Genomic DNA, 72,089 nt, shown 5'->3' on the forward strand with positions numbered 1-72,089 from the left:
ATATTTTTTTTGACAGGAAGCCAGTGCAGATGCACAACTACCAAGGACACACATTGGCACTTCGGAATGCCCAGAAGAAGTAGTGCTGCCACATTTTGTAGGATCTGAATTTGTTTATATATTTTTCTGTACATTGACGAAGAGGGCATTACTGTAATCTATTCTTGAAAGGACAACAGCGGAGGTCACTGATTTCTGCAGATCTTCGGGAATTAAAGGAATTGGAAATGGCCCTTTTTGCAGTGTTATCCCCAAACTTTTTGCTTCTTCCTCCTATTTCTTCCTGAATTGTTTGTGTTGGTTTTAGGATTCTGGGCACTTTACCACTGCTAATCAGTGCTAAAGGGCATATGCTCTCTGTGTAAATTGTGTTATGGATTGGTGTTTCCATTTTTGGGTTAATTTACTTGTTAGTCCCTAGTAAAGTGCACTGAGTGTGCCAGGGCCTGTAAACCAAATGCTACTAGTGGGCCTGCAGCACTGATTGTGCAACCCACGTGAGTAGCCCTAAAAAGGTAAACTTAGACCTGCCATTGCAGAGTCTGCGCGCAGTTTGGAACTGCCATGTCGACTTGGCCAGTGCATACACTTGCCAGTCCCTAACCTTCCCTTTTGGTATATGTCAGTTCAATAGAGTTACATATTCATGTACCCAGAACGTTGCGACCCTCGGTTGCAGATATACGTATAAATCTTGCCGTGGGGTCTTCCTCAGGACTGGGGAGTTGGGGACACGTGACCACGAAAGTGGTGTGCACCGGACCCGTTTGGTAGAGGGATGATATCTAGAATAGATCGAGATCTTGCTCGGAGTCGCCGTATAAATTAATGGTGTGGGGTCCGACAGGGCATCGATAGGGCAATAGCTCCGGCAGCCGTTTTGCTTCAACATGCGGCGTGGGGTGAAAAGCACTCGCGCTGTAGCATCGAGTTTGCAGGACGGTGTGTGGAATGAATCCGGGTCCGTTCACTGCTTGCCAGGGGCTGAGGAAGACCCCACGGCAAGATTTATACGTATATCTGCAACCGAGGGTCGAAACGTCGACAACACATTGTTCTTTGATGTCAACTCCACACCCCATTGTTCTCATTTGCTGTGTATTTGGAGTATGATTTTTGTAAAATAGTTTCCATGAACCTATTGGTCTGGTTCTGGGTACATGAATATGTAACTCTATTGAACTTGTCCTATTCACTGATTTTACCGTCACTGCAAACCCTTTTCCTTCACCTATTACCCGCACGTATCACATCCCCTCCCCTTTTTCCCAAACTTTGGGGCACTGCAAAACTGTCATTTGACCAATGAATGCTTAACAGCGAAGTATATGTGAAATACTAGCACATTGTGAATTAAACAATGTGCCTTCATTGATTTGTCTTTTTGATTGTTTACACATTCCTTGTTATTATTTCATGTTTACTGGGACCCCTTCCTATACTTCAAGGTACTCCTATGGGCAGGGTGCAGTGTATATGAAACGTAGGACATGCCCTGGTGTGTGCGGCAAGTCCTGATAGTGAATTACAGCCAATTTAGTTTTTCACTATTGTAAGACTACCTGTTCCCCGTAGGACAGAATGGGAAGTTTGTTTATAACATCTTATAAACATAACTGGCCCGAGGAATAGGGTAGGAAAATAAAGTTTTGTATGCCTGAACTCAGAATCTAACGATGCATCTTTTAGTAAAGGTGATTTTTACATTCTGTGTTTGAAAATACCACTTTTAAAAAGTAGGTATTTTCTTGCTCAGTTATCCTGTGTGCCTCTGCTGGCATGTGGATTGCCTGCCTGGGTTTTGGATGACAGAAGGCTGGGGAGCAGGAGTGGTTCCAGATAGTCTAGGTAGGGTCAGACCTTGGCTGCAATGGGGGAAGGGGGAGGAGATTTCCTTGCACCTCAAAGGGCCTGGTCTGCCTCTGACAATGCCGTCTCCACCTCCTGCCAGGAAATCACATCAGAGAAGGCAGAACTGGTTCTGGTTGGGCACAGACACTCTCTTCCTACGAGATCAAAGGATTTTGGGATATAAATATTGGGGCCCAGACCCCTGAACTTTAGAACTCTTTTGGATCAACAAGACTGCCAAGAAGAAGAGCTGGAGAAGCTGTGAGGAGGGACTACCACTTTGCTGTGTGCTTTGCTGTGTTGGCCTGCCGTGGCTGTTTCTGTATTGGGCAGTGAAAGGACTGGACTGCACTTTCTGCAATCTACTTTTGTGAGTTTCTCCAAAGGCTTGAGGTAGAGCTTGCACCCTGTTCAAGTAGTCTCAGGAACAGCAAAGACTTCAAGCTCTTCTGCCCTCAGCACTGGGGACTATGTGTTTTTTGCTGCAACAGAAGAAAAGCAGCTCGACAACGTCTACGATGCCGCTGCCAACTTTGTGTTCTGAAGGCATCACCGCAACACCGCACCGCGACCCGGGTATCACCGACAACGCCTGCTGATGCTGCCACTGAGCCTCTGCTTGTACCGCGACCTGTGGGCACCGCACTCCGCACCGCCTTGCTTCACGACGATGCCTTGGCACCGCAGAGGGCACAGCCGCAATGCCGCACCAAGACCCTGGTCTCACTGACAATGCCTGTTGACGCCGCCACCGAGCTGCTGCTCACACTGTGACCTGTGGGCACTGCACTCTGCACCACCTCGCTTCACGACGATGCCTTGGTATCCCCGACGATGCCGCTCCATGCTGAAATCGACATCGCTGCTTGCACCGTGGTTCGAGGGCACCACTCGTACAGTTACACGATGCACCGCCCTCATCCCGCACCGCAGCCTTGGCCTATCGATGCCGGCACCATCGACTCCTGTTCGTCAGCCGACGACAGTGCTTCAGCGCCGCCGCCGCTGCTTGCACCGGGACCTGCCAGCACCGTGAAGAGCACCACCTTCATCTCGCACCGCGACCCTGGTCTCACCGACTATGCCATCTGAGGCTGCCACCGAGCCGCTGCTCGCACCACGACCTGAGGGCACCGCATGCCGCACTGCAGCACCCAACCTCTGCCGACGTCAACACTCCTGACTCCAACAGAGAGGAGATCGACCTGCAATTCGTGTAACTTCGAGGGCCCCGACGACTCCTGCACCGACCTCCGGAACTGACGCCTGTGGACGCCGTGTTTGAGGAAGCTCAACGAGAGGTCGCTGACGCCCTGCATTTCTAAAAGGTACTGTTTGCAGGTCTTCCCAACACCATAGCTGGCCCGCGACGCCGCGGTCAGCCAGAACTGTTTGGATTTGTTTGCTCGATACACCATGATAGCCCCGGATGGATCTATCGAAATCAAGGAACTATTTTTAAAGCATATTTCGATAAGTGAAGATTTTGAAGTACTGTAATGTGGATTTTTATCATTTTTGGTTTTAAGTATATCAAAATATTGGATATTTTTCTAAACTGGTGTGGTGTCCTTTTGTAGTGTTTACACTGTATTACTGTTGGTTATGTGCAAATGCTTTACACACTGCCTCTAAGATAAGCCTGACTGCTCGTGCCAAGCTACCAAGGGGATGAGCAGGGGTTATTTTAGGAGTATAACTCCCTTATCCTGACTAGAGTGGTGGTTTCTGCCTGGCTCTGGCACATGCACTAGCCTGCCAAAAATCCGATTTCTAACAGACATCTATTCCCTGACCTGGTGCATGCAATCATGAAAACGGAGGGTCTTTTGTATCGGATCGCTGGCCATGGAGACCACAATTTGAGTATCATCATCGTAAGAAATCAATGGCTGAATAACCAAAAGATCTAATAAGTTTGGCCAGGGGAGAAACATAAATATTAAAAAGGGTGGGGCTCAGGCCAGAGCCCAGAGGAACACTGCAGGACAGAGAAATGAGCCGAGATTTAAAGTTCTAAAGTGCCACAAACTTCTTTCTACCCTAAAGAAAGGATTTCAAAAGGGTAAGAGCTTGATCCTTGATGCCGATGGATGCAAGTGCAGAAGCAGGATTTCATGGTTGACAGTATCAAACGCTGCTGAAAGATCTAATAAGATGAAGGCAGTGTTTCCTCCTGTATCAATGGTTTGTCGAATTTGCTCAGTAGCTGTTATCAGGGCAAATCCAGTACTGTGGAGGCTTATGAGACTAAACTGAGAGGCATCACGAGGATGATGATCCTCAATGAAAGGAGTGAGTTGGAAGTTAATCTCCTTTTCAATAATTTTTGTTTGGAATGGGAGACCAGAGATGGGGTGGTAAGTTATTTAAATTAGAGTCATCTAACTTTGGCTTTTTGAGGAGGGATAGATTGATGCCAGTTTCCAGTCAAGGGGAAAATAGCCAGAGCTAAGTGTCTGATTAAAAATATTCGTGAGATGCTTTAAGATGATGTCAGGGGCAATACTTATTATTTTGGGAGGACATGGATCCAGTAGAGAGACAGATATTATTTGGGAAACAAGGGATAAAACTTGAGTTCGAGAGAGAGGGATAAAGAGGACAGGAACAAAACATTATTGCCTTTAATCGACTGTGAACCATTAGGAATAGTTACAGGGTGATCAAAGGGTTCGATTCGATCATTCAAGGCTACCATGCCTATATTCTTAGGCTAGGCACCCACCCCAAAGTCAGAGAAGAGAGCGTGATTAGGGAGGAAAGGTTAAATACTGCATTCACTTTTCAGAGAAGAAGGTCGCTAGGGATTTGCAGAAGTCCTGACTGATGTTATTGTTCTTATTATCAGGAGGTTTGGTTAATTTTTTAACTCTAGCAAAGAGCTCTTCAGGTGAGTTCTTTTGCAGATTCAATCATATTCATCTAGCATTTTTCCCCCTTACAGATCAGATCTTTATAGAGAGCTGGGGATGACTTATAACTTATCTAAGGGGTCGTACTTGACCCTCCATTTCCTTTCAAGACTGCGACATGTCTGTTTCTGAAGTCCCAGGCTTTGAGAGAACCAAAGTTTAGATGGGGAAGATCTGCAGCTATTTTGGGGTTTAAGTGGGGCTATAATGTCTAGAGCCAAATTGATCCAAATATGATAAGGTCTGGCAGCACTGTGTAGATTAGGCGAGGCAAGCCATGGTATATTTAGTATAACTCACCACTCTACCAAGGACAGTGTTTTATAAACAATTTTATTAGACAGGTCATGAGTCTTGATAGGAATGCTGTGATTCAGCATGCTATAACTGATGTAATATGAAAGGGTATAAGCAGTGCATGGAGAAGGCACGTTATAATTAATCTACTCTGGCTAGGGAGTTGACAACAGTGTGCACGGAGGTGCACGAGTTATAGTAATTTGAAAGTGGTGAGTACATTATAAATTTATGGTACAGCTGAAACTTTTGCATTTCTAATGTTGGGGTAGTTTATGTTTGGGTTGTATTTAAGAATAAAGAAAGATTCCCTAAAAATAACTAATCTTTAACCTTTATGTTTTGTCATTGAATTTCATTGTTTCCATTTTTTAATCACAAAGTGTTTAAAATTGTGGAGTGGAGTGTTGTTGGGTGGAGTATTATTAAGTGGACTGTGATAGAGAAAAGTGGAGTAGAGTGCTGTAGAGTGTAGTGTCATAAGGTGGAGTGTTGTAGAATGGAGTACAGTGGAGTGGTGTAGAGTGGAGTGGCATAGAGTGGAGTGGTGTACAGTGGAATGCGTACAGTGAAGTAGCAGTGAGTGAAGTGGCATAGAGTGAAATACTGTAGACTGGAGTGGCATACAGTCCTGTCTAGTGGAGTGGAATAGTGTAGAGTGGAGTGGTGTAGATTAGAGTGACATACAGTGGAGTGGTGTACAGTACAGTTGAGTAGAGTGGAGTGGCATAGAGTCAAATAGCATAGAGTATAGTGGTGTAGGGTGGAGTGGCATAGAGGGGAGCGGTGTAGAATTTAATATGGTAGAGTGGCATTTCGTGGAGCAGAATACAGTGGAATAATGTAGAGTGGAGTGGCCTACAATAGAATGGCGATGAGTGGAGTGGCTTAGAGCTGAACACCTTAGAGTGGAATGGAACAGAGTGGAGAAGAGTAGAGTGGATTAGTGTAGAGTAGAATGGCATAGAGTGGAGTGGCATAGAGTAGAATGACAGAGAGTGGTATGGCGAAGAGTGGAGTGGTGTAAAGTGGGTGCTCGTAAAGTAGAGTGGTATATAGTTGATAGTGCAGAGTGGAGTAGCGTATAGTGGAGTTGCATAGAGTGGAATAGTGTAGATTAGAAAAAGCATACAGCGGAGTAGCGCAGATTGGATTGGTGTACACAGTAGTGGTGTAGAGTGGACAGGTGTACAGTGCAGTGGCGTAGAATGGAGTGGCATAGAGTGGAATGACATCAAGTGGAATTGCTTAGAGTGGAGTGGCATCGAGAGGCATAGAGTAGAGTGGCGTAGAATGGAATAGTGTAGAGGGCAGAGTGGACTGGCATAGAGTGGTGTGCTGTACAGTACAGTGGTGTGGCATGGACTGGAGTGATGTACAGTCAAATAGCATAGAGCGGAGTGGCATGAGTGGAATACTGTAGAGTGGTGAGGAATAGAGTGCAGTGTCATGCAGTGTGGTGACACAGAGTGAAGTGGTGCAAAGTAGAATTGCTTTGAGTGGAGTTATGTAGAGGGGAACATCGTAGAGTGGAGTGGCGAAGAGTGAAATAGCGTAGAGTGGAGTGGCATAGAGTGAGATGGCGTACAGTGGAATAGTATAGAGTGAAGTAGCGTTAAGGGGAACAACATAGAGTGGAATAGCATACAGAGGAGTGGCGTAGAGTGCAGTGGCATAGAGTGGAATACTGTAGAGTGGAGTGGTATAGAGTGCAGTAGTGGATAGTGGAGTGGCATACTGTAGAGGGGTGTAGAGTGGGGCTATATATGGTCAAATAGTGTAGAGTGGAGTGGTGTAGAGTGGAATAGCATACAGTGGAGTGGTGCAGACTGGCATAGAGTTGAATAACGTAGAGTGGATTGGCGCAGAGTGGAGTTGCGTAGAGTAGAGTGGCATACATTAGAGTGGTATCAAGTGGAATAGCATAGAATGAAATGGCATAGAGTAAAGGGACGTACAGTAGAGTGGTATAGCGTGGATTGGCACAAAGCAGAATAATGTAGAGTGGAGTGGCATATAGTTGAGTGACGTAGAGTGATGTGGCAAAGAGTGGAGTGGAATATAGTAGAGTGGCATAAAGTGAAATAGTGTAAAGTGTAGTGGCAAACAGGCCCATGCATCAACGTTTTTTGCGAGCGCAAACGGTGCGATTCATAAAAATAGGCCATTTGCGCCTGCAAAAAGGGCTTTTGCGATGCATCAAGGTGTAAGGCACTCGCAATTTAAGAAATCGCAATTTATTGCGTTTTCCTAAATTGTAATTGCATTTAAGGATTCGCAGTTTGCGATTCCTCAAATGCACTACATGTCCCCTTAGAAACAGCGAATTCGCTATTTGGGGACTCAAAATACAGTGAATTTACTCTGGTCTGTATTTTGCAAAAACGTTGACATTTTTTTTTGTAATGTATTTTTCAAGGTTTCAGCTGACACACACATGCCCTTTGGGGCATGTGTGTGCGCAACATGGGTGCACATCACAATTTCAGTGGTGCAACAGGGTGTAATTTTGAAACCTTTGCACCCTTTAAATTACAGGCGCAATTTGCAAGTACCTATTGGTACTCGCAAATTGCGCCTGCCTCTAGGCCCATAGGAATGAATGGGAAGCCATTCCTTAATTGCAACTCGCAATTTGCGAGTTGCAATTAAGGAATGCTTAGAAATCGCTATTTTAATAGTGATTTCTACATGCAAAGGCTTTTGAGAGTCCCTAATTGTGATTCCTTAATAATCTCAATTAAGGACGGGCAAAAGCCTACTTTGATGTATGTGCCCCTAAGGCACTCGCGAATTAAGTAATCGCAATTTATTGCGATTTCTTAAATTGCAATTGTATTTAAGGAATCGCAATTTGCGATTCCTTAAATGCAATGCATGTACCCCTTAGAAACAGCAAATTCGCTATTTGGGGCCGCAAAATACAGAGAAATTACTCTGGTCGTTATTTTTCAAAAATCTTGAGAAATGCACTAAAGTGCATTTTTCAAGGTTTCAGGTTAAACACACACATGCCCTTGGGGCATGTGTGTGCGCAACATGGGTGCACATCACAATTTCAGGGGTGCAACAGGGTGTCATTTTGACACTTTTGCACCCTTGAAATTGCAGGCGCAATTTGCAAGTACCTATTGGTACTCGCATATTGCGCCTGCAATTTCCCATTCATTCCTATGGGCCTGTAGGCCCATAGGAATGATTGGGAAGCCATTCCTTAATTGCGACTCGCAATTTGCGAGTCGCAATTAAGGAATGTTTAGAAATCACTAGTTTAATGGAGATTTCTACATGCATAGGCTTTTGAGAGTCCCTACTTGCGATTCCTTAATAATCGCAATTAAGGACTCGCACAAGCCTACTTTGATGCATGTGCCCCTTAGAGTGGAACAGATTACAGTAGAATGGCATAGAGTGGAGTGCCTTAGAGTGTAGTAGCAGAGTGAAATAGCGTAAAGTGGAGTGGCATACAGTGGAATAGCATGGAGTGGAGTGGCGTAGAGTCGAGTGGCGTATAGTGGAGTAGCGTAGCTTAGAGTGGAGTGGCATAGAGTGCAGTGGCATACAGTGCAGCAGCATGGAGCGGAGTGGTTTAGAGTGGAATTGCGTAGAGTTTAGTGGCATAGAGTGGAATAGTGTGCAGAGGAGTTACGTAGAGTGTGGTGGCATGGAGTGGAATACTGTAGAGTGGCGTGGCATAGAGTGCAGTAGTTTAGAGTGGCATGACATACTGTAGAGTAGTGTAGAGTAGAGTGGCATAGAGTGGACTACCGTAGACTGTAGTGGCGTGGAGTGGAGTGGCACAGAGTGGAAATGCGTAGAATAGTATGGCGCAGAGTGGCATAGAGTTGAGTGGCATTGTGTGGACTGACCTAGAGTGGAGTGGTGTAGACTAGTGTGCTTTACAGTAGTGTGGAGTGAAATGGCATAGAATAGAATAGCACAGAGTGTAGTGCTGTACAGTGGATTGGCGTGGAGTGAACTGTGAAAATTGGTGTGGTGTGACAGAGTTGTGTGGCGTAAAGTAACTTTATGTAGATTGGAGTTACGTAGTGGCATACATTGGAAAAGCATAGAGTGGAGTGGCATAGAGTGGAGTAACAGAGTGGAATACTGTGGAGGGCTTAGAGTGAGGTATAGTGGAGTGACATAGAATGAAGAGGCATAGAGTGGATTGGCGTAGAGTGGAGTGGTGCATAGTAGAGAGGTGTAGAGTGGAGTGGCGTAGAGTCGAATAGCTTAAAGTGGAATAGCATACAGTGGAATGGCATAGAGTGGAGTGGTGTGGACTATCATGGCGTAATGTCTTATTTTGTAGAGTAGAGTGGTATTCAGTATAGTGGCATAGAGTGGAATGGCATACACTGGAGTGGTGTACAGTGTAGAGGTGTACAATTGGGTGGCATGTTTTAGAGTGGAGTGGCGTGTTGTAGCGTGCAGCAGTGTGAACTGTTGTAGAGTGGGTCATTTTAGAGTACAGTTGCGTGTTGTAGAGTGAAGTGGCATGCTGTACTATGGAGTGGCATGTCGTACAGTATTGTACAGTGGAGTAGAAAAGCATACAAAGGAGGACATAGAATGGGGTAGAGTGTTGTAGATGGAGTGGCGTATAGTGAACTAGTGTGTTAGAGTGGAGTGGCATAGAGTGTTGTACAGTGGAGTGGCATACAGTGGTGTACAGTGTCGTGGTATAGAGTGGATTAGTGTACTACAGTGAAGTATTGTGCAGTACTGTGGTAGTCCCATATTGTTTAGACTGCATTTAGTATGTGTTCTGTGTTTTAATGGTAAATATTATTTAGTAGATTTTTATTTTTAATTTAAAAATAATTTTTAATCAAGTACTATGTACTACACTATATTTCCACTAAAACCCAGAACGCAGACTCAGAGTGGGCTAAACAATATTCCGCCCTTCCAAAATTGAAAATGAGAAATATAGTTTAGACCACCCTAAGGTCCGGATTAGAGTTTGGCGGACCAGGTTACTCTGACTCAAACGTGATGGATATCCAATATTACAAATTCATTATATCCTATGTCACTTGTAATACGACAGTCGCCAGTTGGTAGTTATAGTTAGGATGTAGTTCAAATGAAAGAGTATTTTTTCATTTTCCAATAACTTTGGCTTCAATTGACAAATCCTATAAAAAATGTCAAAATTAGTTTGACGATCACTTCAGCTGCTCTCTGGAAAGTTTCAGGGAGATGCGTTAAGATAAATATGTACAAAAAAACAGAAAAGGGGGCAGTGTAGAAACACCCTGACCTGCTAGGTCTCTTGCAGGCAACAAAGGATTTTTCTAAAGAAATTTTCAGCGGGAGTCACGCTGGATCCGCGAATCCCGGCGAAAATGTCCAAAAAATGGGTGGGCAAGGTACCGAGGTCATTTCAAATAGGGGTGGGCGGACATTTCCGTTCCGCCCACGGAATGGGCGGAAATTTGCAATTTCCGCCTTCCGCAAAGAAGGCGGAAAAACGAGGCAAATGTCCGCCCATTCGTAGGCGGAACAGAAGTTGGCCGCCGGCCCACCTCCCTCTTCCCGCCCGTCTGCCTCTTGCTTCCCGCCCGCCTTGTAAATTAAATTTAAAGGCTTAATATAAGTTTAAATCAAACTTACCTTATTGCACCCGCAATCTTCTCCTTCCCGGCTTCATCTTTGGAAACTGCGCATGCGCGGGAGCTCCGCATGCGCAGTCACTGCGCATGCGGATTTAAACGTATATTTAGCCTTTAAATTTAATTCACAAGGTGGGCGGGAGGAGGGCGGCGGGCGGGCTCGCAAAATGGAAATATCGCGGAGAGGCCACACTGCCCCCTGCATCCCTGGGGACCGCCACTTCTCTGGGGCTAAATGTGATATTGATGCTGGGGGCTCCGGACTGCCCCCGCCACCCCAGGGACCAGCACCTCCCTGGGGCAATTAAGACAGAAATGCGGGGGCCCGTGCGGCCCACCCCTGCAGTCCCGGGGACCGCCATCTCCTCAGAGCTCAAATAATATAATGAAGGAGGTTTGTTGTGGACCACCGGCCCTGGGGACCACCACCTCTCTGGGGCTAAAGTAAAGATTGAAGGGGGCCACTTGGCCCCACTCCTGGAACCAAATATGGCCCTGAGGACCGCCATCCTCCAGAGCTGGCTCCTTCTATGTTCCAAGGAGCCAACTGCCGGGACATAGCTGTTGCTATGGCTTGGCCGGAGCTTCCGGCTCTCGCCAAGCCATAGCCAACTGTGCTCCGCTTTGAGCAAGCGAGAGCAGAAAAAAATGCTCTTGCTTGCTCAAAGTGGAGCACAATTGCTTTGACAGAGAGGAAGCTGCATGTTAGCAGCTCCGTCTCTGTCAAAGCAATGCCGGTTCCCGTCGGAGGCGGGGAGCCAGCAGGGACTGTAGGTGCCTTGAGGCTCCCACTGCGGCCCCATCAGTGACAAGTGGGAGCCCTGGGTGGGACCAGGGCAACCACACTAGAGGCTGGGGCCCAAAGAATAGGGTCCCCAGGGCAGAAATAGGCTCAGAAGGAAGGTTGCTCAGCCCCTGCCTTTACATGTATTAAAAACATTTACTTTTAAAAAGGCCAAGCCCTGGGGGATGAGGTTCCCGGGAATACAATTGGCCCAGGGAGGAGGGCCACTCGTCTTCTCCCTTAAAGTTAATTAAAACAGTTTTTTTTTAAAAGCCTGGGTCCCGGGGGATGTTGTCCCCGGGGGGAAATCGGCTCAGGGAGAAGGGCAGCTTGGCACCCCTCCCCCATTTAAAAAAGACCTGACATCCGGGGATTGGGTCCTTGGGGCTGACATTGCCCCCCTCCCCATTAAAAAAAACAACTGGCAAGTTGCCAGAGGCCACAACCCCCTCCTGGCACACTGCTGGTTGGGGGATGAAGTCTCCCTGGATGCTGAGGATCCTTGGGGACCAGCAAGTCCTCCTGTTACCAGCAGTAAGTCTCACAGTGCACGATTGCTGAGAGGACTAAAGAGGCCACGCCCCCTTCCTCCACTACTCTGCAAATGTGCCTCCTCGCACAGTGCTGTTTGGGGGATAAAGTCCCCTTGGCTCCAGAGGATCCTTGGGGATCAACAAGCCCTACTGTTACCTCCAGTAAGTCCCACACAGCGGGATTGCTGAGAGGTCTTCGTAGGCCACGCCTCCTTTCTCCACCACTCTGCAAATGTGCCTCATGGCATATACTGGTTGGGGGAAGAAGTCCCCTTGGAGGTTCCCTCGGGCCCAACAAGCCCTCCTGTTACCTTCAACAAGTCCCACAGAGCGCGATTGCTGAAAGGACTTTGGAGGCCACGCCCCCTTGATGGACAACCCTGCAAACCATGATTCCTGACACACTGCTGGTTGGGAGATGAAGTCCAGTTGGCTCTAAAGTGTTCTTGGAGGCCAACAAGCCCTCCTGTTACTTTCAGTAAGTCCCACACAGCGGGATTGCTGAGGGATCTACAGACGCCAAGCCCCTTTTCTCATCCACTCTCCAAACGCACCTCCAGGCACACTGCTGGTTGGAGGATGAAGTCCTCTTGGATGCTGAGGGTTCTTGAGAGCCTAGTAGCCCTCCTGTTACCTCCAGTAAGTCCGACACAGAAGGATTCCTAGAAGCTGGTCGGAGGCGCATTCCCTTTCCCCACCACTCTGCAAATGCTAATACTAGTTAAAAAAACATAGACATTAACTCAAAAAAACAAAGGCTACAGGGAAGTTATTGTTCAGCTCAGATTTCACTTGTACAAAAACAGAGTAACTCACTTAACCAAACAACCATTTAAACAGTCTTTCATTCAACCATACAGGTGCTTATATGCACGCTTACTCACTTATATAGCTATTTAGACACCCACACAGTCAGTTACACCAATTTGCCCAACCATAGAGCTTCTCACGCAGCCACTAATTCACTGATACCTCCACTGACACACCCACTCACTCACAAATACAGCATCTCACTCACCCACACACCTACTTACACAGCCACTTATACACCCATACAGACACACAATCACCTACACTGACAAGCCCCAAATAGCTATTTTAACTGTGCCAGGCCTAACTGTTCTATGTAGAAAACCAGAGTACAGATTAAAATACCAATACTGTATCTCAGTAATGGGAATAGCTAGAAAAATAGTTAAACAATTGTTTTTAATAGCTATTAAAAATCAAACTTGCTGGTGAGGTCAAATTTGTAACAACTAGGAAAACAAAAGGAAAGTAAGTTTTAGGAAGTTACCCATTTATGCCTGAACTCTAAGAAGGCTAATTAGCATAAATAAGCCTCTGTCTGCTCTCGAACTGTGCTAAGCGTTGAACACTGTGAAATAGGTGTAAAAGCCTCCTAGGTGCAAATAATAGGCTGCAGTGAATTGGCAGATGATTCCTCTGACTTCCACTGAACATTTCCAATGAGAGCTGAGGGCATTCTGTGACACCAAACTGTCAAATCCTGCTTGACAGGTCTGGTGAGCCTCGAGTAACACCTGGGGCACACCTGAAGCGGAGAGAACAAGATGCCAAGACAATTCTTGTGGATCCCTGTCAGGTTTGTTGAGGAAACCGCATCTGTCCTACCAGACGTCTGTTTCTTAATTTGTTGTGGGTACAGTGCTTGGTTCAAATTGGATTTTAGTGTTAGATGTCAGGGTCACTAGGATGAACATAGTACACTCCCCACACAGACCCCCAACCCTCAGTGTTCAAGTTAAGTCAGGCTGAACACCTTTGCTATGTTGCAAATTCTCAGACTAACCACATTTTGAGCCTGTTTGCAGAGGGTAAACAGGAACATCTGCAAAAGTGTGTAGGGTTAGCCCTGGGAACTTTTATCCCCTTGGTTGGGGAGGTCTCAAGGGTAGCCCCACCCACCTGCTAGTGCTGGCATAAATGTGGCACCTTCAGGCACTACTGCAGAGCACTTTCTCATCCTGCTCAAGATCATAAGAAGACTGGACCTGCTGCCTGTGACCTGAGAGGAGTCCTGAAGGACTGGACCTGCCCCCTCTTCTACCCAGGGCAAAGAAGTGGACTCCAAATGTCAGTTGGCTGACCTCATGTGTGACTAAAGGGAGGCAACACGCTGCAAGAGGCCTTTTTACTGGAAGTACCTAGTTGACCAGTGGCAACTAGACATTTATTTATTTATTTTGGAATTTTGTAAAGCGCTTGGTTACGCGCTCCGGCGTGTCCCCGCGCTGAGAGAGAGCCTGTGAGAGAGATAGGAAGTTACAGCAGGTGGGTTTTGAGGGCTTTAGGAAATTTAGTCTCAGAGGGTTCGAGGCACAATTCAGCTGGGAGCAGGTTCCAATGCTTGGCTGCAAGGAGCCGGAAAGATCTGCCCCCCATCCGAGCTTTACGGATTCTGGGGACAGCAGCCAGACCCATGCCAGAGGATCTAAGCATCCGCTCTGGTCTATAGGGGGTGATGAGGCTGTTCAAAGGGCCGGGTGCTCTACCTCCAAAGATGCAATGGCACATGCATAAAGCTTTGAAGGTAATCCTTTCACGGATCGGAAGCCAGTGAAGGGACCTCAAGGCGGCTTTAGAGGGTGCTCTCCTAGGAAGCCTCAGCACCAACCGGGCTGTGGCGTTTTGCAGTACTTGGAGACGGTTGAGACTTTTAGCCGTAATACCCAGATATAATAGGTTGGCATAATCAAGTCTCGATGTAACCAAGGCATGCACAAGAGTTTGTCTAGCACCGACCGGCAGTAGGTTAAGGACCTTTCGTAGGCTCTTAAGTATCCCGAAACACATTCCAACCACCCGATTTACATGGGGAGCGAAAGACAGATCAGAGTCGAATAGAACCCCAAGATTTTTCGCCTGTTGACCCGGCACGGGGGTTGAGCCCAGACAAATCAGGCCACCATGCTGAGGACCACACAGACGGCCCCCCCCCATCACGAGCACTTCCGTTTTGGACCCATTCAACTTCAGGCAGTTGTTAGACATCCTGGAGGCAAGCTCCTGCATGCACGCACTGAAGTTGAGTGCCGCGGTTTCGGGTGCCCGTGACAGAGAGATGACCAGCTGTGTGTCGTCAGCGTACGATACCAGTTGGATACCATACCTTTCTACAATGGTGGCAACAGGGGAGGCGTAAAGGTTAAACAGGGTGGAGCTGAGGGCAGAGCCCTGGGGAACCCCTTGATCGAGATTGAACACACGGGAGTAGTGTTCTCCCTGTCTGACCTGAAAGCCCCTCTCAGTCAGGAAGGACTGCATCCAACTGAGTGCCACCCCATTTACTCCGCCATTGTTAAGACACTGTAGCAAGGTGGAGTGTGCTACAGTGTCGAATGCGGCACTTAGGTCGAGTAAGATGAGAGCCATGGTATGCCCCTCATCTACTCCTAGCCTAATGGTCTCGGTTGCCAGAAGCATCGCAGACTCCGTTGAGTGACGTGCGCGAAATCCAAACTGAGTCGGATGGAGAAGGTTGGCTTCTTCCACAAAAGTCATAAGTTGGAGATTGGCTACCTTCTCTGCCACTTTGGCCATGTAGGGAAGAAGGGAAATAGGCCGAAGATTGTCTAGCCTATCCCAACTGAGATTAGGTTTTTTTTGGAGCGGGAGCACAATCGCTTGCTTCCACTTTTTGGGTACGGTGTCGGTTTTAAAAGAAAGATCCAGAACATCTCTGATATAAGGGGTCCGAGGCTTCCATACTCCGTCCAAGGAGTTTCGGTGAGGCCGGATCACGGGGGGAACCTGACTTAATCGAGCGGCATATTTGCTGAAGCTCATTAGATGGTGGAGTAACAAATTTGCCTAGCCTATTTACGCCCTCATCTAATGATGAGTTTTCACTGAACTCTATTGCCTTCTCCTTTCCCCCTGTGAAGGCGGAATAGATAGTGACCACTTTATCAAAGAAGTAGGTGGCAATGCGGTTACAGGATTCCACTGAAACCAAGGAGGGATCAACAGATGAGCTGCATAAAGAAATTTCTTTATAGATTTTAAAAAGCTCCTTAGTGGAGTTATGAGCTTCTCCAATCCTACCTGAGAAATGAGACATAGACTTGGCTCTGCTGTTGGCCTCTGTCTGGCACCCAATGAGTCCCTTAGTGCCTCACCCCAGGTCATGGGGGGGCTTTAGAAGTGTACTCCGATGGCTGGGACTTACAAAACTAAATACGAAGATAGAATCTTTGTGCAGGACCAACCTGGTTGGTAGATTCGACATGCTGTCCATAGCCTTAAATTGCACCCAGGTCTCCCTAAAACTTCAAAAAATCCTACCCCCTGGTTCCCTTATTGGGTTCGGTCATTTTGGTGTAATTTTGTTTATTAAATGTTACTTTATTTTTCTAATTTGGTTCGAAATTGTTATAGTATGGTGTTTTGGTGTTATTACTTGTTTGGTACTACATAAATACTTTACACATTGCATCTCGTAAAGCTTATCTGCTCTGTGCCATAGCTGCTTTCTGACTGACGAGGAAAGTTGGGGTGAAATCTACGAGTTTGCATGCACAGGGTAAGACAAGGATATTCCCTGGGCAGAGTGAATGATAGGAGGCTCCACACACAGGGTGGTTCATGAGAGGATGCACGCAAAGGGTGAATTGTTGAAAGTTATACACATGGAGCCTGATTCACAAAGGAGGCCCTGCAGTCATGAGGGAGTCTCCGCCCTTGGGCGGAATCTCCGCTACGAGAATTCTCACTGTGGAGACTCCACCACGACTGCGGGTCCTCTACCATGACTGCGGAGCCTTCGCCATTACTGCGGGTCCTCCACCAGGAATGTGGGGGCCCTGCGTAAACCAGGCCCATAGAGGGGTTAAATGCATAGAGCGAAACGAGGTAGGTTGCATATTCAATTGACTCATGGGAGCATGAAGGCAATTTAAATCATGGAAGTACAACGAGGCCTTCATAGTAAATACATTTTTTTCAATCCCATATTTCATTGCATCTGACTACTGAAACACTGTTCGCTAAAGATAGCTGAGATACGCGCCGAGCTGTAAACTTGCATACTATAATTCACAATCACGCCACTAGGGCATAAACTGCGCTATGTTGCCATTCGGTTGTCATGTCAGTGCCGGTGGCGCATGCGCACAGATACACGCGTGAGTACAACACACACAAACACACTCCCACACACACAAACTCGCCGTTTCTTGTCGAGCCTAGAGCCAGCTCGCATGTGCTACTCTGCTAGAATTTTTTAGAGGAGTAGGTGAATAGAAGCTCCGCCCATTCTCTGCCCATATTTGAGATTGGCTTGTGTAATTGTCTGTCCTAAATGCTGGCTTCTGATTCGTCGATAGGCTTTAGTCCCTCCTAAGTAACGCCTCCTCTTCATTTGTCACCTCCCATGGCGACTGGCCCCTTTACTTTGAGTGTTACACAGTACGTGTTATTTAGACTTTGAGCACTATTTTCGTTAATGAGGTTCTCCTACTGCAGGCACGATGTGCTTTGGTGCCTTCTCCCCCCGTCTGCCCGCCCTCCCATTGTAAGTGCCTTCTCCCCCACCCAACCCCCACACTCCTGTTATCCGTGCCTTTAAAATCTCCCCCGCCCGCCATCCCTCCCTCCCCGTTGTCCGTGCCTTCTCCCTCCCCCCACCCGCCGTCCCGTTGTCAGTGCCTTCGCTCCTCCCGTTGTCGTGATGCCTACCATTTGCAATGCATTAAGGCTCGCGTTAATGAAAGACCTATTGCATTGCAAATGCTTGTTGTTTTTATCATTAATAACATTACCTTAAAATCAAATAATCGCTTTCAATGGTGTTCACAGTATGTGAGGTGGGCCTCTCAGATGGGTCTGTCCAGCTGCTGCGCACGAGGGAGGCTTGCACATCTGACCCTGCTGTACTTTTGTGTTAAAGAGGCTTGCACAGATGCTTGCTTCTGAACAATAATAACTGCACACTAACAGGCCCTGGTTCTCGAGTGGCACAAGATATTTCTGTTTTATGCACCTCTGCGCAGACTTTTTGGCAAGGCTTGGCGCATGCTGAGCCGTCTGGTGGTTTTGGCAGACACCGAAGTATTGAAATATAATTAATTAGTTCCCAGTTAGAATCGTCAACAAAGCCTGTGGATCATTTCATAATTTCGTTGCCACTGTTTGTATCATTTATTTTCTTCAAAGAGTCTGACACTTGATGGCTCATTGCAGAATAGGATGATATAAACACCGTTTTCCTCCACCTGAACCACCTTTGTACTCCCCAGTTGTAGCACAGAAGGAAACTAAGTCACATGAAAATGAATTGACCTGCAGAGGATTAAACAATGGGTGGGGGCTGGGATTTGTGGTCACGCTTCTATTGCTGTACAGTAAAAAAATTAAAAATTAAAATAAAAATACACTGATAGTGGAAAATGTACATGAGAAAGAAGTAAACACACGAACAAAATGGCAACAAATGTGTAAGAATGTCCCTTTTTAGGTCTCGCCTGTCGATGCGCATGCTTATCGAGCAAGCGAGACTATGGGGGCTTATCCACTCTTTGTCCAACTTGCAAGGAATCGTGGCGATTCCTTGCAGTGCCCGTGACTTTTAAGCTCAATGCGCATGCGCATTGAGCTTAAAAGCGCGTGCACATCAGTTCCCTCATCCGCACGTCGCATTTCTCCTCCCCCCTCGCCCCCTCCCCTGCCCGCCGTGTCGCATTTCTCCTCCCCCTCCCCTTATCGGTCTTCCCTTCGTCTGTTCCCTCTCCCTGCTCCGCCCCCTCCCCTGCCCGCCGTGTCGCATTTCTCCTCCCCCCTCCCCTTATCTGGCCTTCCCTCCGTCTGTTCCCTCTCCCCGCTCCGCCCCCTCTTATCGCATTCCAAGCGCAAGCGTGAACTCATTTGTACTTTTAAAGCAGACAAGGACGCACCGGCCGTGCCATTCCGCATGCCTTGTGCTGGGCTCGGTTTTGTTTTCAAAACAGAAGCCAGCCCGATCCCTTCTCATTAGCCACGCTGCGCACTCATGTGACGAGGCGTAATCCCCGCTGCACGCTACGCTGAACCACAACAATTTCTTCACAAAAGACGTTAACTGGCTCTTCCGAGATCACACAGTTCCGCACGTTTTGCCTTGTGCAACAAACAGTGTCATCATTCCTAAGACGTCAGCTCCAGTTCCTGGCCACAAGACAAATCAACACAACTTATCAGACTCCGGGGATCCAATTGAAACCCCATTTCCCTCAGAAAACAAGTGGGCCACGCCCCTTGAATTCCGTCTCTTTCCCCCACAACCTGTGAGCCATGTTTGTGAATCCACAACCTTCCCTTTGAAGGCACGCCCTCTATTTCTCTGAAAACGGTCATCTTTTCGGTCTCACAACTTGTTTCCTGGACTCGCCCCCGGCCTGTCTCCGTCTCCGGCAATTATTTTTACTGTCGAGGTATGTGGAAGTTTATATGGTTTTCTGTGACGCGAGGTTCTTTTGGAGCGCTTCCGAGCGAGCCATGCATGCCCTCACCCTCACTCACCCTCAACCCCTCACCCACCCTCAACCCCTCACCCTCACCCTCACTCACCCTCAACCCCTCACCCTCAAACCCTCACTCACCCTCACTCTCACTCATCCTCACTCACCCTCAACCCCTCACCCTCACTCACCCTCAACCCCTCACTCACCCTCAACCCCTCACCCTCACTCACCCTCACTCACCCTCAACCCCTCACCCTCAACCCCTCACGCTCAACCCCTCACCATCACTCACCCTCACCCTCACTCACCCTCAACCCCTCACCCTCACTCACCCTCACTCACCCTCAACCCCTCCCCCTCACCCTCACTCACCCTCACCCTCACTCACCCTCACTCACCCTAAACCCCTCACTCACCCTCACCCTCACTCACCCTCACCCTCACTCACCCTCACTCACCCTCAACCCCTCACCCTCACTCACCCTCACCCTCACTCACCCTCACCCTCACTCACCCTCAACCCCTCACCCTCACTCACCCTCAACCCCTCACCCTCAACCCCTCACCCTCACTCACCCTCAACCCCTCACCCTCACTCACCCTCAACCCCTCACTCACCCTCACTCTCACTCATCCTCACTCACCCTCAACCCCTCACCCTCACTCACCCTCAACCCCTCACCCTCACTCACCCTCAACCCCTCACCCTCACTCACCCTCACTCACCCTCACTCACCCTCACTCACCCTCAACCCCCCCTCACCCTCACTCACCCTCACCCTCACTCACCCTCACTCACCCTCACCCTCACTCACCCTCACCCTCACTCACCCTCACTCACCCTCGACCCCTCACCCTCACTCACCCTCACTCACCCTCACCCTCACTCACCCTCACCCTCACTCACCCTCACCCTCACTCACCCCCTCACCCTCACTCACCCTCAACCCCTCACCCTTACCCTCAACCCCTCACCCTCACCCTCACCATCACTCACCCTCACCCTCACTCACCCTCACTCACCCTCAACCCCTCACCCTCACCCTCACTCTCACTCACCCTCACTCACCCTCAACCCCTCACCCTCACTCACCCTCGACCCCTCACCCTAACTCACCCTCACCCTCACTCACCCTCAACCCCTTACTCACCCTCACTCACCCTCAACCCCTCAACCTCAACCCCTCACCCTCACTCACCCTCACCCTCACTCACCCTCACCCTCAACCCCTCACCCTCACTCACCCTCACTCACCCTCAACCCCTCACCCTCACTCACCCTCACCCACCCTCACTCTCACCCTCACTCACCCTCAACCCCTCACCCTCACACAGTGCAATAGGTCTCAGACCATTTCAGTTAAAGCTTTTAGAAATGTTTATGGCTTTTTTTATTTGTAATTCTTTTGCATTGGCTACAGGAAACAAAAATGCTAAAGATTTACAAAAAAAACCCATAAACAATTCTAAAAGCACTAACTCTAATGATGCGAGACCTATTGCATTTCCAATGCTTGTTAGTTTACCCCTGCATTTAGAGAACCTGGGGCCAGATGTACAACCATTAAGTTTAGCGAGTCGCAAATTGCGCAAAATTGCGACTCACAATTTGCGACTCGTTAAACTTAATTTACAACAGTGTCTCAGACACTGTTTGCGATTCCCAATTGGGTTGCAAGTTGAATGCCTCATGAATATTAATGAGGCTGTCGCAATTTGCGACCCCATTGGGAATGGCTAGCACTCCCAGGGATGGTGGCCTGCTGGGGTCAGCATACCACCATGTCTATGACTGCTTTTTTAATAAAGCAGTTTTTTTTAAATGCAGCCCGTTTTTCTTCGAGGAAAATGGGATGCATTTAAAAAAGAAAAAATGAAACTTTTCCGTTTCATTTTTTAAGGGCAGGCAGTGGTCCCTGGGACCACTGCCTGCTCTTAAAAAATATTTACGCATCCATTCACAAAGGTGAAGGGGTCCCCTGGGGACCCCTTCCCGTTTGCGATTGGCTTACCACCCAGGGTGGTAAACTGCAAGTGTTTTGAGACCGCAAATGCGGTCGCAAAACAATAGTACATGCCATTTGCACTCGCTATTAGGAAGGGACACCCTTGGCACGCCCCTTCCTAATAGGGATTCTCAAACTATATTTTTCGAGTCGCTAATAGGTCGGCAACTCGCAAAATATGGTTTGTACATGGGGCTGACCTTTTTTGAGGTCGCAAGCGGGCCGAATTCCTGTGTGCGTCCGCAATTTAGGGCCGAACATCTGGCTCCTTTATATTTATTCTAAATTGCAACAGTTGAAGTTTTAAAGTGTAAATCTAGATTTATTTGTTTAATTTCCCGTTAACTCTAATATGGGAGCAGGTTTGCATATGCAAATATACATTGTGGACCATTTGGAACAGTTTCCACAGTGGTGTGGCCATCCTTAATCCTCTGTCCATTGTCCTCAACTTTTAATGAGGTGAGAATCTACCTCAAACAAACTCATCATTGATCGTAAGACTGGGCAGACAGAGACTTTTTGGGGGAGATTTACCTTATTTTCACATAGCGCACTGCAGCAGCCGCAAATATTACGCTTCGCTACTTGGTAAGGATAGAGGAGGAGAGCGCCCTATTTACTAAAATGCCCGCCGTGTCGCATTTCTCCTCCCCCCTCCCCTTATCTGGCCTTCCCTCCGTCTGTTCCCTCTCCCCGCTCCGCCCCCTCTTATCGCATTCCAAGCGCAAGCGTGAACTCATTTGTACTTTTAAAGCAGACAAGGACGCACCGGCCGTGCCATTCCGCATGCCTTGTGCTGGGCTCGGTTTTGTTTTCAAAACAGAAGCCAGCCCGATCCCTTCTCATTAGCCACGCTGCGCACTCATGTGACGAGGCGTAATCCCCGCTGCACGCTACGCTGAACCACAACAATTTCTTCACAAAAGACATTAACTGGCTCTTCCGAGATCACACAGTTCCGCACGTTTTGCCTTGTGCAACAAACAGTGTCATCATTCCTAAGACGTCAGCTCCAGTTCCTGGCCACAAGACAAATCAACACAACTTATCAGACTCCGGGGATCCAATTGAAACCCCATTTCCCTCAGAAAACAAGTGGGCCACGCCCCTTGAATTCCGTCTCTTTCCCCCACAACCTGTGAGCCGTGTTTGTGAATCCACAACCTTACCTTTGAAGGCACGCCCTCTATTTCTCTGAAAACGGTCATCTTTTCGGTCTCACAACTTGTTTCCTGGACTCGCCCCCGGCCTGTCTCCGTCTCCGGCAATTATTTTTACTGTCGAGGTATGTGGAAGTTTATATGGTTTTCTGTGACGCGAGGTTCTTTTGGAGCGCTTCCGAGCGAGCCATGCATGCCCTCACCCTCACTCACCCTCAACCCCTCACCCACCCTCAACCCCTCACCCTCACCCTCACTCACCCTCAACCCCTCACCCTCAAACCCTCACTCACCCTCACTCTCACTCATCCTCACTCACCCTCAACCCCTCACCCTCACTCACCCTCAACCCCTCACCCTCACTCACCCTCAACCCCTCACCCTCACTCACCCTCAACCCCTCACCCTCAACCCCTCACGCTCAACCCCTCACCATCACTCACCCTCACCCTCACTCACCCTCAACCCCTCACCCTCACGCACCCTCACTCACCCTCAACCCCTCACCCTCACCCTCACTCACCCTCATCCTCACTCACCCTCACTCACCCTCAACCCCTCACCCTCACTCACCCTCACCCTCACTCACCCTCACCCTCACTCACCCTCACTCACCCTCACTCACCCTCAACCCCTCACCCTCACTCACCCTCACCCTCACTCACCCTCACCCTCACTCACCCTCAGCCCCTCACCCTCACTCACCCTCAACCCCTCACCCTCACTCACCCTCAACCCCTCACCCTCACTCACCCTCAACCCCTCACCCTCACTCACCCTCAACCCCTCACTCACCCTCACTCTCACTCATCCTCACTCACCCTCAACCCCTCACCCTCACTCACCCACCCTCAACCCCTCACCCTCACTCACCCTCAACCCCTCACCCTCACTCACCCTCACTCACCCTCACTCACCCTCAACCCCCCCTCACCCTCACTCACCCTCACCCACCCTCACCCTCACTCACCCTCACTCACCCTCACCCTCACTCACCCTCACTCACCCTCAACCCCTCACCCTCACTCACCCTCACTCACCCTCACCCTCACTCACCCTCACCCTCACTCACCCTCACCCTCACTCACCCCCTCACCCTCACTCACCCTCAACCCCTCACCCTCACCCTCAACCCCTCACCCTCACCCTCACCATCACTCACCCTCACCCTCACTCACCCTCACTCACCCTCAACCCCTCACCCTCACTCAACCTCACTCTCACTCACCCTCACTCACCCTCAACCCCTCACCCTCACTCACCCTCGACCCCTCACCCTAACTCACCCTCACCCTCACTCACCCTCAACCCCTTACTCACCCTCACTCACCCTCAACCCCTCAACCTCAACCCCTCACCCTCACTCACCCTCACCCTCACTCACCCTCACCCTCAACCCCTCACCCTCACTCACCCTCAACCCCTCACCCTCACTCACCCTCACCCACCCTCACTCTCACCCTCACTCACCCTCAACCCCTCACCCTCACACAGTGCAATAGGTCTCAGACCATTTCAGTTAAAGCTTTTAGAAATGTTTATGGCTTTTTTTTATTTGTAATTCTTTTGCATTGGCTACAGGAAACAAAAATGCTAAAGATTTACAAAAAAAACCCATAAACAATTCTAAAAGCACTAACTCTAATGATGCGAGACCTATTGCATTTCCAATGCTTGTTAGTTTACCCCTGCATTTAGAGAACCTGGGGCCAGATGTACAACCATTAAGTTTAGCGAGTCGCAAATTGCGCAAAATTGCGACTCACAATTTGCGACTCGTTAAACTTAATTTACAACAGTGTCTCAGACACTGTTTGCGATTCCCAATTGGGTCGCAAGTTGAATGCCTCATGAATATTAATGAGGCTGTCGCAATTTGCGACCCCATTGGGAATGGCTAGCACTCCCAGGGATGGTGGCCTGCTGGGGTCAGCATACCACCATGTCTATGACTGCTTTTTTAATAAAGCAGTTTTTTTTAAATGCAGCCCGTTTTTCTTCGAGGAAAACGGGATGCATTTAAAAAAGAAAAAATGAAACTTTTCCGTTTCATTTTTAAGGGCAGGCAGTGGTCCCTGGGACCACTGCCTGCTCTTAAAAAATATTTACGCATCCATTCACAAAGGTGAAGGGGTCCCCTGGGGACCCCTTCCCGTTTGTGATTGGCTTACCACCCAGGGTGGTAAACTGCAAGTGTTTTGAGACCGCAAATGCGGTCGCAAAACAATAGTACATGCCATTTGCACTCGCTATTAGGAAGGGACACCCTTGGCACGCCCCTTCCTAATAGCGATTCTCAAACTATATTTTTCGAGTCGCTAATAGGTCGGCAACTCGCAAAATATGGTTTGTACATGGGGCTGACCTTTTTTGAGGTCGCAAGCGGGCCGAATTCCTGTGTGCGTCCGCAATTTAGGGCCGAACATCTGGCTCCTTTATATTTATTCTAAATTGCAACAGTTGAAGTTTTAAAGTGTAAATCTAGATTTATTTGTTTAATTTCCCGTTAACTCTAATATGGGAGCAGGTTTGCATATGCAAATATACATTGTTGACCATTTGGAACAGTTTCCACAGTGGTGTGGCCATCCTTAATCCTCTGTCCATTGTCCTCAACTTTTAATGAGGTGAGAATCTACCTCAAACAAACTCATCATTGATCGTAAGACTGGGCAGACAGAGACTTTTTGGGGGAGATTTACCTTATTTTCACATAGCGCACTGCAGCAGCCGCAAATATTACGCTTCGCTACTTGGTAAGGATAGAGGAGGAGAGCGCCCTATTTACTAAAATAAGGCACTCTCCTCCCCTCACATTAGCGTCAGCGCTGAAATCAGCTGCAGTGCGCCATGGAAACACCTTTGCGCCAACTTGTACGGGTGTCTCCGTGACTCAAGTTAGGTTTTGTACTGGAAGGATACCCTTCCAGTACAAAATACTATACTGAGACTCACTTCAAACCTTTTCCCTCTTTGTATGTGGGCTGTACAGTGTAGCACACATGCAAAGTCGGAAAAGGAAGGAGACTTAAAGCTTTTGTTATTCCTTGCGCCTACTTCAAAAGGGGCACAGTTTTCTCACGCTAAACCCAATCTACTTTACTTAGGGCCAGATGTAGGTAAAATCAAATTTGTGAATCCTTAATAGTGAATTTTACCGATTCACTATCAAGGACTTGCAAAATTGAATGTGGGTAGGAATCGCTAAAATATTAGCGAATCCTTAATATTCCTTAATAGGGAATCGGAATTTGAGATCTGCTAATAAGGAATACCTACCCGTTCATTCCTATAGGCTAGGAGGCCCATAGGAATGAATGGGAAGATATTCACTATTTGCGATTCGCTATTAGAGAATCGCAAATAGTGGGCGCTATTTCAAGGGTGCCAGGGTGTCAAAAGGACACCCTGTTGCACCCCTGAAATGTGCATGTGTGCACATGTGGTGCACATACATGCCCTAAGGCACAGCTTTCCAAATTGTGTGGCGTGACACGTTACTGTGTCTCGACCCACACGTAGGTGTGTCGCGCGTTGCGACGCAATGATGTCTGCTGGCCGGACGATATTAGGGGAATGCGGCTCGCCCCCTCACTCAGTGATCACGACGTGGACGCGACGTGCAAGGCGGAGCAGCTGCAGAGCGGAGCCTCATGGACCGGAGCTCCAGTGAGTATTGACCCCCCCTCCGGGAGTGCTACGACGCTGCTCATGGCCCTGAGCGTGCGGTTGGTAACTGGTGAGGCTTAGACCATTTTGGGGCACTTTTAAATCACTAATTCTCTGTACTTTGCATATGTACATATCAACGCCACGAATGAGTATTAGAGTAAATAAATAGCTCAGTGAGTTGTGGCGCCCACCGCGGCGCGGAGGGCAACCTGCAGTTTTGTGTGAAAGGCGAGTCGAGCCAGCCTTTCAACTTTATGTTGTTTATTTGGTAATAGAAACACGTTATTTATATGCCTGAAATATGCGCGACTAGGGGCACAGGTGGCTGGGTGTGGCGGAGTGACATGACTTAGGGACGCCTGGCACCGAGGGATCAAACAGAGGTGAGCTGCCAGGGCTGAAAGTGCACAGGTGAGGGCAGGTGCATGGCTGTGCCCGATAATGACCTCTCCTGTGAAGGTTCCTTCGCCCCTAGGTGTGGCTTACTGCTGGGCGGTACTGCGCTGCTCAGGCGTCCAAGCAATTCATTTAAACGGCATCATGGGATCTTTGGTTTTCACCGGCGGTCTTTGGCTCTTTGGTGGGGACTGTCCAGGGGCATGGCCTTGCCGAGTTCCTGCGGGGTGAGGGCTGAGCCTGCACTGTCTGATCTCCGTGCCGGGCGCCCCCGCATAGCCGCTCAGGTTTCTTGCTCGCCCAGTGAAATTTCAGTGAGCCGTCTCTGAGGGAAGCAGGGGGCGGAGGGCGAACCTCTCTCAGCCGTGCTGCCCTCCGCATCTTCAGGACCGCATCCTAGGGCTGCGAAAGGCTAAGCAGCCTCTCACTTTCGCCCCGCACCCCTGTCAATTAGTGTGATCCTTTGCAACTAGAGGTCTCTGACTGCTTCCAGGGGGTCGTAAAAACAAGACAACAACCCCGCTTCCAGTGATCCCTCTTGGATCTCGGGCGCCCACCCCAACCTAAAATCTTACTTTTCCCTTTTTTACTGGCCCCTGCTCTTATGAGACTAGATAACATTTAGTAAATATTGCACATTCTGTGTTAATCACTTGATACATTTTTCTCTAATGTATTCACTCATCTTTAAACCAGACGCCCTATAATCTCAGGAATTAGCTTTATGTGCACTGCTGTAAACTATGCTGGGCTTAGACGCCAATTAACATCCATTGTTAAGACGTTCAGCTTTATTTCCTAACATTCTCCAACAGTTAATACAACAGCAACAGCACACTTGGAAGTTGGAACAGAACACAGCACCAGGTGCGTACAAAGCCCCGGTGCGCCTCAACTGACATCAGGAGGCCCCAATGAAATGTAACTATACCCCAAATCCTCCAGAACACACAAGACAGACTTCTGAGGAAATACACAACTAAGCACAGGCAGGCTAAATAGTTATGTATCAATGTGTTCACAATAGTATTGCCCACCAAGTTTTTTTTATTCTATGCAGTCAAGGGTTAAACAGCCCTGTGGTTGACAGGGCACAGACATCCATCCTTTCAAATGCAATGGGGTTGTGTGTGTGGGGTTGTGTCAGTGTGTGTGTGGGGTTGTGTGTGTGTGTGTGTGTGTGTGTGTGTGTGTGTGTGTGTGTGGGTGTGTGTGTGTGGGGGGTTGTGTGTGTTTGGGTGTGTGTGTGTGTGGGGGGGGTGGAGGTGTGGGGGGTGTGGGAGTGTGGGGGTGTGTGGGGTTGTGTGTGGGCAGTTGTGTGTGTATGGGGTTGTGTGTGTGTGGGGTTGTGTGTGTGGGGTTGTGTGTGGGTGTGGGGTTGTGTGTGTGTGGGTGTGTGTGTGTGTGGGGTTGTGTGTGTGTGACAGTATGCGAGTGACATCATGGTGCATGACATCGCATGAAGTAACTTCACAGCTTGTGACATCACAGGTTGCATTACAGGAAGTGGCATCACAACTCATGAGTTTACAGGAAGTGAGATCAGAGATTAAGGCCTCACATAAGATTAAGACCTCACATATGAACCCCCCGAGCCCCCCATAGGGGTTTAGGGCTCGCTCGCTGCGCTCGCTCACGTTACCGTGTCCCTCAACATTTTTTCATAAAAAGGTGTGTTACCGACATGAAAAGTTTGGAAAGCTGTGCCCTAAGGGCATGAATGTGTGCCACATGTCATTTTAAAAAAAGCAAAAAAATTATTTTTCAAAGGAAATCGCTAATTACCACCAACTTGAAGTTGGTGGTAATTAGCGATTCCTTAAGCCTAAAGTGCACTTTCTTTTGTGCTACTTACATTGCATTTAAGGAATCGCAATTTACGATTCCTTAAATGCAAGAGCAAAATAAGGAATTGCAATTTTGCGATTCCTTATTTTGCTAGTAGGTTTAAACTACATTTGCAGCCAAATAGCGATCGCATACGCTGAAATTTCAGCTTTAGAGCTTGCAATTTGGCCACCTACATCTGGCCCTTAGTGAATTGGTTTTAGCGCGAGAAACCTTGGCTGGTTGCCTAGGAAGGCCCATGCTCCACCCTTGGTAGGCCCCATGGCTCAATGTAATGCAAAGCAGAGCTATGCGCTGCTTCGCATTACTTTTCTGTTATTTCCAGCGCTAAACAAGTTTAGCGCTGGAAAATAAATTGTCACTTTTGTGACGCAAACACAGCTCAAAATCTTAGTAAATCTCGCCCTTTGTTTCTTGAAGGGAAATAGTGCTATTGAACCTAAAAACCACACATCAAGAACAGGTGGAGAGGATAATGCGTTGTTTTGTCACTTCAACTATATTATTTGCACACGTTTTAATCTACAGTAATTTCCATAGAACTGCTGTATATGTAATATTAGTACCTAATCTGAATGGATACTCATTTCATCAACCTCTGATGGATGAGAAGCTGAATTGTGAATGCTAGGATTTGAATCTGCAATTAGATGTTCACACAAGGAAAGGAGAAATGGAAACACTCACTAAGTTTTACAAAATACATTTAGGTAGTGTTCTTCGATAAGACCTAAAAATAGGATACAAGTTAAACCCAGTATGTGAGTTGTGTGTCCTTATTTCCGCTTAAATAGGCTCAGTGCTCACTATGTGAAGATTCAGAATATTAGATTGATGTAAAGTTTCCTATTCTTGCCTTATTTTAAAATGCTTCCCTGATGTAATTCTTAGACTGCAACGTTTTAATGAGAGGGTATTTCATCCAAGAATGTAATTAGAGTCAGCCCCACAGTATGAAAACACACAAGACACCCCACAGTATGAAAACATTCAATACACCCCACAGTATGAAAACACGCAAGACACCCCACAGTATGAAAAAACGCAACATCAAACAGCATGAAAACACACAAGATATGCCACAGTATGAAAACATGCAACATCACACAGTATGAAAACTCACAAACCATCTCACAGTATGAAAACGTGCAAGACACCACATGGTATAAAAACAGGCAAGACACCCTACAGTATGAAAAGACGCAGATCACCCCCACTGTATGAAAATACTCAAGACACCCTACAGTCAGAAAACACCCAGATCACCCCTGTGGTGTCGCCAGGGGGGGCTGTGGGAGCGGTCTGCCCCAGGTGGCACTATTTTGGGGGCGGCCAGCCAACGGCGGCGACGAGGCACAGGTGGCCCACCACCCGTGGTCAGCCCTGGATTTATTGGGGGGGACAGTACAGTGATGACAGTACACCCGGCGACCCCACGCGTGCGGCGGCCGGTGGCTGTCTCTGAGTAGCACCGCACCACACATGTGCCTATGTGCAAGCGCACCTGCTTGCAAATGCATGTCCCACCACCTACCATAGTGATGGTGCGGTGTGCGGCTCATGTGAATGTGGGTCCCGGGGCCATCAATCTTGTAGCGAGCTAAAGCGCTCCCAATGACGGCCCTGGGAATCAATTTTAGCAAGCCCCCGCACTCCAGCAGTGACTCGCACGCGGCGCACTTTCAAGCACGTCACCACCAAGCGCGCAAGCCTTAACATTTCAAATTTGCTGCAGACAGTCTCGTGCTCCTCTGTGGCTACCTGGCGTTATCCATTTTCACTGGCCCTTGGGCTGCCCTGCGTCTTCACCCCCCTCTGGAGCATCTCCACTGTCATTTGGAGTTACCAACATAGGACTTCAAACCAGTGATCTTGATGTCTTTGAGCTGCAGTGCTAGATGACTCCTGCTTCCTTGGCCAGAGGGTTTCCTCTACATCTAGAGGTGCTCTTGGTAGCTAGGATGGATGCCAGCTCTCTGGGGAGGAGGATGCGAACTTGGGATTCCTTTTGCATAAGGGAGGTTTATCTCTATTGGAAATTAACATTCCTCAATTTGGTTAGAACTATCAGCTGTTCTTCGTACTCTTCGCCATTATTAGTTTCAGTCAATGGTCATTGATTCAGGGAGACTGTGGTTTAAGTCAGTCAGAAGAGGGGACTTGTTCCAGGTCTCCACCTCATCCACCGAGTTAGAAGCACGCCCCTCCCCGCCTAATCAAGATAAGTGAAAATGAATTAAATTTGTATTTTTCTATGCTACTTAGGAATGTTTTAGAAAAGGAATGGAGAAATATATTAAATTATGAGCTTAGAAAGCTTGTCAAGTCTAGATTTATTGCGTTAAGTGTTGCGGCACGCAATTTTTAAACCTGTCTCAGGACGGGTTTATGTGAAAGACTGTGCACATTTCATATCGCTGTGACTAGAACTTCTATAGTTCTTGAATCTACTGAGTGGTAAACGCCGATTCGGCTCTAGAATCCAAAGTAAGCGCTTCGTCAGTAACGGGCAGCTTTCCCGAAAGCACCAGTGATGTCCAGCCAAACATGCCTCGTACAACGAAATTGTCTGTTCACCATTGATGATGACGGTGGTTATGAATACTGACGCTTAGAAGTCATAAAAGTAACTTTCAGACTTGCACTAAATAAAAAGAAAACACCCAGACACAGGACTGTTATCGTTTCTCTTTTTCTTCCTCCCCCTTTCAAAGCAGAGAGAAACATCATTATTTTAAAAGGCCATTCAAACATCCCCACCATTACAGCTCCCCTTAGACTTTTTCACTCCTGTATTAGAGAGATATGATTGACCTGTGCAGTATATTTGTGCATGGGAAGATGTAGGTATAATGACAATACCCTCTCCATTTCCACGGAAAGTCAATTTAACATACCACAGGCACAGAACTAAATGTTTGTGAAATTCATTTGCTGGATGCAGATTTTAATAAAGTGAACACACCTCAAATAAACTTCCAGTTGCATTTCTCTTAGAAGTTTGTTTAGTGTGCGTTTAATTCTTTCAGCTCCAGCACGTGTGGTGGGTAGGGGACTAACCTAGTTAATGCAAGTGACATCATGGTGTGTGCCATTATGGGGTACAGGGGTAGTTTTAGAGTTTAGGGATAGTTATGGGTTTTGGGGCACAGGGGCATTTTTAGGGTTCAGGGCTAGGTTTGGGTTTTGGGGTATAGGGGTATTTTAGGGTTCAGGGGTAGGTTTGGGTTTTGGGGTACAGGGGTATTTTAAGGGTTCAGGGCTAGGTTTGGGTTTTGGGGTACAGTGGTATTTTTAGAGTTCAGGGCTAGGTTTGGGTTTTGGGGTATTTTAGGGTTCAGGGTAGGTTTGGGTTTTGGGGTACAGGGTTACTTTTAGGGTTCAGGGCTAGCTTTGGGTTTTGGGGTACAGGGGTATTTTTAGGGTTCAGGGGGTAGGTTTGGGTGTTGGGGTACAAGGGTATTTTAAGGGTTCACGGCTAGGTTTGGATTTTGGGGTACAGGGATATTTTAGGGTTCAGGGATAGGTTTGGGTTTTGGGGTACAGGGGTATTTTTAGGGTTCACGGCTAGGTTTGGGTTTGGGGTACAGGGGTATTTTTAGGGTTCAGGGGTAGGTTTGGGTTTTGAGGTACAGGGGTATTTATAGGGTTCAGGGCTAGGTTTGGGTTTTTGGGTACAGTGGTATTTTTAGGGTTTAGGGATAGGTTTGGGTTTTAAGGTACATTGTATATTTATACGGTTAAGATGGGTTAGTGTTTAAGGGTGGTGGGGTATTTTAAGGAGTAAGGGTGTTCTTATGTAATGTAAATTGTGCTCCTGCCATGTTGTCGAGTTCGCGCTATATAATATTGCAAGGAAAAATAAAGTAGGGAAACTCGAGTTCACAACCTACTGAACGCACACTCTTAAGTGCATCAGCAGTGAACTGTCGGAGCGTTTCACAGGCCTGTCACAGATAAGAAATGCTATCAAAACGAAATCCTACAAAACAATATTCTACTGGCCGGCAGCAATTCATACCCGGACAACGTCGGGACAGGCTGCTAGTGTATATATATATATATATATATATATATATATATATATATATATATATATATATATATATATATATATATATGTGTGTGTGTGTGTACACGAATTATATATATACATATATAAATATTATAAATATATATAGGTACATATATATATATGTACACGAAATATATATGTATATGTATACATACACGAAATAACTCTTACTGCACCCACACCCAGAAGTACCCAAAACACCCACACTCACTCCTCCTGATACATCAGACACCACTAGCTTTATACGTGGTGGTCACAATACTAATGAGGCCAATGGGGCAAGCGAAGGCCCACTCCAGCTGACGTCACTCAGGACTGAAAGAGCGGAGGTCCTTTATCCAAAGCTGCTGGACCACGGAGGAAGCGGAAACACGAGACCTCCGGGCAGCGGGCGCGAGCTGACGATGAAAGAATGGCCAGGGATTACATTTAGAGACAATGGGGGGAGAACTAGGTCCGATTTCAATAATGCGTGGCTAGTGGCCATGGGAATTACAGGCCAGATTTAATTTACCCGCGTGGCTCCTGTTTCTGCTCTTCAAAGAGGTCAGCAACATTCATCTATTAGTAACGTAACGAGGGCCGCAGTCTCAGGTCGCAGGCGGCCTCCTAGTGTGACCCTGGGCGTCTGCTCCCACTCGGCCGCGGCTCCACTCGGGCCCGTCAAGGATGTTAGGGGTACAAAAGCCCCCGGTGTAACCTTACCTTGCAGGGGCGCTCCGAGGCGGAGGGCATGCCGAGGGTCTGCAGCCAGCAAACGGCCATTAAAAGGAGGAATGTCGGGGACTGGACACATGCACCTCCCGGCACCCCACGGGGCTTTGTGGCCTAATTGGGGGTTTCTGGGAGTGAGTGCGTGTGGAGAATTCGATCAGCCTGGAAGAGCCCGCCACCGCCCATTCCTTGGAAGATGAAAACCTCCTGCTGCTGAGAAGCCAACCAGCCTCGGTTTCGGGCAATCAGAGACGTTTTGAGGAGTTTGGGGGGCCTGGGCCGTACTTCGGCCCCTTGTTTGGAACAGCTTGGAATTTATGATCCGGTTTCAAATCTTCATGCCCTCTTTGGCCAGGTCACTGCCAGTGCACAGGCACACTGGTCCAAATTCTAAATGTGTTTACATCTAATATCCAGGTATAGTGGCCTGTGTTTTCAATATTGTAACACAGCAGCAGCTCACTAATATTACTGCAAATATTCTCTGGGACTCCTCTCCCATTTCTCATACTGAGGTCCTGTTTTGATCTAAAAGAAACTATTTTTATAGATGGCGCACGAAACGTAAACACAACATTTGTCTGAAAGATGTCTCTACTAGACTCTCACACATTACCCACAAATTAAAGGAAAACGCTATCGACAACAATCTGTTTAAGAATTATTCAAGGTCACCAGGGCAAGACTCCCTCAGAGGGCCCCCTGAAAGGCTGGGGTCCTAGGCCAGTGCCCACTTTGCCCAGGCCTTAAAACGTTGGACAATGAAACAGAGACATAAGATGGAAGGCACCAGAGTGATTGGAGTGCCCGACGAAGAGATAGCAGCACCCAGGTGCTTTCAGCTGTGATTTGACGCAGGGTTTGCCAAATGCAAGGATATATTCCAGCCACTCCAGCCAGTGAGTGGAATTGCACCAGAGCATTCAGGCCAATATGTGGGAACATTCAAGAGGGAGATTTTGCATCAGGAAGAGGGAAAGACATTTGTATTTGTATGTTGGCCTACGTTGCAGGCCTGAGTGCAGGAACAGAATGCTCTGCCATGCAGGTTTGTATATAATAATATGGCCCAGAGTTACTAAGGCTTTGCACTGTTGGAAAGTGATGTCAAATAATGCATTGGTATTTACTGCAGAAAGTATTGTGCAATGGAAAGATGCCCTTTTCTCAGCGGAAGACGTGCTTTGTGTCAAGCGGGTGTTACCGAGATGTTACTTGGACAGGTCAGTGCAAACACCCATGGGCTTTGATGCCAAGCCAAAAGTACTGAGACAGCCAGGCCGGGCTTTGTGAACATGAGCACCTTATTGAAGCAGGTGTTAACGAGGGAAAATGTTATATCTCCAAATATCCCACGCATTGCCTGGGCATTGAAGTGCACAGCACACATCCAATGTGTGGAATCCTTCTCAAATGTGTACAGGCAGAGGAATTTGTACTGTAACTTTCTACGCCTAGTACAAATCCCTTTCCTAGACAGTGCACACTCAGCTCTGGCGTGAGGCTATGCCTTGCACAACACAGCCTAATTAGACCAACAGCAAGAGCAGGTCAATTTTAGCAGCTATGACAAATTTGGGGCCTGGTTAAGATCTTGGTGGACAGGGCTACTCCGTCACAAACGAGGTCGATATCCCGCCGCCAAATTACAATTCCATTATATCCTATGAAACTTCTAATATTGAAAACGGGATATTCATCACATTTGATATAGAGTATCCCATCCACCAAGATGGTAATCAGGCCATTGGTTGCACTGCAGTGTGAAAAGCCTGCCCAATTTTCTGCAAGTCAGTTGTCCAAAAAGGCTGGAGCGGCATAGATCCTTACAGCGCAGCTATGAAACAATCTGGCTATGGTCCTTGCTGTGTTATATGACTTTGTATTTCTTTCGGACAGCTCTGCTACTGTTGCGGCCTCTTAACGCTGTGGGCTACCAAGAGTGTTTCGCATGTTTGACAGTTCCTTGCGGACCGCAGCCTCAATAATGGGACATCTCTCTCCCTTCTCTAATGCTCCTGTCTCTCAGTGCCAGAGAATGTATTTCATTTTCCTGGTGATGTTTCTCTTTACCAGCTCATATGATGATTTTGTATTCCAGTGCTGCTGTTTCTGTGTCCCAGCGTGGTGATATCACCGAGTGGCTGAGACCTTTTATGGGAAGAGTAAATAATGCATCACTTTTCCTAAAAGCAGTGGTGTTGTAGCCAGTGTGTCATGGTCCCTAGTGCAAGGAAAGTAACGGGCCCCCTGGCTGTAGTTTGAACAATAAAATACAGCAATAATTGAGTTTGCCCCTCATGCCTCTGGACCCAGGTGCCACTGCACCCAATGCACCAATGGAGGCTATGCTCCGGCCTAAAAGTTATTATACGCCCATTGGCTAACATAGCTGATCACTCTTGTTCGGAAAAGTGGTAGTCCAAATCAGTGATGCAGTATTTAAGCATTGAAGGCCCCATACACTAAACTAATCAAAAAGTTCCAAAAACAGGGAAAACATTTGGCATTTGCTTTGGTTTATGCATTGTTTCCTATAACTTGTACAACATCTATCATTGACATCTATGCATTAGTTGATTGCAATGCATGCATTGTATACACCACGTCCAATTTCTGTGGAATTAAACATGGTCCAAGGCTAGAGTATTTTCTTTATTACAAGCATGCACTAACAACATCATGGGCACAAAAGGAACTTCTTAATCTGAGCCCATTGTGGCAGGTTTGCCCCATCGGAGCTTACTTTTGGAGACTGGGACTTATTTTTCCTCAATAGACATTGGTACGAAGCAAGGGGGAAGAAGGACAATGAGATAGAAACACAGTGACAAAGGGAGAAAGCATGGATGAAAATTAAGCTGAAGAGTGAGATAAAGAGACAGGGAGTGTCTGGTGGTGGATGAAAGAGGCATGAGGTGGAATCAAGACTAGGTAGCCTTGGTTTTTGGCACCCCCGACATTCAATAGAGACATCTGCAGGATTCTGAGCAAAACTTTGGGCCGGAACTAATTTTTTTCCAAATTAGGCACCAGCAAAAGGTGCATGATCAATATGCCTGGACCGATTCATATTTTTTCACGAGACCTGTTGTAGCTGTAGATGGCATTTAAGTGATTTGATGTTCCCATGCATCTTTGATGGAGCTTGAAGATTGACTATTTCAATCACGTGTCTTGAATTTCACAGAGATTTGAAGGAACTTCTCAGAGCTGTGGTGCTGAGAGGCTGCAGACACTGGCAAAGACGTCCACAGGCAGACATTCATGATGGGGAAAGATAGAGCCAGAGGTTGGCGATGTTAACACTATTACCCAATACAGAATCCTGCGGCAGCACACGCAGCGGGTGACTCACTAGGAGGGCGTGGGGTCTACTGCCGCATCGCCGGAAAGCAAAGGGCAGCCCTCTCGGGCCGACCTGCTCACAGCCATACATGGGTCGCGCACTGCACTGAAACATAAGATTGAGACAGTGTCCATCAATGTCAATTTGCTCAGGGCGGATCTCTGTAAAGTAGCAAAGAAAGTGACCATGGTGGAGGGTAACATTAAAAAGCTCAACACGGAAGTAGTGGTTCTTAAGCAGCAGATGGCCAGAATGACTACAGTAATGGGGATCTGGAGACTAAGATGGAGGGTGGAGAGGGCTGATCCCACCGTAGCAATATCCTAGGCTTTTCGGAGAGGGTGGAAAGGACGTCAGAAGAAGGCTTTCTGGAACAGTGGGTATGGCAGCTCTTGAAACCTCAGGGTCTCTTGGACATCTTTGTCACTTGACGGGTGCACCGGGCACTGGTGCCTATGCCAGGGGCTCGACCTCTGGCCTTCATAGCAAAGATCCTGAGCTACAGGGGCAGGCATTGCATCCTCAGAGCTGCCCGGGAACAGTCAGTCCTGAAGTTTAAGAATTACTTGATCGCCATATACCCTGATTCCAAAAGGAAGGTACAGGAGTAGAGCAAATTGTTTTGGGAGGTAAAGCAGCTGTTGTGCAACATGACCCTTCAATACATGCTGCTATATCCTTCCAAGCTCAAGGTCCTAGCCAATGGGATGGGGGCACTTCTTTGAGTGCCCTGAGGAGGTTTGTGATTGGCTGGAAGTGTCCCTGCTAGGAGCGTGAGCACTGGGGGCCACCCAAAGACACAGTCGGAGCATGGTTCTTGGAGGGGCCGCTTCAGAAAGGAGAGATTCCGGGTTCCTTCTCCGGATGTTCAGAGGGTCATGATCCAGGAAGATGGTACAATGCAGGTGGCTGGCTCAGGAGATTCACAGGTGGCTGAACTGGATGAACAATAGTCCACGATGGAGGTGCTGGTGTCAGACACTCAGTGTACGTACGCCAATGCCATTCAGGAAACAGATTTTAGGGTAGAATGATACCACACAACTGTGTTGTGGCCTGTTTAGATGGGGATACGGCATGATGATCATTTGTGGACATGCTGGTGGAACTCAGGTTCCTTTAGTAGTTTCGAACTTGCTCATTTTACATTGTTTCCCCCCCCCTTCGCCCTGCACACCTTGGTTCCCACCCAACACCCTCCTCGCTCCTCTCCACCCTCCCCCCCTGACCTCCCGAAAAAGGCAATAAGACTCCATAAGAGTCTATAGTGATGGATTAGCATATTCCAATCAGAACTAGTGAGGCATGCATTCTTAGGTGTATAGCAAAAAAAGAAAAAAAAAGGAAGACTGTAATAGAAAATTACATATAGTAAAGTAGAGGAAGAGAAGAGAAAACAATAATATAGAATAATGGATCTAGACTATTTTCATATGTATCAGTTTAGGATCATTACATTTGGTTACGAGGACCCAGTAATCCGAATCTGAAACCTCTCCAAATCACGAGTTTAGAAAAGCGTACATATATGTTCGAGGTTCTTTCATAGGCTCTCTAGGTATTCTTTAGCCTTGATCTCAGATGTGAAAAATTTGGTTTGACCCTTGTGTATTACTTTCAGCTTGACTGGATTGTTCAGGTATACAACCGCCTTCTTTTCTTGAAATGGCTTGATGAGTTGCCTAAGTCGCCATCTCCTCTCAACAGTCCAATGACAAAAGTCAGGGCGTACAAAATAGGATATTAAATCCTTGCTGTGATGTTATCTGGCGTGACTTTTTCTGCGATAATTTGTCGAAGCAAGAAATTTCCAAAATACACTAAGATTGCACGTGGATATTTACCTGTGGGCGCTGTAGATTTTATAGATAATGGAACCCTATGGGCTCGCTGCACCTCATAGCCCCAGTCCCAGGTGTTAAGTTCGGGAAGGGTATCGCGAAATAGTTGTATTATAAAGGTGCGGCAATCCTCCCCCTCCATTTTTTCTGGCACCCCCAGCACTCGTAGGTTATTTCTGCGAAGTCTATTTTCATAGTCTTCTAGCTTCCATCTGATATCTTGAACCTGTGCTTCGCTGGCTTCGACTCGCTCATTTGTAGCAGGAGCCTCTGTTTCGTTTACAACAATACGATCCTCTATGTCATTTAGTCTTTCTGTGAAAGCTCCCATAGTTTTAGAGATTTTGCGGACTACTCCTTGAACTTTCTGCAATCCTGCTCGGGCTTTGCGACTATCTTTTGAAGTCTCCTCCCGATGTAATGCTATGGCTTGCAAGACTGTTTCCATTACTTGTGTCAGAGTGGCTCCCGATGAGTCAGGTTGCTCTCTGTTTGGATTTTGATCTAAGGATGATATTTGAGATTTTGCGACAGGAATCTGGCTCTGATTCAATGTCAAAACAGTTGGGGTATAGTCCCATGACAATTCGTTGGCTCCATGATGCCCAGTTTTTTTCTTTTTTAGTATGGTTCTCCTCTTATCACGTTGTTCTTTTGGGGGGTTAATATCTGATTCTGAGCTTAAGTTGGAGTCTGTGTCATTCTCCACTTCTTCTGCATCATCAAGTTCATCAGTATCCCCAGACCAGCTAATGTCCTCCGAAAAAGAGTAGAAGTCTGTTATATCTTTATCTACCTCAAGCACCTCATTAGCGTCTATAGGATGATCATCTATCACTGAGTTAGCCTTCGGTGTTCCTATATGAGGTTTGATGCTTCTATGACCTCTGTAATCTCTTTCTCTCTCTCTTGTGGTTTGTTAGCCCCCATCTGTGAATCATAATTTAAGTCTATATGTAAGTCTGCTTGTGGACTAGTTAACAAACTCTGAGATGAGAAATTTACCAGCGTCTCCGTGATCGGTTGCGCCCTCGGACCGGAGATCTGATTAGCATCCTTTTTGCCATTACTGCTTTCAATTAACGTGATGGGAGTATTGAGTAACCCAGCAGGCTGAATATCATTCTCATTAGCAGACTCGTTGGTGTTATTAATGACAGTACTGTTAGAGCCCCCCATTTGAACCACTAGGGGGTCTATATTCACAATCGCTTCATTGGAGTTATCAATAGTCCCCTGATTAATCATGTCTGGTCTAGGGGGGGAAGCAGACTCAAAAGGAATTGCCTGGCTTACCTGCGTGGCAATGGAATCAGGTCTTTCAGAAATATGACCAGTCTCAGTCTCTTGTCTTTGTTCTTCAGGCAGTGTTGGCACTTTCTGAATCCCAGTCAGCTCTGTCGATCTCGGTGAAGCAGCACTATTGCCTTTAATCCCCTCCATTATTGGCATCGTACTCCCCTCCGTGGAGGTAGTTAGATGTTTCTTCAAGATGTTATGCTGTGTCTCTTTAGCCACTAGTTTCTGGCTAGCGGCACGTTGAAACATTGTTGCCACAGTTGGAGCGGCTGGCACTGTAGCTTTGGCAGAGTGAGGCGCTGCAGGTGTTTTGTTGGAGGTAGCACCCCTCCGGACCGGCGTTTTCTCCACCGCTGATGATGCTGTCTCCGCTGTTGTATCTTGTGACTCACCACGTGCAGCACCGCGTTGTCTGCCTGTCTCCTGATCTCGCAGAGCCTGGCGTGCCGCCCTCGTCTTGGCTGTCGCTGAGGCTACCGCAGCAGCATTTTTCGGAGCCATTGAATGTTGTGGGCTGTGCTGTGAGCTCTGCGTGCTGTTGTGAGTTGCTGGTATTCTGGGGTCCGTATTGGTCACGGAGTTTCCGGATTTCGCGGAGTTCGCGAAGCTCAGCCACCATAGGGAGCGCAGATCACTTGCCGATCGGTGATTACCGATCAGCAGTCGGAGGACTGCATATCCAATTGCCGAGGCGAGGAGTGAAAGTGACGACCTTGCTGGAATCAGGTCATCGGCAGGTTCAAACTTTAGATTGCTGGGCTGTATGATTTGCTCAAGTCTCGGCATCTCTCTAGAGCCGTATAGCCTTGTGTAATGAAAGAACTCTCCTCATTTTCCTTCTTTTTTTCTGCAACGATTTAGTTTAAATCGACATGCTCCGCTGTTCTGATCAGAGCTGCTACCGGCGTCTAGCCTGACGCCGCCATCTTGCCCGGAACTCAGGTTCCTTAGGTCAATAAAGGATAGGCTGTGCCAGCTGGCCGGTGGGGGGATTACTATCCCTGTTAGTTAGATTGAGGTAACTATGTGTGGTCCTAGCACATGTGAGGTGGGCTTACGTAGAAATATGTTTACACTATGTTTTTTTGGAGAGTACCATTCTCTGTTAACCCGTTCGATGCTGATGACGGAACCACTCCGTCATCAGCTGCGGTTGGGCTGTGCTGATGACGGAGCGGTTCCGTCATGGCCCTGCCGCCGCGCCTGCGCGGAGCTGATTTCGCGCGGCGCGTTCTATTGAGCGGGCAGGGCAATGACGGAACCGCTCCGTCACAAGCACAGCCCAACCGCGGCTGGTGATGGAGCTGTTCTATCACCTGCATGCGGCCGCCCTGCCCACTTAGCGCTGAGGCGGAATAGCCGCCGCAGCGATGTGGTTAATTGTTATGGCAGTTTTGGTTATCATTGTTGTGGATGCATGGTCTGATTTTCGCACACGGCGCAACAGGGAAGCATGCAGCTTTTCGACGGGGTACATGTATGAGTGGAGGCCTTAAAATCTTGCCCAGGAATATCCGTGTACTAGGCATGTACATCAAAAACACAGAGTGTTGTCCTTTTTGAAGCGCCACCGGGTGTCCATAGTGTGCTTCGAAGAAACACACCTCAGTGACAAGGGTGTCGACAGGATGAGGAAGAAATGGAAGGGGCAGGTGTTCCCCACGCCCTATTCTACTTATTCTAGGGGTGTGCAAATATGGGTGGCCCCTGTGACCCCCTTTGCACTTATGTATGCAGAGGCGGATATCAAGGAGCGACAAGTAGTCCTGCAGGGAAAGCTGGATGGGAGGCTTATCTCCCTGTTTACTTTGTACGCCCCCAATGTGGACAATCCCCAATTCTTTTACATGCTTTAGGAATCAATAGGAGTAGGGCTGGAGGGTCCAATGTTGTGGTTGGAGATTATAATTGTGTCCTGGATGGAGAGGCAGAGAGACTACCCCCTAGATTCTGCTGTGTTGGGAGAGCTGTTGATGATGGGCGCAGGACACCCTCTAGTTAACCAGATGAATAATGCGCTTAATGCGGATGGCATACGTGGGCAGCTGAGAGTGCAGCAGACTTGTGAGGCAGATTTGGGTGAAATGTTGTTTGTTTTTAATTTTGAACTGATTGGAGTGAGAATATTAATTGTTACCCCTCCGCAATCCAACACTTTCCCTACTGTTACTGAGCCACCGCCGGAGGCAGATCCTTCTCCTACCTGGCGGCCAAAACATGGAACTCACTCCCCATCCACCTTCGGCTGACCCAGGACCACCTTGCCTTCAGGAGACAACTCCAGACCTGGCTGTTCGAGCAGTAGCGGCCCCCTTCCCCCAAACGCCTTGAGACCCTTCCGGGTGAGTAGCGCGCTATACAAGTAAGATGATTGATTGATTGACACTGATTGAAGAGGGAATAGTAAATTTTATCCCGCCACTATCCAACATTTTCCCTACTGTTGCACTCACTGGAGTAGGGATAGTAATTTGTACCCCCCTCTATCTAACACTTTTCCTACTGTTGCACTCATTGGTGTGGGAACAGTCATTTTTACCCTTTCGCTATTCAACACTTTCCCTACTGTTACAATTATTGAAGTGGGAATAATACATTTTATCCCTACCCAATCCAACAATTTCCTTACTGTTGCACTGACTGGAGTGGGAATAGTATTTTTCCCCTACACTATCCAACACTTTCCCTATTGTTGCACTGACTGGAGTGGTAATAGTAATTTTTATTCCTCAGCTATAAGGAGTATAGGGAATCAATATTTGTGCATTCTAAATTTTAGATCTATACTTTTTACATCTATATTTTTTACATTGATATTCTGTCAGTGAACCTTCCCTGAGTCCTAAAAAAATCAAACTTCCCCTAAAAACGACTCCTATGAAAACTAAAATCCTGTTGCCACCCTTAAAACCCCTCCATTCATACAAGAAAAAAATTATTTGAAAAGAAACACATTTACATACAAAATTTGTTATATTTAAAATAGAATTTTTCATACTTACTTAATGATATTTAATATCATTTGATATTAAAAGATTTCAATTGATAAATTCACCCTTTGGCAAAAAGAAAGTGAAAAAACAAACATGATGTAATATTAGCCCTCCTTGACGCACAATACTTTGTAAGTGATAAATCTAAATTCTCAAAGCTCCCAAACTGATTCTCAACAGGGTCCACTTTCAAAGTGAGGGGGGTCTGCACCCACTATAGAAATGGTGGTGATAGCTTTTTCGGTTCCAGTCTCAGTTCAGAGTGAATCCAAACTGTGTGAAGTGTTCCATTTCTACCATTTATGTTCCAGATCTTGAGATGAGACAGGGTTGGAGGGAGAAGAAAGTTGATTCCAGTCCAGTATGAGCTGGAAGCCGCAGCAGGAACTGCAAGAGAAGACAGTCTATCTGTTTTCTGTCACAGATGCTGCCCAGATGTTATCACAATGATGGCGCATGTCAGTCGTCAATGCAGGTGATGGCAACACCTGTAGAGACGGTATGGACAACGGTGAAGGTGTAAATTAGGGATAAGTAGTGTGGAGGGGAGAGGCTGACTGACCTAAGGTGCCAAGAATAAGGAATTCTGAGAAAACCATTGGGACAAACTAGCTATAGACATTACGTCATGGTATTCGACTTAAGCTTGTTGGTGACTGTCTTCAGCAAAAAGGGAAGATTCGATCTCTGACTTTGCAGTAGTTTAAGGCCAGCACCAAAAGCCCCAGGGAGGCATTGAGTGCTATTTACATGCAGTTAACCATGCCATGGCCTGTCATGGTAGTGTAGGAGCATGTAAGGCTGTTATCCTATGTTAAGCTTGGTTAAGTGGCATGGCTATGTATCACTTGTTCATCTACACAAGCCTCTTTGCTCTTCATGTGCTCACGCGATGCTGGCATAAGTGATTGTGTACTGAGTCAGGTTTTCAGGGCTTTCCTGGACTTGATATGTTCAGCCTGAACTCTTAACACAGAGAGAAACAAAATCCAGAGCATTGATGTCTGTGCAGAGAATGCTCTGCCCCCATTGTTTGGTTCTGCAATAGGGGATCATTTGCTTCCTGCTTTATAGTTATAGACCGTCTGATGAACCAAACAACCTCAGACTCTGTATTCCACCCTCCAACCCACTGGAAGCAGATGTCTCAATGTAGGGGAGACATGTTCTCTCTGGATTGCGAGAAGTGTCCGAGCCTGCACATGTTGGCGCCTAGTCAATGGACACTTCGGGATCTCCAGTAATAGGCTGTCGACTGTGACAATTGTTTAGCCTTGTTACAGGATATACATTGCTAATGTGTGCTTTCGAAATTCTCACATTTATAAGTAACAGCAATGTGTCTGGCTGCTTTTGGGCGCATAAATATCAAGGTATTCCAATGTTATTGCAATAAATACGAGGATGCCAACTAAAGGTGCCTAGAGGTAGTGGGAAACAACCTTTACAACGCGACTTTTACACCGCACTACCATTACAACAAAACTTTTACAATGCAACATCCATTACAACGCATGCATTTACAATGCAACCATTACAATGCATGACACTACAACGCACACCACTACAACGCATGCCATTACAACGCAGTCATTACAACGCATACCATTACAACGCATAGCATTACAACACATAGTACCCTTACACTATCCAACACTTACCCTACTATTGCACCCCCTGGAGTTAGAATAGTAATTTTAACCCCTACACTATCCAACACTTACCCTACTGTTGCACCCCCTGGAGTTAGAATAGTAATTTTAACCCCTACACTATCCAACACTTACCTTACATGTAATGTAATGTTATGCGTTGTAATGGTATGCGTTGTAAAGGTAGTATGCGTTGTAGTGGAATGCGTTGTAAGGGTAGTTTCAAAGAATTCGTTGTAATGGCATGCGTTGTAATGGTATGTGTTGTAATGGATGTTGCGGTGTAAAAATTGCGTTGTAAAGGTAGGCGTTGTAAAAGTATGCGTTGTAACGTCATACATCCAGAGGTAGTAGATGCTACTCTTGGTTCCTCCATTCCTACCCTAGCACTGTCTTGCTACTCCTGGTCTTAAAGGTAACAACAGTAAGAGAAAGTGAGGAGAGACTCCAGAATCGTGTTTACTGTCTGTAATTTCATAGGAGGCTGTTGATGTCACGAGGGGTCAACCTTGCAGTGTCACTGGTGGTCAAGGGTTGCATGGCATCACTGCGGGTGCCTGTGGCTTATTACTGACTCAATATCCACAGATGAATATGGGGACACACAGTAAACTAAGTTGAAAAACACACTACTCTATCGAGCTGGACTTCCCATTGGGTAGTGGCACAGCAAGGGTGCACCGGGCCCTAATGGGAGCAAGGAAATTGGGTAGCCCGTACCTTTGTTTTATATTTAAAAAGTCACTGATTAATGCCTAGTGTGCCTCTCATACTCGTGGGCCCTGGTGCCACTGCACCTGCTGCACTATTGAAAGCCATGCCCCTATCGGTAAAAGGTATGTCCCCTCCCTTCCTCGGACTTTGCCTTCCCTCTCCCGCTTCAACCCTCCTCTAACCGGACACAGCACCGCCCTGGATGCGTCCCCTATGCTGGCTTGTCCTCCTTACATGGACTTTTCCACGAGGCCTCCATTGTTTCGCCGAATTGGCCGTGTACACAAAAATGCATTCTTTTGGCCCCTGCCCCCTCCGAAAGGTCAGCGTGCTATTGTGCTTTACCTCTTCATGCAGTGAAAATCTCTTCTGTAAACATGCACTTTCCTTTAATGGCCTACCGTTTAAAAGGGAGCCTTTGTGTGGTGTGTGCGCAGTTGTGTGGACAGAAGACTGATTGTTATGCCAGTTCTGCCCTTTTTATGCGTGCCCCACCCCCTCCCCCCACCTCGCCTGTACAATCATGTCAGGTGCCCTCTGTAGGTGGATGAGCAGATGTTGCTTATCAGCATCCCCCCCCCCCCCCCCCCAACCTTCGGCACTTTAGATGAGGAAAGATACCCTGCTCTCCTCCCATCAATCACCCACACAGCTCCCTCCAGCCTTTATCGAGGGCTTTCCTGCTGTAATCAAGCACAGACGGACAATGTGGGCTCTATCACAAAAGGTACACACTTTTCAGCTGCAGTGACTGACATCAAACGCTCGGAATGCTGTAGGATTGAACAGGAAGTGCCACTTGAATCATGGCTGTGTCCATCCAAGGCTGACACCTCATGTCTTGAAGATGTTTGTCCATTAATGACATTTCCTTCAGTTTATGTCATTGTTTTCGTGAGTCAATTAGCATACTATAGGAGACTTCAGCAGCTCGTATATGTGACTTGTTCTGAAATCTTTCAGTTTTCTGGTGAGTTTACTGATAAAAAGGACATCTTTGAAGGGGTGAGCAGGAGTTTCAGCTATAACTCATATACACACCTGGCTGGCTCTGTTCTGCTTCTGTGAGATTTAGGTTTATTCTAATCGGATTTGCCCATATCACAGAAATAGTGTATCCTCATCTCCAAGGTCAAAGGCCATATGTTTCCTTTCTTGTGATGTCATGGATATGCTCTGGGTGTAGGTCAAATGACCCATGGAATTCATTTTGGTATCCTATTATGTTGACAAATTACAACAATTTATTATTCTATCATTTTTCTTGAAATACTAGAATTTTGAAAATGGCGGTGCCTCCAATCCAGGGTCAACGTCCCTCAGTTCAAGGCCTGATGTGTGTGTTTGTAGAAACATGTTGGGTCCATCAATGGACCCTTGGAAAACTTTTTCCTTACTTCACCTCCCCCTGATTTGCTCTGCAGCTGGATCACACCAACAATCTAGATGCGGGCTCCCACAACATACCACAAGTGCACAAAGTGTCCTCAAAACAGAGAAGCACGGTTCATGGATGCGCTATCCTAGAGGAACTGTGTCACACACCCCCAGTGAAGTCTTCTTTGGACCACAGCTCCCAGCCAGATTGGGTTTTTGGCCTTTTGCATCCAGCTAAACAGGACCAAAATGTCCAGCACATATGCATCCCGCTGCTATCACTGAAGGAGATCACAAAAATCTCTCAATCCAAGAAAACATGGAGAGGAGGTCGGCTGGTCTCTTGAAATAGCCTGTCATCCCAGCTGAAACATGGGAAGACCAATAGGAGTTAAGGCTACACCTGTCCATTCCTGGGCTGTCATTGGCCACTGCAGGCAATCCATCTTAAGTTTTACTCCTGGATAGTTTAGAAGACACAATTTCATGGGGAGGGTTGTACTTTCTAAGAACCGCATTGTTAGACCCGGGACCCTGGCTGGCCAAGACTCGCGTCGAGGTCAGTCAGGGATCGCCAGTTCTAAGTGTCAGGGCAAGGGAGTTACACGCCAAGCTAACCCCTCACTCGCCCTCTAGGTAACGTGGCGCGAGCAGTCAAGGCTAAACTTGGAGGCGATGTAAGTTAAGTATTTGCGCACGCACCCCAGCAACAACACCCAAGGCCCACCACAAAGAAAACACTCCACACAAGGTTATGTAAAAATAGCCTTTGTATTATAAAAATATACATCAGATAAAACACACATCTTATTACACGGTGCCAACAGACACGGGCGGAATTTACAAGGGATATTTGTACAGGACAGGGCCACCTGGACCACTGTCAAGGGTATCAGCACTTTTAGAAATAATTACTGTAGCACAAAAATATAACAGTAGAGCATACAACCAGTAATCGCTGGTAACAGGACCTCTCTAGCACCACCTGTACTAGGGAGAAAACAACCACCTACACGTCACAATACCTATAGGGGTGCAAAAGCAACACACATGATGTCGTAACATTCAGAGGTGTAAAAGGACCAAGAGAACACATGATGAATAATCTACCCATTCAGAGGTGTAAGCAAAACACATGATGCCGTAACATTCAGAGGTGTAAAAGGAATAACAATTTCCCCAAACTCACCAGTCACCACCTGTGACTGTCCCGGTGTCCCAATGTCAGGGCCTAAACGTGGCAGTTGTCCACTAAGTGCTGGACAACTGGAGCAGGGAAAGTTAGCACAAAGTTGGAGCCTCTCTGGGCTCAAAGAACCACCACTGTGGCACTGCGGAGACTCTCTGGGCTCCTGACAAGAAATGGCGCCCTGAGCCTCGCTCAGGCACTTCTTTCCAGAACCACTGTCCCAGAGCCTCTCAGGGCTCTCAAAACGAGAATGGGCGCCAGAGCCTCTCTTAGGGCTCTCACGAAACCAGCAGGCCCCCTTGAGCCTCTCTGGGCTCGGTAAACAAATAGCTCCTGGAGCCTCGGGGCTCCCCAACCCTGGGGGGGGCTTGGGGTGCACGTCGGAGCGGCCCTCTACCAACGGGGCCGCTCGAGGAAACAAAGAGAACCCGCCCCCGCACTCACCGGGACTTCACTGGTGCTGCGGGGGGCGGGAACCACTGCCGGCGTCTTCCACACTCACCGGCTGTCTGGCGCTGCAGCTGGGCCGCGGGCGGGGCTCCTCTCCTCTCGTCCTGGGGCCCCAACCAGACGTGGCAGGCTCTGCTCCTTCTCTCTCGTCCCGGGGCTCCCCTCTCCACTCGGGGAGCCTCGGGGACCCGGCCGGCAGCTTCTCGGCTGCGAGGGGCGGGACTTCCGGGTTGCCTGTCTCGGGCCGCGCTGCAATTGGTCAGCCGGCCCAGTGCTTCCGGGTCGCCGCGGGCAGCGCGGCGGCTCGCTTCTTAGGCAGGCAGGCGGCTTCCCAGGATCCGAGGAGTGGGCTCCCTCGTGAATCCAATAAATCACGGACCTGGGCAATGCCAGGTGGGCACCGGCCTTCACGAACAAAGCGCTCCCAAGCGCTATAAAGGCCAGTAAAGCGCTCCCAGCGCTAAGGTGGCAAATAAAGCGCTACTAAGCGCTGGGTCACCACAGAGCGCTCTCAAGCGCCAAAAAGGCAATACAAAGCGCTCCCAGGCGCTGGGGGTAAAATCCAGCGTTTCCAAGCGCTAGGCAAGAAGTCCTCAGTGCTCCCCAGCACTGGAGGACAGGGCAGAGCTCCAGCAGGGCTGGAGGCAGGCAGGGGGGGCAAGGCTGGGCCAGAGCCAGCACACTGGGTCTCCAGGCAGGGAGACTCCCCAAGTGGCGGTCCTTCTGGCCCCAGCAGCGGCACAAGCCCCCTCTGGCAGGATTCCAAAAGAAGAACATTTTCAGTGGGGACACAGCCCCTTCTTATACCAACAAATCCTTTGTTACAATGTGCAGGGTGGGGGGGAAAACCAGTCGCAGCTGGTTCTGGAGCACTCTTGACAGCCCAACCACCCATTCCTTTCACTGGGGAGGCTAGGGTCATTAGACACACCACAGGGGGGCGGAGCCAGCATTGTGTGGGGAAAACCCAGCCCATCCAGGACCCAGGTACACTCCTCCCACACATCACTCATGCTAATCTCCCACTCACTACCGGGCAGACCCATCCAGACTTCCTGGAGCCTGGCATGCCAGCCAGCTCCAGCCAATCACGCTCCAGCACCCTCACTGTACACATATCTCAATGTCCAGAAGTAGCACTTCCCAACTAGACACATACATGCCGCAGACACCATCTTGCAGCATTCACTCTCACGAGTTTAGGCATACCAAACTCGAGCCTGCACTCCCCACGCATCAGGAACTACCAGGGATACACACATTCCCCATGCATTCCTATGGGAGGGCAGGCCAGCCATACTACACGCACGCACTTTCACTCTGGGACTCAGGGGAAAGTGCGCAGAGACCCAAAAATCACTAACACAGGGTCACAAATAAGGCAAAAAGTCTAGGGGTGAACCTGCCCTGCGGGCCAAGTCCAACACAACCCCCTTCCAGCCAAAACGCAGGGGAGAACAATCACCACCGTGATGGACTTCCCTGCTTGGGGCGATAGAACACGGACGCAGGCCCGCCACTGCCGGGACACTCTCCTGTTCTATGCCACGGTGAACCCCTAGGGTTCCTTCTAAAGCTCCTGTAAGGACCAACTGGGCTACCCCACTGGTACTCCTCAGCTGTCAGCGGCCAGGACCCGGCCCTGGGCCACCCAGGTGCCACCGGTCCTTGCCAATTCGCAGAGCGGGGGGTAGTAACCCCTGGCACATAGTGTCCATTCTCCACTCTCCCTGTCTGCAAGACAGGACTAGACTGCCACTGGTTCACCAGCCTAGGGCCTACAACCTCAGGCGGACCAGGAGTCTCAGGGAAGGCTTTCCTCCCCTTACCTCATCTTCCAGGGTTCCTCCTCCTCCTGCGAGGGGTACCCTTACAACGCCACTCCAACCCAGGGTTTAACCCCTCAGGTTGCGCCGGGGTCAGAGGTGGGCTTTCCCACCCTCTGCACCCCCTTCCAGAGGTCTGCCCTCTCCCAACTGGAGAAGTTCCTCTGGAAGAACCGGTCAGGACACTGCTTACAGTCGTCCTACCCTTCAGGTCAGGCCGAACCTGCACCTGGCCTCCCAACCTCCGGTCTAAAACCTTCAGTGGAATAATTGCCTGGCACTCCAGGACTTCTGGGGACTCACACGCAATCCCCCTGAGGCTGACACATGACCCATGTGTCGTGTGACGGTCTGTCTGGTGCAGATCTCCCGCCTCCTGTCCACCTGACAGGGCGCAAAGATCCCCCAGACCAGAAGTGGCGCCACCCGGGTCCACCCAAGACCTAGCCCAACTGGCTAGTCTCTGGTCCACTGGTGCATCCACTGGGAAACTCGTCCCCCAATCACTCCTCGCTTCGGACTTCTGTGCCCTCCCAACTGGAGCGACACTGCCGGACACTGGAACCCCTGGAGCTCTAGTTACAGACGCTCCAGGTTCCCTAGACACTAGGAGATCCTCCTCAAGTGTACTAACAGGACAGCCTAGGTCCCTAACCTGGTGTTCCCTCAAGAAACCACCCAAGTTCTGAGACAGGGCTTCGGGCCTCTGGGTGCTCTCAGCCACCCCCTGACTCCTGCTCCACTGAGCCAGGCAGTCAGCCCCTTCACCCTTCTCACTATACTGGGACCTAGCTGGGCTACACTGAGCCTCTTCCACCACGCTGGGCTGGAAGCTCCCTGTACCACTGCTGTTGGACTCACTCTCTAATGACTCTGCAGAACCTCTGGCGCTCTCCCAGCGGTCTGCTTCAACTGCAAGCTCACACGGGTCAAACAATCCACACCCCATCAGGTGTTGCCGCAACCCTGGGGAACAACAACTGAGCAACTGCTCTCTGAGAAACATATCGAACAATATGTCCCAATCACATTTCGTGGGCTCCTGTACCCAATCGCACAGGGCTTCACAACAGCCCTCCTCAAAGTCTACCCAAGACTGGTGAGGCAGCCTCCTACTGCCCCAGAATTTCAACCTTAACTCCTCCTCTGGAGAAACAGGAACCATACTCTGGGAACTGGGAGTGGGACTGTCAACACCAACACTTAAAAAGCTGCCACCACTGGACTCCACCCTCCCTGGGGGACCCAGAAAATTCGGACTGCGGGCAGGGGATAACCTACTCTCTAGGGCTATCTTCTCCCTGGCCCAGGCCCTCTCAGCCTCTGCAATCCGCTCATTCACACCCAGCTGCGCCATCTTCCAGGCATACTCTAACCTGAGCTTCTCCATGGCCAGCTGGTGCTCCCTCTCTTCTCTCCTATCCATCCACTCCTCTGGGGACAGGGAAAGGGATGGGGTGCTATCTCCGACACGGGACCCAGCAAGGGACTCCCTATCTAGGGGGTACTCGCTCTTTGCTGGCGCCCATCCACTGTCAAACTCACTCTCCACATCAGACTCTTCAGGGCTCCCCTCAGACCCACCACCCTCATGGTGTGCGGTCCGGGCCCTCTCCCTCTCACTGTGCTCACGCTCCCAGTCACTCTTCTGCCACAGGATCATGTTATCCCTAAGCTTGGACTGGGTGTCTGACTCACTCACTGGGATGTCTCTCTCCGTACATAACCGTACCAACTCATGCACACTGTACTTAGACAGGCCACACAGGTTAAACGGAGATTCCATCTTGACAGGATGCTCACAGACACGTGCAACACAAGGGAACTAGCAATCTGAAGTAAAAGTACACAATTCCAAAACTTCCACTCTCCTTAAAAAAAGAACTCACTCATGCGTCCAGGAAACCACACCATTCATCCACGCACACCCTCCCCTCGGATCGGTAAGGCAGTTTCTACCACCCCTGACTTCTCAACCTGACCACATGTGACACAGGTACCAAACTCTGGAAGCAGGGCGGGGGACAAATGTACTGAACACAATTATCAAATGACACTCTTCAGGAGAAGAAACAATGGAACTTCACCAAAAACACAATAATCCCCTAAAATGTGGTCATCTAAAATGCAGAGCTTTGTAGTGGCCAGTTGCCACTGTGGTACAACGCAAACACAAATTCTTATCCTCACCGCTTGCCGCCAATGTTAGACCCGGGACCCTGGCTGGCCAAGACTCGCGTCGAGGTCAGTCAGGGATCGCCAGTTCTAAGTGTCAGGGCAAGGGAGTTACACGCCAAGCTAACCCCTCACTCGCCCTCTAGGTAACGTGGCGCGAGCAGTCAAGGCTAAACTTGGAGGCGATGTAAGTTAAGTATTTGCGCACGCACCCCAGCAACAACACCCAAGGCCCACCACAAAGAAAACACTCCACACAAGGTTATGTAAAAATAGCCTTTGTATTATAAAAATATACATCAGATAAAACACACATCTTATTACACGGTGCCAACAGACACGGGCGGAATTTACAAGGGATATTTGTACAGGACAGGGCCACCTGGACCACTGTCAAGGGTATCAGCACTTTTAGAAATAATTACTGTAGCACAAAAATATAACAGTAGAGCATACAACCAGTAATCGCTGGTAACAGGACCTCTCTAGCACCACCTGTACTAGGGAGAAAACAACCACCTACACGTCACAATACCTATAGGGGTGCAAAAGCAACACACATGATGTCGTAACATTCAGAGGTGTAAAAGGACCAAGAGAACACATGATGAATAATCTACCCATTCAGAGGTGTAAGCAAAACACATGATGCCGTAACATTCAGAGGTGTAAAAGGAATAACAATTTCCCCAAACTCACCAGTCACCACCTGTGACTGTCCCGGTGTCCCAATGTCAGGGCCTAAACGTGGCAGTTGTCCACTAAGTGCTGGACAACTGGAGCAGGGAAAGTTAGCACAAAGTTGGAGCCTCTCTGGGCTCAAAGAACCACCACTGTGGCACTGCGGAGCCTCTCTGGGCTCCTGACAAGAAATGGCGCCCCGAGCCTCGCTCAGGCACTTCTTTCCAGAACCACTGTCCCAGAGCCTCTCAGGGCTCTCAAAACGAGAATGGGCGCCAGAGCCTCTCTTAGGGCTCTCACGAAACCAGCAGGCCCCCTTGAGCCTCTCTGGGCTCGGTAAACAAATAGCTCCTGGAGCCTCGGGGCTCCCCAACCCTGGGGGGGGCTTGGGGTGCACGTCGGAGCGGCCCTCTACCAACGGGGCCGCTCGAGGAAACAAAGAGAACCCGCCCCCGCACTCACCGGGACTTCACTGGTGCTGCGGGGGGCGGGAACCACTGCCGGCGTCTTCCACACTCACCGGCTGTCTGGCGCTGCAGCTAGGCCGCGGGCGGGGCTCCTCTCCTCTCGTCCTGGGGCCCCAACCAGACGTGGCAGGCTCTGCTCCTTCTCTCTCGTCCCGGGGCTCCCCTCTCCACTCGGGGAGCCTCGGGGACCCGGCCGGCAGCTTCTCGGCTGCGAGGGGCGGGACTTCCGGGTTGCCTGTCTCGGGCCGCGCTGCAATTGGTCAGCCGGCCCAGTGCTTCCGGGTCGCCGCGGGCAGCGCGGCGGCTCGCTTCTTAGGCAGGCAGGCGGCTTCCCAGGATCCGAGGAGTGGGCTCCCTCGTGAATCCAATAAATCACGGACCTGGGCAATGCCGGGTGGGCACCGGCCTTCACGAACAAAGCGCTCCCAAGCGCTATAAAGGCCAGTAAAGCGCTCCCAGCGCTAAGGTGGCAAATAAAGCGCTACTAAGCGCTGGGTCACCACAGAGCGCTCTCAAGCGCCAAAAAGGCAATACAAAGCGCTCCCAGGCGCTGGGGGTAAAATTCAGCGTTTCCAAGCGCTAGGCAAGAAGTCCTCAGTGCTCCCCAGCACTGGAGGACAGGGCAGAGCTCCAGCAGGGCTGGAGGCAGGCAGGGGGGGCAAGGCTGGGCCAGAGCCAGCACACTGGGTCTCCAGGCAGGGAGACTCCCCAAGTGGCGGTCCTTCTGGCCCCAGCAGCGGCACAAGCCCCCTCTGGCAGGATTCCAAAAGAAGAACATTTTCAGTGGGGACACAGCCCCTTCTTATACCAACAAATCCTTTGTTACAATGTGCAGGGTGGGGGGGAAAACCAGTCGCAGCTGGTTCTGGAGCACTCTTGACAGCCCAACCACCCATTCCTTTCACTGGGGAGGCTAGGGTCATTAGACACACCACAGGGGGGCGGAGCCAGCATTGTGTGGGGAAAACCCAGCCCATCCAGGACCCAGGTACACTCCTCCCACACATCACTCATGCTAATCTCCCACTCACCACCGGGCAGACCCATCCAGACTTCCTGGAGCCTGGCATGCCAGCCAGCTCCAGCCAATCACGCTCCAGCACCCTCACTGTACACATATCTCAATGTCCAGAAGTAGCACTTCCCAACTAGACACATACATGCCGCAGACACCATCTTTCAGCATTCACTCTCACGAGTTTAGGCATACCAAACTCGAGCCTGCACTCCCCACGCATCAGGAACTACCAGGGATACACACATTCCCCATGCATTCCTATGGGAGGGCAGGCCAGCCATACTACACGCACGCACTTTCACTCTGGGACTCAGGGGAAAGTGCGCAGAGACCCAAAAATCACTAACACAGGGTCACAAATAAGGCAAAAAGTCTAGGGGTGAACCTGCCCTGCGGGCCAAGTCCAACACGCATAATATAAGAAAATGGATATACTTAGTATTGTAAACATTTATCTCTGATAACATTCCTCTTTCATTTATTTCCCTTTGATGTTAGGGTTGTTTGGTGTTAAATGAAGCAACATTTTCACATTTTGTAATCTGGAAAGTGACGGCTCAAAATATGGATCGGATATATTGTCAGTTGCTGGTGATTGCTTCACTGACATTTTGTCAGCTGCTGTAGATTTTTTCATTGATATATCATCTTTTACAGTAGATTGCTTGACAGATATATAATCAGCTGCTGTGGATTTATTCATTGATATATAGTCAGTTGCTATAGATTTCTTGATTGATATGTAGTCAGTTGCTAGTGAGCTCTCAATCTCTATCACAAGGCTATTCGGATCGCTCGCAAGAATCACATTGCGTCCCTTCTTTCGGCCGCAGGCAATGCACCCAGGGTACTAGACCAAATTCTTCAATCCTTTGTGAAACCAGTGGCTTGTGAGAGTGTTGAACTTTCCTCACAACAACTATGCGATGAAATATCGCAATTTTTCACAACTAAGATAGATATGATCTATGATACCATCATTACTGCCAACCGATCTTGTATAGGAGATTTACCATCTCCACTAGTGGAAGAAGAAACATGCTCAGCCACTCTCAGTGCATTCCCTCCAATTTCCCTGGAAGAGGTACAATGCATTGTGAGTCAAACCAAGAGTGGCAGACCTTTGGACTCTATTCCAGCTAGAATGATGCCGGTGGTGGTTAAGACACTGGGGACAGGGATTCAATGCCTGGTAAATCTATCACTGACCGAAGGCCATGTGCCCCTGGCATGGAAAAAGGCATCGGTAAGACCTATTAGGAAGAACACCACAATCCCCTGGACGGAATTGTCTAATCTCAGACCAATATCCCTACTTCCATTCGTCGGAAAGCTCACTGAAAGACATGTAAACAAGCACCTTTCGAGCTATATCGAACAGGCCGGCAGTTTAGACCACTCACAATTTGGCTTTAGGCCGAAGCATTGTACGGAGTCGGCACTACTGTCAGTAACGGATGATCTACACATGTACCAGGACAGGGGTCACTCTGTAGTCCTGGTACTGTTAGATCTGTCGGCAGCGTTCGACACTATATTCCATAATATTCTGCTCGAACGGCTTGCTAAGATCGGTCTTTTGAGTACAGCGCTGGCCTGGCTAAGAAGTTTCCTATCAAACCGGACTCAATCGGTTAGTATGGGTACATTTCGTTCAGTGGAAACCGAGATCACCAAGGGGGTGCCACAGGGCTCTTGTTTGAGCCCAACTCTTTTCAACATCTATGTGGCCCCCTTGGCTAAAATCTGGAGAGAGTTTGGTTTCATCCCAGTATCATACGCGGATGATACACAACTCCTGTTTCCTTTTAAAACTCTTACCGACGAAGGAAAAACATCTTTCTCCAATGGCATGAAGGCATTAGCAAATTGGATGACCTCAAATTGCCTCCAATGCAACGTAGGCAAAACAGAGGTTGTGCTCTTTGGAGAAGCAAAGATCCTGCGGACTCCGGACTGGTGGCCCCAAGACCTTGGCCCGTACCCAGACCCCAAAGTAGTTGTGAAAAATCTAGGAGTGCGCTTAGATCGCAAACTTTCTTTCAAGCAGCATTGTAACATCATTGTGGGTTCCTGTTTCCATGTCATCGGCCTGTTGCGAAAGATCTTTCCCCTGTTACCGGACTTTACCAGAAAAACCTTGGTGGAAGCTCTGATACTTAGTCATTTCGACTATTGCAATGGCCTTCTGTTATCGGCCAATGATGGAGTATTAGCCAAACTCCAAATGATTCAAAATACTGCGGCTAGGCTGGTATTAAACGCCCCCCCTAGAACACCGTCAAAACCTCTTTTGGAGAAACTACATTGGCTCTCAGTCCGTAACAGGGTAAAATTTAAGATCTGTTGTTTAATACACAAGAGCCTAAATGGACTAGAGCCCTTATACTGGAGAGATAAATTCATCTCATACAACCCGGTTCGGTCCCTTAGGTCCAGTAACCAGCTTCTCCTGAAAGTGCCAGCTGTAAGAAGGGCCAGACAGGATGGCAAGGCCTTATCTGTAGTTGGCCCGATTCTATGGAACAAGCTTCCCTTTGAGTTGAGGCAATGTCCTGAACATTTGAGCTTCAGGAAGAAGCTCAAAACATTCTTGTTTCAGAACTAATTTGCTATCCATTGACTGCTTGAACATGCTTCTGGTGTTTTGGGCGCAGAGATACTCCGGAAGGTGTCGATTCAAGCGCGTTATTAACCCGCAAATAAATAAATAAATAAAAATACGTTCACTGATATATTGTCAGTTGCTGATGACTGCTTCACTGACATTTTGTTAGTTGCTGTAGATTGCTTCACTGATATATCGTCAGCTTCTGTAGATTTTTCCATTGATATATCGCCAGTTCCTGTAGATTGCTTCACTGATATATCGTCAGTTGCTGGTGATTGCTTCAGTGATATTTTGTCAGTTGCTGTAGATAGCTTCACTGATATATCCTCAGTTGCTGTAGATTGCTTCACTGATATATCCTCAGTTTCTATAGATTTCTTCATTGATATATCGTCAGTTGATGGTTATTGCTTTACTGATATATCATCAGCTGCTGTAGATTTCTTCACTTATATATCGTCAGCTGCTGTAGATTACTTCATTGATATATCATCAGTTGCTGTAGATTTCTTCACTGATATATCGTCAGTTGCAGTAGATTTCATCATTGATATATCGTCAGCTGCTGTAGATTTCTTCATTGATATGTCGCCAGCTGCTGTAGATTTCTCCATTGATATATCGTCAGTTGCTGTGGATTGCTTCACTGATATATCGTCAGTTGCGGTTGATTTCTTCAGTGATATATCGTTAGCTGCTGTAGATTTCTTCATTGATATGTCCTCAGCTGTTGTAGATGTACTTCTTCATGGAGATCCCGTCAGCTGCTGTAGATTTCTTCACTGATATATCGTCAGTTGCTGGTGATTGCTTCACTGATATATCATCAGCTGCAGTAGATTTCTTCATTGATATATGGTCAGTTACTGTAGATTTCCTCATTGATATATCTTTAGCTGCTGTAGATTTCTTCATTGATATATCATCAGCTGCTGTACATTTCTCCATTGATACATCGTCAGTTGCTGTAGATTTCATAATTGATATATTGTCAGTTGCTGGTAATTGCTTCACTGATATATCGTCACATGTTGTAGATTTCTTCACTGATATATGGTCAGCTGCTGTAGATTTCTTCATTGATATTTGGTCAGTTACTGTAGATTTCTTCATGGATATATTGTCAGCTGCTGTAGATTTCTTCATTGATATATCGTTGGCTGCTGTAGATTTCTTCACTGATATATCGTCAACCTATGTAGATTTCTCCATTGATATATCGCCAGCTCCTGGAGATTGCTTCACTGATATATCGTCAGCTGCTGTAGATTTCTTCATTGATATATGGTCAGTTACTGTAGATTTCTTTATTGATGTATCGTCAGCTGCTGTAGATTTCTTCATTGATATATCGTCAGCTTCTGTAGAATTCTCCATTGATTTATCATCAGTTGCTGTCGATTGCTTCACTGATATATCGTGAGTTGCTGGTGATTGCTTCACTGACATTTTGTCAGTTGCTGTAGATTGCTTACTGATATATCGTCAGTTGCTGTAGATTTCTTCTTTGATATATTGCCAGCTGCTGTAGTTTCCTTCATTGATATATCGTCAGTTGCTGGTTATTGCTTCACTGATATATTGTTAGCTGCTGTAGATTTCTTCACTGATATATCGTCAGCTGCTGTAGATTTCCTCATTGATATATCATCAATTGCTGTAGATTTCTTCACTGATATATCGTCAGCTGTTGTAGATTTCTTCATTGATATATCGTGCTGTAGATTTCTACACTGATATATCCTCAGCTGCTGTAGTTTTCCTCATTTATATATTATCAGCTGCTGTAGGTTTCTTAATTGATATATCTTCAGCTGCTGTAGTTTTTTTCATTGATATACCGTCAGCTGCTATACATTTCTTCTTTGATATATCCTCAGCTGCTGTAGATTTCTTCATTGATATATTGTCAGCTGCTGTCCATTTCATCTTTGGTATATCCTCAGCTGATGTAGATTTCATAATTGATATATCGTCAGCTGCTGTAGATTTCTTCATTGATATATCATCAATTGCTGTAGATTTCTTCACTGATATATCGTCAGCTGTTGTAGATTTCTTCATTAATATATCGTGCTGTCGATTTCTTCATTGATATATCATCAGATGCTATACATTTCTTCCTTGGTATATTGTCAGCTGCTGTAGATTTTTTCATTGATATATCTTCAGCTGCTGTAGATTTCTTCATTGGTATATCTTCAGCTGCTGTAGATTTCTTCATTGGTATATCTTCAGCTGCTGTAGATTTCTTCATTGATATATCGTCAGCTGCTGTTCATTTCTTCATTGATATATCCCCAGCTGCTGTAGATTTCTTCATTGATATATCGTCAACTGCTTTACATTTCTTCATTGATATATCGTCAGCTGCTGTAGATTGCCTCAGTACTGTACAATGTAAATAATTAACAGCGATGCAGGGTGACAGGGAGCATAGGGTACCATGAAGGGCAGTGATGCTATAACCGTGAGAGGTGTCAGGCCTTCATCACTGACAGCTGTGTCCCGGGTGGGAAATCTGACAAAACCCCAGACCTCAGACCCAAGATTCACGGCGATCACTTGTGCCGTCGTCCCTCCTCTCGCCTTCCAATCACAGGTCGAGTTTCGCTCTCACACCGCTGGACAACAATAGAGTGAAACCCTACCTCTGGAAGTGCAGGGCAGTGGAGCTGATGGAATGTCAAGCAGCAGATGGCAGAGAGGGAAGACAGAGAGCCCGGGAGTCTGAGAATGGGCAGCCCGGGGGCACAGGGAACACAACACCCTGGGACCTGAGCGAGAGAACAAGCAGCCAGCGGTGAGCTGCTGCCCGCAACACTCGCCGAGTCCACAAGGCACTTCCTACCTTTTGTCTCAGCAAAATCAAGGCCAAGAAGCAGGAACAGAGCTGCATGTGTGATGAAACAGAGTGTGCTTTTGTCTCCTTTCATTTTCAATTCTCCTGTATAGCTTTCGTTCTGTCTTTCGTTGTTTCTATGCATTTCACTCTTTTCATACATTTCCCTTTATTTGTTTATTTTTCTGTTCTTAATTCATTGGACAACACTCAGTTTTCCAAATTATTAAACATTTCCCTTTTCTTTTCCCTTCACTTCTTTCCTATATCACTATTAAGGGATCTGCTGACATTTAGAAACCATGAGACTGCACACAGCTGAAAGCCGAGACAGCAATATAGGACCAAATTACACGTTTGTCGTTTGTCTTTTTTAATATTAATTGACGCATTTCATTATTGTAGTACTCTTCAGAAGGAAAGCATGCATTGTTAGCCTGAGGCTGTCAGTGTTTATGAGAAATGTGTGCTTTTGTTGGGGATAATGTGCTATTATTTAACATGTGTTTTATGCAACAATGAGTATCATTATATGTCACTTTTTTAAATGCAAAGCATCTTGAAAGGAAATAAAACATGCATTTTAAAGGGTGTTTTCTTTTTGGGGCACATTGACTCTATAAAGAAGGTTTAACAGGACAGAGAATTAAGTGCACTGTCAGGGTTCTGCATTTACAATGTTTATTTTCACACACTTGGGAGGATTCATTGATAGATGCTTGCATCAATTAGGGGCCTGCAAAGGTGAGTTTGTCAGATGTGCTGATTAATGCTCTGAGAGCAGTACTGTCATCCTGAAATCATTTCTTTTTTTTACCAGCACTGAAAGCGGAAATGCTGCGTTAAACACACATTTAACTTTTTTGTTTACTTAGGGAAACTTAATATCCTGTAAATGACTTCAGCAGTGTACATGTCTGTTAATATTTCCTAGTTAAGATGTCTCTTCTGTGAAATACAGCCTGACCAAAGAACATTAAAACGCAGGCTTAACTACATTATATATATATATTTCCTCTCCAAAATTGTGGACCGTAAATTCTTTACAGATGGCCTATTTCACATCCCCCACAAACAAGGCCGTTAAGAATATGCTTAAAATATTAAAAAAATGTTGTCCTTGAGCTGGAGTCCACCCAGTGTTTCTTGCAAAGGGCCATGTTTACTTCATGCAGGAGTTTTCCCCTGTTGATATTCCAGTTGGTCAGTCTCTGTTTTAGATCAGCTAGCTCTTTCTTCAGCCATTTCTTCTGTGATGTAATCTGCAGCTCTGGTTTTCCTTATCTGAGTTGGCCTAGATTGTCAAGTCAATTGTAGAAATTGTCAAACGTCTCTGTGCTAATGTTTTTGAATTGTCTAGCTAATATGGACTGTATGCTACTCCTGATGCGAGATGTGGATGGTAGATCATATTTGCTTAAAGGCGAGCCATTAGGCACTGGTTTGGCAATGTCTCTGGTAGGAAAGGTGGCTTGGCGGTTTAATACTGGTGGTGAGATAAACGCTAAGCTGTGTGGGAGCTCTGACTGGATGGCTGATGGACAAGACCACCATGTTGCTGCCACCTTGGTGGTGGTACAAAAGGGGGTGGTAATAGACGGAGCATCTGAACCAATCAAACACTCACACCCAGTCAAAAGATCTGGGTTAAATCCATCACCGTTCTTTCGCCCACTCTGCCACCCCAGTTCAGACATGGCTATATGCAAATCAGTCTGACCCTGTGCCTCATGGGAACAGTCCAGCCCAAACTGCCAAGCCATGCCTTCCCTGGACCGGAAACAAGCTTCCGAGGACCGGTTTCTGGCATTCCAGCCGTCTTCAGGCCGGCTTGCTTGAATCCAGTGGCAAAGTGAGCAAGGGACTCATGTCTGAGCATACCCTGCCACACTTATGGTGGCCAAAAGCGGTACAAAAGGAGGTGGTAATGGACGGAGTATCTGAACCAATCAAACACTCACACCCAGTCAAAAGATCTGAGTTAAATCCATCACCGTTCTTTAGCCCACTCTGCCACCCCAGTTCAGACATGGCTATATGCAAATCAGTCTGACCCTGTGCCTCATGGGAACAGTCCAGCCCGAACTGCCAAGCCATGGTGGTGAGTTTGTTGACCCATAGGTTATGTATCCCCAATTCAGGGCCACAGCTGTGTTTTTAGATGCCATTAAAGTCTTTTATTCATTGGAGTGGAGCTACCTTTTTATATTGCTGGAGCACCATGGCTTCACAAGGAATTGTATTGCATGGATAAAACTACTGCAAAATGTACGATATGCAAACATTTAACAAAATGGAATAACATCTCACCCATTACAAATCTTCTGGGGGGATCAGACAGGGCTGCCCATTACCCCAATCCTCTTTGCAATCGCGATGGAGCGCTTCACTGCCATGCTTTGCCAACACCACTCTGCAAACGGACTAAGCTTTACGGCCAGAGGTGTAGTAGTCTTGCAATATTCTACTAATATCACCTTGTATGTTCGGGATCCTGAGGATATTACCTAACCTATGATGAGAGTTTATCTGATTTTGCTATCTCACTAGTATAATAATTAAGTGGTCTAAATCGGTGGTATTCAGTCTCACTCCTGTTAGTACTAAATACCTCATTGAATACCCATTACAGTGGAGCATGTATTGGTGAAATATTAGGGAATCTGGGTCAGCAGAGATATTGACAGGGCCGGACTGGCCGTAGCAGGCACCAGGCATTTCCCCGGTGGGCCGGTGCGGTTGGGGCCGGTTTGTGTCCATGGGGGACCGGTTTTGTCACTGGTGAAGGTTTAGCAGCAGTGCTGCAATATCAGCCTGCTGTAACAAAAGCAGGAGCAGTGGTTCTTGCTAGCACCCCCCACCCGCTTCCAGAGCAGCAATCTGCCAGGGATGGTTGCTGGTCCCAGTCCGGTCCTGGATATTGATATTATTTGGTGTGCAAATTATGGCAGAGCGATAGCTAAACTAGAAAAGCAAGTGAACAGAGGATCTACCTGGCTTTAACACTAGCTGCTAGTGGGATAGCAATAGCAACATGCATTAGCAAAGTCAATAGGTCTCGCCTATGAGTTGGGTAGATTTGGGTAGAATGGGGTGGAGCGGGGTAGACTGGAGTGGGGTATATTAAGGTAGATTGAAGTGGAACAGATTGGAGTGGGGTAGAGTGGGATAAATTGGAGTGGAGTAGAGTGGTGAAGATTGGAGCTGAGTGGGGTAAATTGGAGTGGAGTGGGGTGGAGTGAGGTACATTGGATTGGTACAGAGACGTTTTAAGGCATGGGCCAAGTGGGCTCTGGCCCAGGGCCCCAGCCTTTCATGGGGTCCCTGATAGAGCCAGCTCTGATCTGTAGAGAGATTTTGCCCTGATTACCTTGAATAATTGTTAAACATATTGTTTTAAATACTGTTTTCTTTTAATTTATTTTTAATGTGGGTGATGGAGGGGGGTCTATTGCAGACATTTTGCAGAGAAATGTGTTTATGTTTCATGCATTATCCATAAACAAAGTTTATTTTAGATCCAAACAGGACCTCACATATGAGAAATGGGAGGGCGTCACAGAGACTATTTGCATGTTAGTGAGCTGCTATTGTGTTACAATAGTGAAAACTCACATCACTATCCTTGAATATTAGATGTAAACACATTTAGAATTTGGACGAGTGTGCCTGTGCACTGTCAGTGACCTGGCCAAAGAGGGCATGAAGGAGCTGAAGTTGGATCATAAATAAAAAACTGTTCCAAACAGGGGCCCCTAAAATTAGTTTGGCCAAGGGCCCTCAAAATCCTTAAAATGTCCCTGGATTAAGGTAGATTGTAGTGGGGTAGATTGGTATGGTATATTTAAGTGGGGTATATTGGATTGAGGTAGAGTGGGGTAGACTGAGGAAGAGCGGAGTCAATGGAGTGGGGGTACAGTGGAGTTTAGAGGAGTGGGGTAGACTGCAGTGGTGTAGATTGTAATGGAGTGGGGTAGATGAGGGTTGAGTAGAGAGAGGTAGATTGGAGTGGAGTGGGGCAGATTGGGTGGATTGGAGTTGGGAAGATTGGAATGGATTGGGGTAGATTGGAGTGGTGTGGAGTAGATTGGAGTGGAGTGAGGTAGATGCAAATGGGATAGATTGGTGTGGGGTAGTTTGGAGTGTGGGAGATTGGGGTAGGTTGGAGTGGGACAGATCAGCCTGGGGTAGGGTGTGGTGAGGTAGAGTGGGGTGGCTGGAATAGATTGAAGTGGGATGGAGTGGGGTAGGCTGGAGTAGAGTGTAGGTACTTTGGAGTGGAGAAGATTGGAATTGAGTACTTTGGGGTAGGGTGTAGTGGGATAGATTGTAGTGAAGTAGACTGATGAGAAGTTGGGTGGGATAGATTGGAGGGGGTTGATTTGGTGAGATTGGAGTGGAAAGGGGTAGATTTCGGTGGGGTGGGATAGATTGGAGAAGAGTTGAGTGGGGTAGATTGGCGTAGAATAGAGTGGGGTAGATGTGAGTGGAGTGGGGTTGATTGGGTGGATTGGAGTGGGATTGAGTGGGGTAGATAGGGGTGGAGTGGGGTAGATTGTGGTGGATTGGAGTGGGGTAGATTGTGTTAGATTGGAATTGGGTAGAGTGAAGAGGGGTAGATTGGAGTGGACTGGGGTCGATTGGAGTGGAGTGGGATAGACTGGAGTGGAGTGAAGATTAACCACATGCGTGCGGGGGGTATTTTTGCGCTGTGCAGCTTTTTTCCAAAAGCCACGTTACATGACGAGCTCAGCTCGTCATCCGCACACGACCACCATGGCTGATGACGAGCTCAGCTCGTCATCAGCAGCGAAGGGGTTAAAGTGAAAGAAGAGAGGGGTTGATTGGAGTGTAGCAGATTGTGGTAGATTGGAGTGGGATAGATTGTGGTAGATTGGAGTGGGGCAGAGTGGAACAGAGTGGGGTAGGCTGGAGTGGAGTGCAGTGGAATGTATTGTAGTGGAGTAGAAATTGGAGTGGAGTTGGGTAAATTGGAATGGAGTGGGGTAGATTGGGATGGAGTGAGTTGAATTGGGGTAGATTAGGGTAGTTTGGTGTGGTGGATTTGGGTAGATTAGAGTGGGGTAGACTGGATTAGAGTGGAGTGGGGTGGGGTAGATTTGAGTGAGGTAGATTTGAGTGGATTAGAGTGGAGTTGGGTAGATTAAAGCAGAGTGGGGTATATTTAAGTGGAGTAAAATAGATTGGGTGGAATGGAGTGGGGTAGATTGGAATGGGGTGGGGTTGATTAGGTTAGATTGTGTGAAGTAGAGTAGATTGGAGTGGGGGTAGAATGGAGTGGAAGGAGGTAGATTGGGGTGGAATGATGTGGGGTAGATTGGAGAGGAATGGGGTCGTTTGGAGTGGGTAGATTGGAGTAGGTTGTAGTGTAGTGCATTGGGGTACACTTGAGTAAGGTGCATTGATACAGATTGGAGTGGAGTGGGGTTGAGTGGAGTGGGGTAGATTGGAGTGGGGTATAGTGGGGTGGGGTAGATTGGAGTGGCTGGAGTGGTGTAGATTGGGGTGGTGTGGGGCAGATTGGGAAAACGTGGAGTGGGGTAGATTGCAGTGGGGTGCATTGTGGTAGATTCGAGTGGACTGGAGTGGGGTAGATTGGAGTGGAGTAGTGTAGATTGGAATGATGTGGGTTAGAGTGGAGTGGGGTAGGGTAGATTGGAGTGGAGTTGGTTAGATTGTGGTAGATTGCATGGAAGGGTGTAGACTGGAGTGGGGTGGGGTAGATTGGAGTGAAGTGGGTAGATTGGAGTAGAGTGGATTGGAGTGGAGTGGGGTAGATTGGGATAGATTGGAGTGAGGTAGAATTAGTGGAGTGGGGTATGTTGGAGTGGAGTAGATTGGAATAGATGTACTGAATTTGAGTGGGTAGATTGGGGTACAGTGGAGTGGATTGGGGTTGATTGGAGTGGAGTGGAATGGAGGGGTAAATTGGGGTAGATTGAAATGAAGTGAGGTAGATTGGAGTGAAATAGATTGGAGTGGAATGGGGTGTGGTGTGGAGTGGTGCATCGTAGAGTAGAGTGGAGTTGAGTAGGGTAGAGTGGCTTTGAGTGGAGTGGGGTGGGGTGGCGTGGCATGTGGTAGAGTGTCTTACAATAGAGGGGTATAGAGTGGCATGGCATGTCATAGAGTGGAGTGGAGATGAGTGTTGTAGAATGGAGTGGCGTGGCGTACAGTGGAAGGGCATAGAGTGGAGTAGAGTGTTGTTGAGTAGAGTGATGTAAATTGGAGTGGCATCGTGTGGAGTATGCATGGTGTGTTAGAGCATTGTCATTACTGACAACACATTTTGAATTGAAATGACCATTACTTTGCACAGACATACAGTTATACCGTGCACAAATGATAATGTGTGGAAATATCATCACCTTGTGTATTAATGTGTTTTGATTGCATTTAAATATCTGTTTCCACCACGTTTTAAAATTACAAAACCAAATGTGCTTCATTTGTACATTCCTAATTTTGATATATTCTGAAATATCAGCACAGTTCATTTTTGTTGTGTGCCAGAAAAAATAACATCCAACAGCCTCTTCTCTCTCGTGGGTACCCAGCAGGATTGTCACATACATTTTCTCAATTTGAAGTCAGAGAAAGAAAAGTAAACACTAAGCTCCGTATCAAGACAGAGCCTGATATTTGACTCTGTCTTTGAAAGCACAACAAATGTTTTCAGAACAAGATTTAAAGGTCTGTTTACAGAAAGTTAATAATCGGAAGGATGCAGTAAACAAGGGATGCTCCATGGGAGGGAGGAAGTCAAGCTGGACAGCTTAAAGCAATAAATATCTCATTTATGAATATATTGATCAATTCACACAGTATAATATATTACTTATACAGGGTGCTCCTAAAGAGTGATGGTGCAGTGAGAGGGTTATATAGTGATTGAAAAGTGCATTTGTGCTATGTACAACATATATACATGTGGCTGATAAGGATAATAGATAGTTTTGAAGGCCACACCCATGAAAAAAGTGCTGACATCCACCAGCAAGATTTTTAAAAACAATATACGGTTATTTGAGACTGCTCATTATTAACTACCAGTGTGGGCCATGATTTCTTTCACAGTACACGTGTTGTGAAAATACCTTGGGAACAGAAAACTTACTATAACCTTGGATCAATGAAAATCGATTAGTTGTAAATATATATATTTTTTCACTGAATTTAGCATGTCAATGGAATGACGCCTGTATATGTATTGAATTTAGTACACCCAGTGTTTTACAGCATATAATGTCTGTTATTTATGAGGAAAATCATTGTAAAATTAACCACGACTCCCAGAAAGCCTCATTATGGGCTAAGATGGGCTATGTATATAAAGGTGCATTGTGGGAAAAATCCTCCAACCGTGAGCAAGGCCTTTGGCCAAAACGCGTTGGTGTGATTTACAGACGGGGTCCTCTTGGTTTATGAATAAATAACTGGTGACCTGCGAATCCTGAATGCAATTCGAGAAAAAATAAGAAAATAAATATCTATATATATATATATATTCACTGAAAAAACCATAGGTTATAGACCATATATAGTTAGGAATTAGCATTTACAAAACCTTGAAAATTCACTGAAAAAACCATAGGTTATACACCATATATAGTTTGGGATTAGCATTTACAAAACCTTATTTTACTCACACAAAACCATTGAAATTCGCAAATATAGTTAGTTGCACTAACTATATATTGCGCACCCGCAATCCACTGCTGATGATGTCACATATTACATCATTCATGACATGGTCAGTGACATCACTGATGACATCACTGATGACATCTCAAATGACTAGACTATGCTATGAATTCCATATACCACAATAACTTCTGAAACAACATGCAAGATATCTACAAAGGAAACGGTGTATTTTTATTTTTAGACTCTGCATTGGTACCTACATGTTGGTACTTAAATAAAATAAAAAATAAAAATAAAAAAAGAACAATCAATATACATACATTATTTGAACATTCTTTCATTCTATTTTCCCTATATTACGCCTCCCGGGCCGCTTCCCGGTGCGCGTACCGAGCGCTCCCCCCGCAAAAAAAAGATATTAAAAAAAATATGTTTTTGCCCCGCGGGGCCCTTTTAAAGCCCCCTCATCAAACCTAGGGGGTCAGGGAGGATGTACTCTGCCCCCTTATGCTCATTTCCCCCTTTGTTTTTGCCACCTCTTGTGTCTCGATCCTACCGAGACACAAGATGGCGGGCGCTCCGGACTGTTTAGAATGTTCACAGTCACCGGGCAGCCAATCCGCTACACTTCACGAAGTTCCGTTACGCGTCAGGTACGCGAACCGGGGCGCTAACCGGGACGCTGTCACAGATATATCTGTTTTTAAAAACGTTAATTTCTCAAAATCCACTGGAGCACATATATTAAGACATAGCAAAGGCACGTCGGGCAAACCATATCTACAATTTTGCCAAGTTTCGTGTAAATCCATTCAGCCGTTCGAGCTAAAAGTGATTCTAACCGCCCTACGGAAAAATGAATGGGAAAAACGCGTTTTGGGACCCCCCTTTTTTCTCGGCCCCCCCTTGATGAAACCCCCCCAAATTTTCAGGGGCTGCTCAGAAACAAAATGTGCCATTTTCCTGAAAGTTTCAGCCAATTCCGTCAACAAACGCCAAAGTTATTCGACATAGAATTTTCAGAAATCCCATAGGAAAAAAATCCTAACTATATATACCTACTGGCGACCGCCAGTAGGTAATATATATATATATATATATATATATATATATATATATATATATATATATATATATATATATATATATATTCACTGAAAAAATCATAGGTTTCAGGCATGTTATAGTTAGGAATTAGCATTTAAAAAACCTTAGAAATTCAGTGAAAAAACCATAGGTTTCAGGGGCGTCATAGTTAGCTGGACATTGCACTCGTACAAAACCATTGAAATTCCCCCATTATAGTTAGTTCAGCTAACTATAACTTGTGCGCCCGCAATGCACTGCTGATGCCTTCACATATTACATCACTCATTACCTATGCGGATGATACTCAGCTAGTGGTCTCCCTTGTGCAGGGGAACAACTGCCAACCACAACCCAACCTAGCGATGTGCTTGGAGGAGGTCAAGAGCTGGATGACCATGTCCTGCCTGAAACTCAACGACAACAAAACGGAGCTCATGCTCCTAGGCCCTGCAGCCCCCACCACCTTGGAACTGCTATGGCCTTCGAGCATGGGCGCTCCTCCCACTCCCAGAGATAACATAAAAAGCCTGGGAGTGTGGTTGGACAAATCGTTGACTTTTAATACCCAGGCAACTAAGGTTTCTGCGGTCTGCTTTGGCCTCCTCAGGTCGATTAAAAAAATCCTTCTTCTTCTCCCATTTGAGGCCAGGCAGATAGTGATTCAAGGCCTAATTCAATCTCGCCTTGACTTCAGCAACTCACTGTACCTCGGGGCTCCGGAGTACAGCCTGCAAAAACTGCAGCGGATACAAAACTGTGCAGCCCGCTCTTTGCTGGGACTCCCACGCAGAACCTCGATAAGGCATGGCCTAAGGACTCTCCACTGGCTTCCCGTCAGGGATAGAATAAAATTTAAGACACTCTGTATTGCCCACCAAGCCTTTTGGAAGACTGGCCCAGAAATCAATCATTCCCTAATTCTTCCCTATCAGCCCAACAAATCACTCCGTTCCTCAAATGCCTTTCTGGCAAAAGTCCCTAGGATCTACAGAGCTAGAGCAGGAGGCCGCTCTTTTGCTTACAACGCGTCCAAACTGTGGAACACTCTTCCATGCCATCTGAGAAGCAATTCCAATTTAGCAAGCTTCCGTAAACAGCTCAAGACCTTTTTGTTTAATTAATTCAGATCCTTCCTGGATCGTCTTCTGGAAGACACTGTTCTAGTTTTAGCGCCTGGACGCCTCAGGGCAACTGTTGCGCTCTATAAAACTGCTTTTCATTTTCATTTCATTTCATTTCATTTTCACTCATGACATGGTCAGTGACATCACTCATGACATCACTGATGACATCTCAAATGCCATCACTGATGACATCACTGATGACATCATCCAGTGAATTTGTGTTTTTCTGAAAATTAAATATGTTTTATGTATGTATATCTCAAGGTCGATGGAAGAATAAATGGGTATAAAAGTGTGTAAATGGATGATTTTTTTGGGGAAAAATTGATTGTGTAACTGGCTGATTAAGTGTATCTTAGTGCATACATGGGTTAGTGAGTCATGTTTAAATATATAAATATCTGTATCAGTTTCTAACTTTGTGTATGAGTGGCTGCATGGGTTGGTGAGTAGCTGCATGAGTGTCTATATAGGTTATTAGTTTTTTTGAGTATCAGTATGAGTGTCTGAGTATCTGTATGGTTCGGTGGGAGGTATTACGTAGTGCATAGATGCATGAATGATTGACTAACTGTTTGTATGTTTTGAAGACAGCATGTGTGCAGGACTGTATGGGTGGATGAGTGTGTGTATGGGTGTGTTAGTTGAGTGATTGACTGTCTCAATAGTGGCTTTATGAGTAACTACATATGTTTTAAACTAGTATATGTGACTATTGGTGTATATAAGTGAGTATACGTGAGAGTGAGCGATTGGAAGAGTTCCTGTATAAATAAGTATGTGTTTCGATAAGTGATTGTTTAAGAGAGTAAGTATTTGTACATTTCTGTAGAAGTAAGTGTAGTGGTATGTGTATAACTGTATATGCAAGTACATGGATGTTTGATTCTTTATTAGCCTGAGTGACTATGTGTGTGAGTAACTCTATAGATGAGTGGCAGTGTGTAACAGGATGTATAGGCGTATGAGTACATATGATGAGTGAGTACATGTATGAGTGACTATATAGGACTGTTGGTGAATGAGTGGATGTGTGTGTGGATCTTGGAATTACTGAATAGTTTGTTGTAACTGGTATTGGTATGTCCATTTTTTTGAACATTTTAGTTTCTATTTCTGAATGTGTGTATCAAAGGTTATATTAGGGTGAGAGGAGGTCTGTCCCTCTCTGCTACGCAGCCCAGGGGCGCTTACTGGAAGCACCTGGTGGGCTAGTTGGCCCCAGGGTACCTCAGGATTGAAGGAGAATTATTTCCCTAACTTATAACGCTCCTCAGAGCGTGTTTGCACACGTCATCTCAGGTCCCGTCCCCTCCCTTCACCACTGTGTAAACGCGCTCTGTGGCCGTTCTAAATTGAGAGATTAAGTCCCCTTGAATCCTAAGGGTCCCTAGGGTCAAACTAGCCCACTCGGTACCTCCAGTAAGCACCACAAAGCTGCTTTCAAGAGAGGTGTAAAAAGGGGCATGGCCTCTGAACACCTGTCTGCAACACAGCTTCCTGGCACATACTGGAGACACCTGTTGGGCTAGTTGGCCCTCAGGGAACCTCAGTATTAAAAGAGAGCTAATCCCCCAATTTAAAACATGCCACGGGGCACGTTTGCACAGTGGGGAAGGAAGGGGGCGTGGTCTGAAGTGACATGTCTGCAAATACGGTTTAAGTTGGGGAATTAATTCCTCCTCAATTCTGAGGGTCCCAGGTACCTCCAGTATACGCCAGAGAGCTGCATTGCAGAGAAGTGTTCAGAGGCCACGCTTCTCTTTTTACAAAACTCTGCAATGCAGCTCCGTGGCTCTTACTGGAGGTACCTGGTGGGATAGTTGGCCCCGAGGGACCCTCAAGATTGAAGAGGAATTAATTCTCCAACTCAAACAGTGCCACAGGGTGTGTTTGCACACATGTCAACTTAAGCCCCGCCCCCTCCCTTCACCACTGTGCAAACGCGCCTGTGGCGCATTTTAAGTTGGGGGATTAACTCCCTTTGAATATTGAGGGTCCCTGGGGTGCAGTTAGCCCACCAGCTACCTTCACTAAGCGCCACAGAGCTGAGTTGCAGAGAGGTGAAAAAAGGGGCATTAATTTCGTGGCACTGGGGACCCTATCCCCCAGGACCTGCCCCCTAATTTAAAATTTAAACATTCGGAATGGGGCAGCGTGGACCCCCTCCCAAGGCCTTAATCGGCCCCGGGGACCCCATCCCCCGGGGCATGGCTTTTTTTTAAAATTTAATTTATTTTGGAGGGGGGCTGCGTTGTCCCCCTCTTCTGGCCACTTATGGCCCCGGGGACCCCATCCCCCGGGGCAGGCCTCAGTTTTGTTTTGTTTTTTTTAATTTTGGGGAGGGGGGCCGCGTGGCCCCTCTCCTGGGCCACTTGTAGCGTGGCCC

Source organism: Lissotriton vulgaris, chromosome 10, assembly GCF_964263255.1.
Source record: "Lissotriton vulgaris chromosome 10, aLisVul1.2, whole genome shotgun sequence".
Classification (NCBI taxonomy): domain Eukaryota; kingdom Metazoa; phylum Chordata; class Amphibia; order Caudata; family Salamandridae; genus Lissotriton; species Lissotriton vulgaris.